General features: G+C 42.4%; 3 protein-coding genes across 3 annotated transcripts; all 3 read left to right on the top strand.

Annotated features, from left to right (window-relative positions):
• Nucleotides 1-772: 772 nt before the first annotated feature.
• On the top strand, nucleotides 773-5,223 carry GPR173 (G protein-coupled receptor 173). The gene has a single exon (XM_049643878.1). The coding sequence runs from the start codon at nucleotides 1,265-1,267 to the stop codon at nucleotides 2,384-2,386; it is 1,122 nt and encodes a 373-aa protein (XP_049499835.1). The 5' UTR covers nucleotides 773-1,264; the 3' UTR covers nucleotides 2,387-5,223.
• A 1,118-nt stretch (nucleotides 5,224-6,341) lies between these two features.
• TSPYL2 (TSPY like 2) lies at nucleotides 6,342-13,412 on the top strand. The gene is made up of 7 exons (XM_049643877.1): nucleotides 6,342-7,372; nucleotides 8,684-8,761; nucleotides 8,886-8,997; nucleotides 9,085-9,230; nucleotides 9,362-9,459; nucleotides 9,774-10,609; nucleotides 12,679-13,412. The coding sequence occupies exons 1-7, from the start codon at nucleotides 6,548-6,550 to the stop codon at nucleotides 12,861-12,863; spliced, it is 2,280 nt and encodes a 759-aa protein (XP_049499834.1). The 5' UTR covers nucleotides 6,342-6,547; the 3' UTR covers nucleotides 12,864-13,412.
• A 4,902-nt stretch (nucleotides 13,413-18,314) lies between these two features.
• On the top strand, nucleotides 18,315-44,172 carry LOC125931300 (tandem C2 domains nuclear protein-like). Its single transcript, XM_049643246.1, has 4 exons — nucleotides 18,315-18,384; nucleotides 18,706-18,887; nucleotides 18,999-19,072; nucleotides 42,523-44,172. Exons 1-4 carry the CDS (start codon nucleotides 18,315-18,317, stop codon nucleotides 43,817-43,819), a joined length of 1,623 nt encoding a protein of 540 aa, XP_049499203.1. The 3' UTR covers nucleotides 43,820-44,172.
• Nucleotides 44,173-71,624: the final 27,452 nt, after the last annotated feature.

The following is a 71,624-nucleotide window of genomic DNA, read 5'->3' on the forward strand; positions in this document are numbered from 1 at the left end:
CATCATCTGACCTACTATACTTCACTTATGTATCTTCTTTATTATCTAGAATATCAGCTTCATAAGGGCAGGGATGCTTGTCCATCTGACTCACAGCTGTACTCCCAGTGCCTGTCATACAATAGATGCTCAATAAATCGTTTTTCAATGAATGAAAGCACACAAGCATACCCACATCTTTAGATTCACAATACTCCCCACCTGACTTAAAATAAAAACCTAAGTCCTTGTCATGGCCCACAGCCCTATATAATCCAGCCCCAAACACCTCAGACACCTCTGTGATCTCACTTTCTACCACTGTCTCCCTTGCCTGCCCTGTTCCAACCACACTGGTCTTCCCACTCTTCCTCGATCATGATAACCACATTCCTGATCATGAATATATATTAAAAAAAGCCTATTTAATGAGTGGCTACCAACATCCACAAAAAGTCATGAAATAGAGTAGAACTAATGGGGTATGTGACACATAGGATCAGTACCGTTTTCTGAAACTTTTGGTTCAGCTCTGTGTGCACACATGTGTGTACCGGGTTGTGATGTAAAATGTATGTCTTACTATGGGTAGAGGTCAAAATAGTTTGAGGAACATAACCTTAGGGCCTTGCAAAGGGGGAGGAGAGCTGCACCAACACCCCCGCCCCACAGAACCACCAATGGAGGAAACAGGTAACCGAGGACAAGCCAGAGAGGTGAAGCACCCCCCGCCCAGCAAGGAGGGGGTAGGAGCAGCAGTGGGCCAGGGGCAGGACCTGACACCAGCCAGGGAGTAAGTGTGGAGGCCATGTAGACCCACTAACACTGCCCTTTCTGTTTCTTCCTCACCTCTCCTTTCCACCTGTTTCTCACTGTCTCTTTTTCTTGTGTTTCTCTCTCTCTCTCTCTCTCTCTCTCTCTCTCTCTCTCCTCTCTCCATTTCTATCTCTATCTCTCCTTTCCCTCCTTCCCTGTCTCTCTGGTTCTGTTTCTTCTTATGTCTTCTCACTCTCACCCTCCCATTGCTGTCTCAATTTGTATCTATTTATGTCTTTGTCACCATTTTCTCTTTGTTCTATCCTTTCTTGCTCTGTCTCTGTGCCTCTGTGTTTTTCTCTCTGTCTCTCTCCCGCCCTCATCTCTCTATCTCTGTCTGTCTGTCTCTTCCCCATTATCCCTATTTGCAGGTGCAGCCCAGCAGGACAACTGATGGAGTCCCCCAGGGCCCATCGAATACCGGACTGGCTGATCCTGTAAGGCTGGGAGCAGCCCCTGCCCCCTCAGTATGGCCAACGCTACTGGAGAACCCCAAGAGGTGAGCGGCGCACTATCCCCGCCATCAGCATCAGCTTATGTGAAGCTGGTGCTGTTGGGACTGATCATGTGCGTAAGCCTGGCGGGCAATGCCATCTTGTCCCTGCTGGTGCTCAAGGAGCGTGCCCTGCACAAGGCTCCTTATTACTTTCTGCTGGACCTGTGCCTGGCCGACGGCATACGCTCTGCCGTCTGCTTCCCCTTTGTGCTGGCTTCTGTGCGCCACGGCTCCTCATGGACCTTCAGTGCTCTCAGCTGCAAGATTGTGGCCTTTATGGCTGTGCTCTTTTGCTTCCATGCGGCCTTCATGCTGTTCTGCATCAGTGTCACCCGCTACATGGCCATCGCCCACCATCGCTTCTACGCCAAGCGCATGACACTCTGGACATGCGCAGCTGTCATCTGCATGGCCTGGACCCTGTCTGTGGCCATGGCCTTCCCACCTGTCTTTGATGTGGGCACCTACAAGTTTATCCGTGAGGAGGACCAGTGCATCTTTGAGCATCGCTACTTCAAGGCCAATGACACGCTGGGCTTCATGCTTATGTTGGCTGTGCTCATGGCAGCCACACATGCTGTCTATGGCAAGCTGCTCCTCTTCGAGTATCGTCACCGCAAGATGAAGCCAGTGCAGATGGTGCCAGCCATTAGCCAGAACTGGACATTCCATGGTCCTGGGGCCACCGGCCAGGCTGCTGCCAACTGGATCGCTGGGTTTGGCCGTGGGCCCATGCCACCAACCCTGCTGGGTATCAGGCAGAATGGGCACGCAGCCAGCCGGCGGCTGCTGGGCATGGACGAGGTCAAGGGTGAAAAGCAGCTGGGCCGTATGTTCTACGCGATCACACTGCTCTTCTTGCTCCTCTGGTCACCCTACATTGTGGCCTGCTACTGGCGAGTGTTTGTGAAAGCCTGTGCCGTGCCCCACCGTTACCTGGCCACCGCTGTTTGGATGAGCTTCGCCCAGGCTGCCGTCAACCCGATCGTCTGCTTCTTGCTCAACAAGGACCTCAAGAAGTGCCTGAGGACTCACGCCCCCTGCTGGGGCACAGGAGGTGCCCCGGCTCCCAGAGAACCCTACTGTGTCATGTGAAGCAGGCCAGGAGGCAGACAGGCAGGGAGGTCATGGCTACCTTGCTGGGGCAAACAATAAGGGAAGGGTGGGCCCCCTACAGGAGCCTTTCTTTCTGAGCTCCAGCCCCAGCCCCTGGAACCACCCAGAATCTAGGCACCTTTGCCAACACCTCCCCAGGGTTGGAGACCGGGGTGGGGGACTGGAAAAGAGGTGTTTCTAGTTCTGTGGGGCCTGTCTCTGCCACCTCATTCTCCACTTCTACAATCTCTGTCATTTCCTCTTTCTTTCTCTCTCTCTCTCTCCTCTCTCTTTTCCTCTCTCTCTCAGAAGTGACAATTCAGAAAAAGAAAGTAAGACTGAAAATGCAGGTTTTTCTACTAACAGCTGAGGAGATAGGCTTTCTTGCTTTAATGTCTCTCCTTCTGACATTGTCCAGAAGGGGGAAATTTGTCCTGTAAAATAGACTTCCAGAGCTCTTATTGCCCCCTCTGCTCCCATGCACCCTCTCCTTCCAAGTCCTTTAGCAAGACCTGGATTTTAGGGAGAAATTCATCTGCTGACAACAGGGATCAAAGGGGGTGCTGGGTCCCCAGGGAGCGGGAATGTTTAATTGCCACGTTGTGTGCAATTGTTGTTTTAAGCTAACCCTGGTCCCAAGCCTGGTCTCCTCTCCCTTCCCACCATGTCCAGACCTCCTGAGTGTTTCTTGAGCATCTGTTCAAGAAGCCAGGAGGGGAGGGAGAAGGACCCTTGGAATGGGCTCAGGCTAGGTGAAGAATGGGATGTGAGCTGCACGCCTCAAGTTGAAGAGACCTGAGCTTGGCTGCATTCTTTCGAGCTGCCTCCTGGATCCCCAGCCCCCAACTCTTCTTCCTGAGGATGGAAATCCACTCCAGCTCCACTAGGGCTGATGTGGGTGCCATACAGGCAGGAGCATTCCCCCAGGGAAGTGTAGGGAGAAAGCCAAACTCCCCAGAGTAACTGGAAACCAGCACCTGGGGTCAGAGCCGAACTCAACCCCAGATTTGTCTCCTGGGTTCATACTATTATCCTGAAGATGAAAAGTTGGGGGGTGGCCTTGGTATAATGCATAATGGTATAAGCTCCAAGGCATTGTGGACTTGAGTCCATTCCTATCTGACCTCTTTTTGTCCCCTTGAAGCCTCAGGGGCCTTGCCCCTCTTGGTAGCCCTTGGCCTTCTGGGCCCTCAGCCCCCAGATTCCTTCCCCTGAACAGCCCTTCTCCCCTTTTTTCCCTCCAACCAAAGTGGAGCAGACTACAGCCAGATTCTTCAGGTGGGAGAGCCCAAGCCTCCCTCCCAGGGCCGAGTCCACCCTGGACTCACATCATGGCCAGTTCTTATGGAACTGGTGAGCCAAGCTGGCATTCCTTTGCCTGGTCTTGCCCAGATTCTTTGTCCCCCTCTCATTTCCTGGGGGAGGGAGAGATCTGTATTTATCCACACCCCTTTCCCTTTCTGATAGAAACCCTTGTCCTAAGCTCCCTCCCTACCCCCAAGACAGTCCCAGCACTGGGGAAGCCTTGATCCAAGAGGAATGGGGAGGGCACTCTAGGCAGGAGAGACATTAATGAGCCTGGTTGTGGAGTGGCCCTGGAAAGGCAGGCCAGAGTGGCTGAGTGGGTGTGGGGGTGGGTACCTGTTCTCTCAGTGATAGTGATGGGGGTGCCTTTCCCAGGGAGTGGGGTGGGGGGACCACAGGGGTGGGAGTAGATAGGATATATTCTGGAAGGTTTTCCTCCATTTCTTTTTTCTAACTGCCTGGATTCACCATTGGATTTTGTAAATGGAAAACTGAAAAGAACAATGCTATATTGGATGTTTTCTCTTTCTGACTCTGTGTGTGTGTGTGTGTGTGTGTGTGTGTGTGTCTCCTGTCTGCATGACCACATGTGGGGAGGTATGGTCGAGTGAGACTGTGTGTGACTCTGTGTGGGGAGGCAGCACTGCCTGGTGCACACATGTGAGCAAATGCCTGTATGTGGAGACATATGGCACAAACACACACACGTACACATATGCACCTAACTGAAAGGAGACAAACTAGAGTATGTCCCTGCAGCAGGAGGTTGAGTGGTCAGAGAATAGAATTTTAAAACTGTACATATGTATGCAGCAAGAGGGTAGACTCCCATTTCGTAAATCTTCCTCCTTTGGCCCAGGCTGTGAACATGGAGCAGGGGCAAGATACTTGAGAACTCCATCTCTTCCCAAAGCCTGGAACCCCCAGGTACCATTCCAATTCCATGGTCCGTCTCCTCTCAAAAACACAAATGAGGTGTTCCTGAAAGTGGACCACAATGGAGAATAGGGACTGGGAATTGGGGATTAAACTTGAGGGTGAACTAATGGGGTTAGAAAATGCTCCCTACAAAGTAATGGCTTCTAGAGGGACTGCTCAGACTGGGATGGGAGCCCTTCTGAAGAGTCCACTGTATACAGCTGGGACTTTGGTAACCTTTGATTAAACTCGGGAGGGATGTTAGGGGTGAATAAAGCCAAGCCTGGGAGTCTAACCAGCTATCCTGCTACCTGGGCACTCAAATACTTTATTTACTTATTCTCTCAGGTGCACAGAATTGAGTTGACCATACTCCTCAGTTCTTGGCACACTATATCATCGTTGGTCCATGTGAGTCCCTCTTATTCTTTTGTTTTGTTTCGTCCCTTTCATCACTCATCCCTGACCCAATCCCCCCTCCCACATAGACACCCACTCTTGTGTATTTAATGTATGTCCTTCCAATTCACTGTTCATGTATTTGTTTACATATATGTGTATCTGTGAAAAATATATGGTATTGTTATGTGTTTTAATTTACATAAACAGTATTGTACTTTAAATCTTGTTCTGTTTCTCTTTTCACTCAACATTCTGTTTTATAAAGATCCAGCCTTGTTGCTGTATGTAGATCTAATTCATTCTAGTGGTCCATCTTTTACATGTATCACATTTTTCTTATCCATTCCCCTGGTGATGGGTCTCCAGGTTGCCTCCAATTTTCCGCTACCACAGAAAGGCTGCAATGGGCAGTTTCCTACAATTCTTAAGGATCTCTAATTTAGAGGAGAGGAAACTGAAGCTCAGAGAAAGGCAGTGATTTGGTTAGTGTTACAAAATGAAGAGCAGGCCCCTGATGCCAATCCCAGACCAAAGCCAGAGTCCACCACCCTACCTCACTAAAGACCATCCATCTGGTCCCCAAAAATCTAAAATACAATTTTAAAAAAGCATACACTGGGTAAAGGGAGAGGAAAGGATTGGGAGGAGGGCAAGTATTGAGCAGACGAAAAGATAGAAAATCCTAGAAAAATCTAGCAGATGAACGGAATCACAATCATGTTAATGACGCAGAGAAAGTTACTTCTTGTGTGCGATTATTATTTCTAGAGTCATTTTGCAGAGATAGAAAACGCCACGTCAAAATCTAGCTCGAAACCAAAGGTCCTAGGTTTCGAAAGTCCAGACCCCTTTAGGGCAACCCTAGCCCCCCGGAGGGGCCACATCAGAGTTCGCCACAGGGGCAAACGCTGGGCACGGGGGAAGGAGCAGATTTAAGAAGTGCGTAGTTGCTGAGGGGAGGGCTGCTAAGAGGGAAAACGATAGCGAGGCTCTTCCAATTTTATCTGAGCATATCCTGCTCGGTGCCTGCGTTTGTTTTTTGTTTTGTTTTTTGGTCTTCAGAACCACTGGTACTTTTCCCATTGGATAAAATGCTGGAGGGGTGAGGAAGAGGGGCTTCTTCCCCCTTAGCTTCCCTTGCAGCCAATCGCCCTGCAGTTTCCCTCTCGTCGCTGGCGGAGTCAGCCCGGTGATTGGAGGGCCCGGAGGGGAGCCAATCGGAAAGAGATGAGGTGTGGTGTTGGCAAGCGGATTGCGTGAGAGTGGGCAGAGGTCGAGGGAGAGCGAGCACCGCGGCCGCGGCTGGCAGCCACTGGCGAGGACGAATGGGCCTCTGACGTCACGGAGAGGGCGGGGCCTGGACACTTGGCGCGGAGGGAGTAGGGTTGGCGCTGTGGGAGGGAACGCCAGAGCGAGGCTGTGGGGAGAGCTGGTCGTGTGAGGTGCAGTGGCTCCGCTTCAGGTGTGACAGGCAGCGGCGGTTTGGCCGAGAGCGAAGGGGCGAGTGCGATCCCCTAAGCTGTGAGCGCGGTCGCCATGGACCGCCAGGATGAGGGGCCTCCGGCCAAGGCCCGCCGCCTGAGCAGCTCCGAGCCCGCTCAGCACGACCAGCTGCCACCGCCTCCGCCGCCTCCGCCTCCCCCGCCACTCCTGCCTCCCCCGCCGCTCCTGCGACTGCCCCTGCCTCCACCCGAGCAGCGCCCGAGGCTCCAGGAGGAAACCGAGGCGGCACAGGTGCTGGCTGACATGAGGGGGGTGGGGCTGGGCCCCGCTCTGCCTCCGCCGCCGCCCTATGTCATTCTGGAGGAGGGGGGGATCCGCGCGTACTTCACCCTGGGTTCTGGGGGTCCCGGCTGGGAGCCTGAGATGGAGTCAGGGTATGGGGAGGCGCCCCCTCCCACGGAGAGCCTAGAAACATACTCTCCTTCGGAGGCTTCTGGGGGAAGTGTGGAGATTGACTTTCAGGTTGTGGAGCCCAGCGGTTTTGCTGAAGAGAATGTCCTAGAAACCTGTAGCGCAGGGCACTGGGCGTACCAGAGGTTAACCGGTCCAGGGGGGAAGGAAGAGGCTATCATCCTAGTGGAAGATGACGATGAGGATGAAAAGGAAAGCGTGAGGAAGCGGAGGAGGAGGAGGAAGAGGAAGCAGAGGAAGGTGAAGAAGGAAAGCAAGAAGAACGCCGAGAAGATAGAATGCATTCTGCAGGCACTGGAAAACATTCAACTGGACCTGGAGGCGGTGAACATCAAGGCAGGCAAGGCCTTCCTCCGTCTGAAGCGCAAGTTCATCCAGATGCGAAGACCCTTCCTGGAGCGCAGGGACCTCATCATCCAGCATATCCCAGGCTTCTGGGTCAAAGCAGTATCCTTGTCATCTAAATTCATGGGCCAGGAGCTCATGATAAAAAAGGGGGGGGGGGAAGGGGGAGGAACAGAAAGGGTGAATTTGTGTGTGGGTGGATCCCTATTGGAAAAACGCCTAGGTTTGGTGGAGGAGGAATGGAAGGAGAGGGGCAAAACATCAGAGAAGCTGGACTACAGATGATGAAGGGGGGAGAGAGGCACACAGCATAAAAACTGGACCACAGATGGGAAAGAGAAAAGGGGAGGAGCATAATAAAAATCAATAGTGAAATGGGGAGGATGGTAGAGGGGCACACAGAAAAATTGGACCAGAGATGGTGAAAGGAGGAGGGGAGGGACACACAGAAGATAAAGTGGCTCAGAGATGGTGAAGAGGGAGAGGAAAGGCACACAGCAGAGAAATTGCCCAGAAAGGATGCCTAAGTCACAGGTGGCTCTTCAAGTGTAGGTCTCTGCTGAGATACTAGGGAGACCCCAATCCTTGCTAGAGAGAAGGGGGCTAGAAAGGAGCTGGAACCCCTAAAAGATCAGAAGAAGGAGTACCTAGAAGTGGAGATCAAGGAGTTAAGTGAAGGAAAGAAGAGTAAGAAGAATCTTCTTCACTATTGGTGAAAATCTTATCTCTGGGGTACATATATACAACATGTTAGGAACACATGGGTTTAACTTCATAATGGAATTACATGGATAGAGACCCTTGACACTCATACAAAGTATCACATGATCCCAGGCTGTCAGCACTCAGGCACACAGTATTATGTGGCCGCAGGTCCTCAGCATGCAGACATGTAGCATCATGTGACTTACTGGTTTTCAGCATCCAGACATATTATCACATGGATACAAACCTTCAGACTCAGATACCCAATATCATGTGGACACAGACCTGTAACACTCAAATAAGCAACATCATGACTACAAGCCCTCAACAACCAGATATAACATCACTTGGGCCTGGGGCTTCAGCCCCCAGACACACAATGTCTTGTGAATACAAATTCACAGCACCCAAGGATACAACATCACACAGACATAGGACCCTTAGCACCCAGACACACAGCAAATATGGACCATGGCAAGGCAACCTAATAACAGATGTTTGACATTGCGTAAACATAGGTTCTCACCACATAGTATCATAGGAAGAAAACTATGGGTCATGTCCCATGACCCACTTGCTCCCCACACATCACATGAACACAGAAGGAATTCTGCTCCAGCTTCTCTTTTGCTCTGCCCTGCCTGGCCTTCCCTCCCTCCTTCTCTCATTGAACAGTCACTCCTTGACCTAAACTGCTCCCTCCATCAGTTCCTCAACCACCCCAAAATTTCAATCTTGATCAACCGACGTGATGAAGACATTTTCCGCTACTTGACCAATCTGCAGGTCAGACCAAAGACATGTTTTTTACTAGGATCGGGCAAGGAATCTGGTCCTTGGAGGTGAGGGGGTTTGGGTGGGAAGGGCCTTGGTGTGGTGGGGATTTCAACATTACCTCTAACCTGAGCAGGTACAGGATCTCAGACATATCTCCATGGGCTACAAGATGAAGCTGTATTTCCAGACAAACCCCTATTTCACAAACATGGTGATTGTCAAGGAGTTCCAGCGCAGCCGCTCTGGTAAGAGGCAGTCCTAGGGAAAACCGTCACTCCCCACTGCCATCTGTCTTTGTCCAGTGCCCTCTCTACAGCCTCCTTTCCTCTCAGGCCGGCTGGTGTCTCACTCAACTCCAATCCGCTGGCACCGGGGCCAGGAGCCCCAGGCCCGCAGGCACAGGAACCAGGACACCAGCCACAGCTTCTTCAGCTGGTTCTCAAACCACAGCCTCCCAGAGGCTGACAGGATTGCTGAGGTGGGGCCCCTTCTGGCATTACCAGAGAAAGCCTTGCTAGGCTTGCTTCTGGATGCTTGGGGAATTGGGAGTAGGCTCTGGGGCTTATACTCATAACTCTGTTCCCCTTTCCCCCTCATTTCTTTCAACAGATTATCAAAAATGACCTGTGGGTCAACCCTCTGCGCTACTACATGATGGGAGAAGGAGGCTACAGGGCAAACAGAAAGAAGCAAGAAAAGGAAGAAAGGTGATGGGGGGGGGGGAATTGGTGGCTGAGAGGTGGTTTGTTAGGGACAAAGATTAGGCAAGTCTTACCCAGAATTTATAGGGCCAAAGGGACCTTTGAGAGAATTCAGTATGTTTTACAAGTGGAGAATGATACGCATAAGTGGGGTGTGATTGGCCTGAGGTCGTGCAGGCAGGAGCAGAAATGGGACTCTCCCCACCCTAACCTCATCCCTTGAATTTCTTGTATCCTACTGCCTCCTCAGTTACTTAGCACCTTTTAGTGTCTGCCCTGCCTCCCACCAATCCTATACTCAACTCCAGGCTTCCCCACAGTAAAAACAGGGACAAGTGTGAGGTGGTGATTATGGAAGACTCTGACGACTATCACATAATGGAAGACATTATCAGCGAGACTTCAGACAGTGATGACATCACCGACAATGAGACCATTCATGACATCAAGATCTCTGACTTCATGGAGACCACCGACTGCTTTGAGACCACTGACAATGAGATAACCGACATTAGTGAGAGCCTCTGTGACAGTGAGAGCCCTGACCACAATGAGAGCCCTGACAATGAGACCACTGACAACAATGAGAGCCCCGATGACCACGAGACCACTGATAATAATGAGAGCTCTGATGACAACGAGACCACTGACAACAACGAAAGTGCCGATGACAACAGTGAGAACCCTGACGACGAGAACCCTGACGACAACAGTGAGAACCCTGAAGACAACACTGATGACAACGAAGAGAACCCTGATGACAATGAAGAAAATACTGATGACAACAATAAGAATCCTGATGGTGATGAGAACCCTAATAGTGCCGAGAATCCCAAAGGTGGCAACCATGGCAGCAGCAGTGATAACCAGGACAGCAGTGACAGTGACAATGAAGGAGACAATGAGGGCAGTGATGATGAAGATAATGATGGCAATGAAGGTGACAATGAAGGCAGCGATGATGATGGCAATGAAGGTGACAATGAAGGCAGTGATGATGACGACAGAGACATCGAAGATTACAGGAATGATAGTGATGACCCTGACAAGGATCAGGATAACAGCAACAACCAGGATGACTATGAGGCCGAAGTGGAGAACATCTCTGAAGAAGGATCCTCAGTGGAGGAAGAAGAAGATGAGGGCAGTGAGGAAGGTGAGCCTAGAGCCCCCCTCTTTTTTCTTTCTCTTCCCAGAAAAAAGCTGGCCAGGGTCAGGATATCAAGGCATGAGTACAGTCTGTTCTTGTGGAGAAAAGAAAAAAGCATTTTATGCAACTTTTTAAACAAAGCAAGGCCAGGGAACCTTTAACCTAACAATTGTAAGAGAACCAAAGAAGCAAATTTCAGTTCTAAGCTGGTGGGTAGATAAGTTCTAAGCTGGTGGGTAGACAAATAAGGAATGAAGAGATAGAAGGTGGATAGAAAATTGAGAAGGACAAGTTCACACACAGAAAGAGGGAAACTGGCAAACATATTACAATTCAGCACACTCTGTACCCAGCCCTGGCCTTCAGGGAACTCCCAGGCTTGTTTGTCTTCTGAGGATCCTTCACCAGCCCTGAAAGCTGTTTCTCACAAAAGGGTCCAGTAGTCAGGTATGTTGGGGACAATACTGCATACATTAATATTTGCAGGTAGAGTGACAGGTACATTAGCCCCTTAAAGGCTCTGAAAAGTCCTGCTGTTAGAAACCTATTGAAACATTGTGGAACCCAGCATTTCCCAAACTTCTTAACCGCAGAAGCCACTGTTTACTGCTCACCAAAACATGTATTTTAGGAAATGCTGAGAAAGGTTTGCACATGAGGGGTTAAGGGAAAAGGCAGTATTTACGGTGACTCCCAGGTTTGGTCTGGCCTGGATGACTGGCAAACGGAGGTGCCATTTCTTAGGATTGGGAATGACATGGTGGCAGGATTGATGAAATGCAGAGGGGAACATGGAGTTGGAAAGGCCTGTTGGACATAAGGTATAGGTAGCCCAGGCAGGTGGTTGCTTATGTGTCTGGGAAGTCAGAAGTTATAAATAAAAGGGGGTAACAAGCCAGAACAGAATCCTAGCCCTGATTCTGGCCAGTTAACATTAATGAAGTGTTTAGCATGTGCCAGGCACTATTGTAAGTGATTTACTTACTAACTCATTTAATCCTCACAGCAGCTCTTATGAGCTAGGTACTGTTATCACCGTTTTATAGATTAGGAAACTGAGGCTCTGAGAGGGTAGAATTAGGAAGAGAACTGGGCATGGAGGGGATTGTGGGCAGTGTCCAGGTCAGGTATAATGAGGACTGGATTTGGCACTGAATAGGTCATCTGTGACCTTGCCAAGAGTAGTTTCAGTGGATTGGTGTGAGCAGAGCCACATCAGTGGGGTAGGAGGAGGGAATGAGCAAGGGGCAAGGCAATAGAATCAAACCTTGGCTAAGAAGGGGATGGCAGAGGACAGGCAAGGGAGATGTTTGAGCCTGGCTGTGGGCAGGCAGACCTTGGAGAGGCAGGCCCCTGGGGGAGGTAGAAGGAGCTGGAAGACCAACCACTCCTGGGGGTTTTGGCCATGGGGTCTCTGGCAAATTTCCATTGAGGGCAGGGGCAAGGAAAGAGGCATTGAATGTAGATTCAATCTAGACATATATTCAGTTAGAATAGGGAAACTGAGGGAGTTGCCACTGGATGGCATCTTCTTTCAGAGAAGGGGAGGAAGAGCTATCTGCCCAGCCCTAGGGTGGGAGTGGGGGTAGGGAATTGGACTAAAGAAGACAGAGTGTGGCCTGTTTGGATCAGACTGGGGAAAAGAAGAGGGGGAGCTGCCTGGGAAGAACAGAAGGTTTATTCAGCCAAGGTTAGAGCTCATAAGACACATACATTGACACATTACATGGGGAGAAAAAGCTACTTTCAGACATAGTATCAATTTTGATAAGCCAGAGGCAGGGCTCCCACCCCTCCTTCCCTCTGGGCTTGCTTGAGATAACACACACACACACACACACACACACACACACACACACACGCACGCTTTTTCCAAGCAGAGGCGCTTGGGGAGTGGTTCCAGGCCCCCAAAGCCCTGGCTATAGGCTCTGTTCACTGTTAAGTGCTATCCTCCTGCTTCCAAAACTGAGAAGATAAATTTCTATTGTTTAAACAAAAAAGAGTGACATCTACCTGCTCATCTAACCACCCTCTTTTTTCCCCTCCTTGCCCCTTGTCTCTCTTCCCCTGTACAGACAGTGAGCAAGAAGGTGAGGAGAGTGACGATGAGGAAGTAAGCGAGGAGGAGGAGGAAGAGGAGGAAGAAGGGATCGAAGACGACTTCGAAGGAGGGGAAGACTCTGAAGACTCCGACATGGAGGAGGTGCTTCAGGTCCAAAATGTTTGGGCCAACCCGGGGAAGAGGGGCAAAACTGGATAAACATTTTACCCTTGCAGGGGTTGCCTCTCTGTATCCCTCTCCCCCTGCCCCATTTGCCCTCCCCCTCAGCTAGGGCCGCGCGGCCCCATATTGCACTTCTGGGGGGTGACCGACTTCGTACACGGGTTTAAAGTTTATTTTTATGGTTTAGTAATTGCAGAGTTCTTATTTTGGGGGGGGAGGGAAGGGGGTATTTCCCCCTTCCTTTTGGCCCTCCTCCCCTGCAAGCTTCTGTGTGCTGCTAAACGTATTTATTGTGATGCCTTGGTCAGGGCCCCTCTATCCTCCTCCTCGTGCTGTGTGGAGTGGACACCCTTGATCCCGAAGCGGGGAGGGCCGCTGTGGCCTTGGGGGGGCTCTATTGCCACCCTGTTCTCCCAAGCCTCTCTTTGCCTCCGTCCCTCGCCCCCTCCCCACGCTGTGCCTGCTAGCTCGCCTTGGTGTCTATGCAAGGCCGCTTGTCATTGCGGTATTCCTGTTCCCCTCCCCCCCAGAAGCCCCTCCTTGTTCCTTGTGAACCTTGGTAATCCTAATAAAACTCTGAGCAAATTCAAAGTGCAGCTTCCAGTCTTTTGTCCTGCTTGGCGAGCCATCCCCAGGAGCCAGTCTCCATTCCCACAGGCCCTCAAAACGCCATCCGTTTCTCCGCACTGGCCTGCAAGATGGTGGTGGCGGTGGGAGGGGGGGGGTGTTTGGTTTTCTGGGGGCGAGCTCTGCAGGACCGCAGAGGTGTTGCGTCAGCCAATGCGGACCATCTTGGCCAATGGCAGGGTGAGGCTGAAAAAGCCCCACCCCCCCCCCCCCCCCCCCGCCATCGGAGGCTGCAGTGGACCAGCCAGGTAGCAAATAACTTCCCACGCCGTCCGGTGTCACGCAGGCGCAAAGAAACGCCTTGCGCCCTGGAATATCCGTTTGTTAGTGATTCATCTTTTTATTTATCATGCGTCAAACCTTTCCTCAGGCCTAGTGTGAGCTGGGCGTGGGGAGCCACTGGAATCCATTTTTTTCTCATTGGCATGTAGTTTTAAAAAAATAATCTGTCGAGACATTACATCCTAATAATGCAGGGATGCTCTCTCATTTTAGGGAGAGGGAGCAGGGTCCCTGGAACTGGGCCTGGAAGAGAAGGCAAGAAAAGATGGCTCGAGCCCAAGAGTGCATAGGGATAAGGGGAAAGCAAAGGGAGATTACTATGTAGCTGTGTGATTGAGGGGGGAAGTGTCGGGAGTTGGGTGTCTGAAAGGCAGACTATCTGGGAGACTTTGGAAAGGCTGAGTTTCAGATTTTGGATAACGATAACTTTATTAAAACGGACACCGTAAATACCTCCAGATTCTTTGTGCCTCATAATAATAACTTATACAAATATCCAGGTTGGTCTTCGGCAATATACCTCCCGAATTTTCCATGCAATGCCCATGTTTTAATGAATGGAAGGCTTCGGATACAGATTTGAGTTTTAGCGGATGCCCTCTGCTGGCTGCCAGGAGAATGGATTGGAAGGAGGGAGAGCAGTGAGGAAGTTAATGCTATTTTTCAGGTGAGAGTGGCGTAATGGGCAGAAATGGGAGGATTTTTAAATAAATTTTTTATTTTAGAAGTTTTAGAGTTCGGGGCACCTGGCTGGTTCAGTCAGTAGAGCATGCAACTCTTGATCTCAGGGTTGTGAGTTCGAGCCCCACGTTTAGTGTAGAGATTACTTAGAAAAATAGAATCTTAAAACAGTTTTAGATTTATAGAATTATTGCAAAGATAATACAGAGAGTACCCATATACCCCGCATCCAGTTTCTCCCATTGTTAACATCTTACATTAGTCTGGTACGTCTGTCATAATTAACGAACCAATACCAATACATTAAAGTCAACACTTTATTCAGATTTCCTTAGTTGTTTTAAATATTTATTTTTGAGAGACAGAGCATGAGCAGGGGAGGAGCAGAGAGAGAGAGAGAGAGAGAGAGAGAGAATCTGAAGCAGGCTCCAGGCTCTGAACTGTTAGCACGGAGCCTGATGTGGGTCTTGAACCCACAAATTGAGATCATGACCTGAGCTGAAGTCAGACAACCAACTGAGCCACCCAGGTGCCCCAGATTTCCTTAGTTTTTAATTAAGTTTTCTGTTACAGGATGCCATCCAAAAAACATATTACATTTATTTTTAATGTCTCCCTAGACTCCTCTTGGCTGTGACTGTTTCTCAGACTTTACTTGTTTTTGATGACCTGAAGTCATCAACATTTGAGGAATACTGGTCAGGTATTTTGTAGAATGTCCCTCAATTGGGATTTTGTCTGAGGTTTTTTCTCATGATTAGATTGGGGTTATGGGTTTGGGGAAGGAAGACCACAGAAGGAAAATGACAGCCTCATCATATCAAGGGTATATGTTATCAATATGTCTTACATTGTTGATGTTAATTCTGATCGCCTGGCTGAGGTATGTCAGGTTTTTCCACTGTAAAGCTACTCGTCCCCTCCCCCCAGCCCCCTTTCTGTACCCTACATACTTTTTGGAAGGAAGCCACTAAGTGTAGTTTATGCTTAGGGAGTAGGGAGTTAAGCTCCATCTCCTTGAGGGGGAAATATCTACATAAATTAATTGAAATTCTTTGACACGAAAGACCTATCTATTCTATGAGAGCTTTTAAGATGATGGAATCAATGGACTTTGGATATGGGAAAAGAGGGGACTGAGAGGAGTCAGGGATGACTGCCAGGTTGTTGTGGGACCTTGGGCAAGGCCCCTTCCCTCCCTTGTCCCATCTCTGTGAAATAGTTGGAACACCAGATCTTAGACATACTCCATGATTCTGATAAATGTTTTGGGGAGAGCATGAAGGCTTTGTTGGCTCTGGTTCTGACCTGGGACTGCACTGTCAGAGGTGGGTAGAGGAGACTCTGGCCCAGAAAGGGTAACATCTTGCCTCAGGGCCAGAGCTGAGAGTGCAGGATCCCAAGTCAAAGGCATCTTGTGCAGAGGAAAAAGATACCACTGTGTAGTATCAGGGGCCAGTCCCAATTATCAGGTGGTGAATTAGGGGAGAAACATCAGGGGCAAAGGGCCTGGAGTAGGCCAGGAAGAGGCCAGTCTGAGAGACAGACAGCCTGGCCTGGGTATCCTTCCCTCAGTGTGCTCTGCCTCACAATGTGATTCCATCACCCTCACTAGAGGGTCTTTTTCCTTTCTGCAAACTTAGATCAAGCATGCTGGGACATCAACACTTGGAGAAACAATCTGCCCAGGATCCCAAGATGGAGACCAGCCCTGAAGCAGACCTCTGAAGCCTGGCCCTCATCATGCTCTTCCCTGATTCCTTTATGCTCTCCTAATCAAATCCCCAGCCCCTCATCCTGGCATCCTGGCTCCTCTTCACCCACACTGTCATAGAAGGCCTCTCGCTTCAAGGACACTGTTAGAAGCCAATTCTGGGATTCTAATATAGTTGGCTAGGGTTCTCATGTTTTGGGTTAAGACGTGGAAGGAGAGGATGTTCTTTGCCTAGAGTGACATCTTTTCCATGTCCTCACTCCTCAGTATGGTGTGGATTCAGGTCCTGCCCCGTTTGGGCCTCCAAAAGGGAAGGCTGTTCTTGAAGGTCTTTAAGGTCACATCCAACTCTAAAATATAGTCTTTGCTGAAGACCAGAGAAGACAGGAGCCATTTTCTGGGAGCCTAAACAGAAACCAGGAGGAGGACCAGATGGAAGATGAGGAGTCATGGACCCAGTGTGCCCCAGGGCCTGTTCCCATGCTAAAGCTATTTGTCTTTGTATCCTTCATAGCTTACCCCACTCCTCTGCAGCAGAAGGCCCTGTTCCTGGGGGTGAGGTTCCCAGGATCTCCTGGGACCAGACCTTTAAAGTTCCACCCACTTCTGTGAACAAAAGCAGATGGACAGGGACAAAAGTAGACTCAGGAATATCCCTCCTTCTCAGGTGACCAAGAGTGCCAGCACTGGTTCCCTTGGTTGGTGGTATGGAGGATGGTTGGGGATGAATCCTATTCAGTTAGTAAACATTGATTGAATACCTACTGTGTGTCTAATACTAAACTTAGTGATAGGGATAAAATAAGGAAACATGATAAACTAAGTCTTCCTGAATCCCAGAGTTTAAGACAAGTTTGTGCCATGGACCTGTTTGGTGATCTGGTGAAAGGCTATGGACCTTTTCTTTTCTTTAAAAAAAATTTTTTTAATGTTTATTTATTTTTGAGAGAGACAGAGTGCAAGCAGGGAAGAGGCAGAGAGAGAGGGAGACACAGAATCTGAAGCAGGCTCCAGCCTCTGAGCTGTCAGCACAGAGCCCAACGCGGGGCTCAAACTCACGAACCACGAGATCATGACCTGAGCTGAAGTTGGATGCCCAACTGACTGAGCCACCCAGGTGCCCCAGGCCTTTTCTAAAGCAAAACAAAAGAAAACAAAACAGCATCTTTTAGATGCATAAAATTAGATACCTAGACTTACAAAAGAAACTGATTATATTGAACTGTAGTTATTAAAATATGGAAAAGGCAAATATGTGCTATGGTAATATATGTGCTCCTCACTAATCCCTTAAATCATAAGATCTAGTGGAGGGTCTCATGAGAATCATGATTTTATTTTTTTAATGTTTGTTTGTTTGTTTGTTTGTTTGTTTATTGAGAGAGACAGAGGGAGGGAGAGGGAGAGAATCCCAACCAGGCTCCACAGTCAGTGCCAAGCCCAGTGCGGGGCTCAGTTTCACATAGCATGAGATCATGACCTAAGCTGAAATCAAGAGTCGGAGGCTTAACCCACTGAGCCACTCAGGCGCCCCTATCATAAATTTAGATTAGAGATGAGATTACATATTTCAAGAGATCTGCAACATCTGTGCTGTGATATGAAAAGCTCTGTGATTTCTCTTGGTGACAGAATCACAGGTACTACTACTATTTTACATTCTCTGCTGAAAAAAATTCTAAATTTCAATTAGAGTGAAAATAAAGGTGTATAATTTTTCTCATCTGAATTCATGGGCCCCTCCAAACCCTGTCCTGGGACTGGATTGGAGGTCCATCAACCCCAGTTAAGAACTCCTGATAACAGAAATGTCCTTCCTGTCTCTCCTTCCTTCTTAAATAGCTTTCCTTTGGAGAACAGAACCTGGGTTTTATTCAGGGTCTTGTTGCTGTGTGACCTCAAGACAATCAGTTTGCCTCTCTGGGGCCATAGTTCCTTCAGTATGAAACAATGGGAAAGGCAAGAATTAGGAGGGGAGAACTTAACTATATATGCACCAGGCAATTAATGTGTGTCCTCTAAATCCGCACAACAGCATCGTTAGGAAAGATTTCAAAATTATCTTTCCCTTTCACAGATGGTTAAACTGAGGCTCCTAGTGAGGTTGTCACTTGACCAATGTCTTAGTAAGCAGCAGGACCTGATGGGTGAATGGCCAGAGCCCCATAACCACCTCATCGTCCATGGTTGAAATGAAGCAGTACGTTCATTTTGAGCAAAAGAAACCTGGTTCAGAAATCCCTGCAGGTGGAGGTAAGGTCGTGTCTCTTAGCAGAGCGTTGGCTTAGGTAAAATGGCTCACGGAGAGTAAGACGTCAAGAAGCCGGGAATCTACTTGACTGACGCCCAGCCTCGCTTTGGGCTTCGCGTCTGCGTGTTCCCAACTAATTCCCGAAGTCCTCAAACAGACTGGCAAAGGGCAACGACAAGTCCTCTTCTCCTGGCCAATCCTATTAAAGGGTGGGCTTGGCTCATAAACCAATCAAAGACCCCTAAGAGGGCGGTGTTTTCTTCGGCTTGGATCCCGGCCTGGGGGAATAAAACTAAAGTGTTTCCAACTCCAGCCAATCCCAGGGAAGGCAGGAGGGCACTCCTCCAATGGGAACCCGAGAGCGGTCAGTAGCTGTGGAGGCCTGCTAACCCGCTCGTTCTCCAGCCGACTGGAGGGACGCGTTCAGTGTTCATTAGATCCAGCCGTCGGTCCTTTGAATCTGCTCGCGCTCGGCAGCGGCGACGCGGATGGCAGGAGGTGTCTGGTGAGACGCTGTAAAGACGGGGTTGGGGGGTGTAAAGGAAAGAGGCCGGGCTGGAGCGCAAGAGGGGTGGGGCCTGGGCGAGCTTTTACCTGGGCGGCCTCTTAACCCTAGGTCAGCAGGTTGCTGAGGATCCTGCGGGTAGCAAAGGGAGGGCGAGTGCCCCTGCAGCCCCAGACAGCAACCAGGTGAGTACCCTGCGGAGCCCATCGCCCATGCCCAGTCTCCATCCCCCACCCCTGTCTCTTGGGAAACGGTTCGGTGCAGGTCTGCAGCTCACGTGATCGTCTGCATGCGTGTCTGAAGTCTCCATCTCTCTGCCGCTCCTCTCCCTCTCCGTCTCTACCTCCATCTTACTGTGTATCTCTATATTTCTGCCTCTTTCTCTGAGACATGCTAGACAGCCCAGACCTAGAAGGCTGAACCCTGACCTTACCAGTTAAAACTAGCCATGAGACCTTGAGCCATCTACATCACCCATATAGGCCTCAGTTTCCTCATCTGTCAAATGGGAGTCTAATAATCTCCACCTGAGACCATACATGTGCATCACTTTGCTCAGTGCCTGGCCCCTAGAGAATTCCCAATAAATTATGACTGTCGTGATTGAAAAAAAAAAAAAAAAAAGATCTCTCTTGGTCTTTGACTTTATTTTCTCCCTGTCTCTGACCCAACCCCCGTTGATTCTTCTTTCTAAATGCTTCTTTCTGTTACTGTTTTTCATCTTTGTATCTGTCTCTTTCTCATCTCTAAGCAGGTTAAAGGTGCATTGCTTATAGCAATGAGTTTGGCCTGAGAGCCCTTATGAGCTTCACCTGGGGTTCTGGACTGTTCTGTGGGTAATAAATAAATAAATAAATACATAATAAAAATAAATTAAAAAATGGAGCCGGGCCTTGACTGGCTTCTGGCTTCACTGAGGAGAGACTCCTCTTTATTTCCTCACTCTACTGTGTTAAACAGGCGGAGACCTACAGGGTCAGAAGCAGCTTAGATGAAAAAGTGAACCAGGCCCTTTAACCTTTATCATGTTGGTCACCACAAGAAGACCAGGATTCTTCTAGTTAGATCTCCCACACAGCCCCAGATGCCCTCTTTTCTGTCCCCATCCTGAAATCCTTTAATCAAGCCTTCTGGAACTTGCTGTCAGTCAACAGCAAAATCTCCATTCTCATGCTGGCTTCTGAATAGTCCCTTCGTTTTCTTGCTATGCCTTAGTGATTCTCATACCTATTGGACTCAACACTCCATTTTTTATAATTTATATTTTGAAATGCCCCTTTCACTATTATGAAATGAAGTTCATAGATAATAGAATCTGTCTACACACATAATTCCCCCCAAACCAATGTAATGTCCTAATTGTAATATAAGGGAGAAGTAAAGGAAGAGTAATTTATGATAAAATGATATGCATTTCAGTATTTAAAGGCTGGGATATAATTTCACTGGAAGATATAATGAATGGTCTTGCATGTAATGATACTTGCACCTGGGAATGTGACACATGTGTATTGATTGCTCAGAAACCATGGGTAGGGTGATATGCTTTTCCAAACCATTGTTCATGAATATCAAGAATTGTTATTCTTCATAAAGTTTTAAACAAAACAAAGTGCAATCCTCCCTCAATTTGTATGGTTCATTGAATTTCTGGAAAAGTCAGTACATATTCCATAATCTGGCCCCCATAACCTTTCAGACCTTCTCTCCTACCATTCTCCCCACTTGTTCCCTCTCTCCCACCCATACTGGCCTCCTCTATGCTACTTGAACATAGTAGGCACACTTCCACCTCAGGGGTTTGTACTGGGCCATCCCCTAGACCTAGAATGCTTTCCCCCCAAATATGTACAAGGCTCATGCCCTCACTTCCTTCAGGCCTCTTCTCAGATGTCACTTTCTCAATGAGGCTTACCTTGACCATCCTCTTTAAAGTTACAGCTCTTCCTTAGAATATACCCCATCTATTTTTTTCCCATAGTGCTCCTCACCCTCTTATATAATATATAATCTACACCTTTATTGTGTTTGTCATTTATTGTTTAAGTCTCCTACTGGATTGTAAGCTCTAGAAGGGCAGAGATTTTTGTCTTTTTCATGCCTTGATGTATCCCTATTACCTAAACAGTGCTTAGCACATAATAGGCTCTCTTTTTTAAATTTTTAATGTTTTATTTATTTTTGAAGGAGAGAGAAACAGAGCATTAGCAGGGGAGGGGCAGAGAGAGAGGGAGACACAGAATCTGAAATGGGCTCCAGGCTCTGAGCTGTCAGCACAGAGCCCAACGTGGGGCTCAAACCCACGAACTGTGAGATCATGACCTGGGCCGAAGTCTGACACTTAACCAACTGAGCCACCCAGGTGCCCCAATAGGCTCTCTTAATAAATGTTTGTTGAATGAATAAATGAATGCAATGAATGGGTTTTTCACCTACGTGATCGTCTGGTGGGACATTCTAAAGTTGCATGGGATATGGTATAATTCTTTGCTGTTTGGAGCTGTCTCGAGCACTGGGCACCCCTGGTCCATGCCTACTAAATGTTACTAGTGATCTCCAGTTACGGTGGTGATCAAAAATGTCCCCAAACGTCCCTTGACTGTCTACCCCCTGCTTGAATAGAAATTGGCTTTCCCCTGAGCACTCTGCTCCCCAGCAGCCCCCTCATACCCCTCTTGCCAGGAGGCCTGGAGGTGAAGGTAGGTGTCCTCACTCTGATTGACCATCCCAGACACTTTCTTTCCCTCCTCCTCAAACAACTTTTTTTTAGCATTAAAAATTTTTTTATTTTGGGGCGCCTGGGTGGCGCAGTCGGTTAAGCGTCCGACTTCAGCCAGGTCACGATCTCGCGGTCCGTGAGTTCGAGCCCCGCGTCAGGCTCTGGGCTGATGGCTCGGAGCCTGGAGCCTGTTTCCGATTCTGTGTCTCCCTCTCTCTCTGCCCCTCCCCCGTTCATGCTCTGTCTCTCTCTGTCCCAAAAATAAAATAAAAACGTTGAGGAAAAAAAAAAAATTTAAAATTTTTTATTTTTACCTAACTTCAGACTTAAAAAGTTATAAAAATAGTACAAAGAATTCTCGCCTATCCTTCACTCAGGTTCCTTAAGTATTAATAAATTATGCAACTATAGTTCAACTATCAAAATTAGGGAATTAACATTGGTAAATAGTATTAATGAAAGTACAGAACTTATTCAGATTGGATCAGTTTTTCCACTAATGTAATTTTTCTCTTCCAGGATCTAATTCAGGATCTTACATTTCATTTAGTTGTCATGTCCTCCTTAGGCTGAATACCTAAGAAGATATGTGTCTTCAGTGTTTTATGTCAGAAAGCATATGATGTCAGTTTTTCCCAATACTGGTTTTGTACACTTTGACTGTTTAAGGTGGTGTCTGCCAGGTTTCTCCATTATAGTTGCTCTTTTTTCCTTTGTAATTAATAAGTGATTTGTGGGGAGATACTTTAAGATTATGTAAATATCAACCACCTTGTTTTAAATCTCAAATCATCAGACTAAACCATTACCCACCCGTCTGTGTTATAGTCAGGTATAGGCATACACTAATACCTGCTCCCATCATACCTCATTCCTAGAATTTAGCTACTATCTCACTGTCACTTTTTAGCACTACACCAGTCCTACTTCTTGGTGATTTTAATATCCTCATTGATGATCCTTCCAATATTCTTGTCTCTCACTTCCTTGATCCGTTTTCCTATAATGCTCTTGCCTTTCAATCCCACCTCAGCTACCCTCTCTGATAGTCTCACCCTTCTTATCTGTACCTATGACTATATCACCTCCGTACTCTGTTTCACGCATTTTGCCATCCAGCCAGTGATTCTTATCCTTCTAGTTTACTCCCTCTAGCTCTCCAGCTCCAACAACCCCTCCACACCACCAAGACTGAACGCTTTCACTACCCTTTACTTCCTCTGTGTTCCCATGCCCTTCCTTTAATCAGCTCAGATTCCATGGTGCATCATGATAACCATAGCCTTGCATATATCGTCACTTCCTTTGCCCTCTGTGTACTTCAGCATGTCTATGGGGCAAAACTCCTGCCCCGGTTAAGTCCTACTCTCTGCTTGCTCCGCTGCGCTACCCTGTGCCATTCACTCTCCTACCTTCCTCATTGACTCAGATTCCTTAAATATTAATAAATTATGCAACTATAGTTCAGTTATCAAAATTAGGGAATTAACATTGGTATAATTGGTATAAATACAAAATAGCATCTTCTTTCTCCTTAAATCTCCTGATACCTCCTCTTCCATCCTGTTCTCAAGCTTCCCACTTGCCTGAAGAATTAAAACCATCAGAAGAAAACCTGCACAGATTCCCATAACCACATCTAACCACCAAACAACACCTGTAGTCACATACTCTGCCTTCTTCTCTGTTATTATGGATAAACTGGCCCTGTTGTCATCAGGGCCATCAGTTGGTCCCTCCACTCAAATACATTGTTCCAGCAATTTCCACTTCTCTACAGATCATTAGCACACAGACATTCTTTTACTGCTCCCACCTTTTTGTAGAGCATTATTGAGATATATTTAATACAATAAAATTCACTCTTTTAAAGGGTGCTATTTTTTTTAGTATATTCAGAGTTGTGCAACCATCACCACAATCAATTTTAGAACATTTTTATCTGCCCCCAAAAGAACCTCATACCCATTAGCAGACCCTCCCCATTACTCCCCTCCCCTCAGTCATAGGTAACCACTAATCTACTTCCTGTCTCTGTTGATTTGTCTAGTCTAGACATTTTATATAAATGTGATCATACAGTACATTGGTCTTTCTGACCAGCTTCTTTCATTTAGCATAATGGTTTGGAGGTTCATCCATGTTGTTGATGTAGCATTCCTTTTCACTGCCAAGTAATATTCCATTTGATGGAATAGACCACATTTTGTTTGTCCTATCTGTTTGTAAATTTTTGGACATTTAAATCGTGTTTGTGTTTGGTATTATGAATAATACTGCTCTGATCATTTGTGCACAAGTTTTTGTGTGGGTGTGTGTTTGCTTTTCCTTTGGGTAGATACCTAGGAAGTGTACTTACTTGGTCATATGGCAAATCTACGTTAACTTTTTGAGAAGCTGTTTGCAAAAGGGGCTGCTCCATTTTACATTCCAATTTCTCCATATCTTCACTGACACGTTTTACTGTCTGTCTTTTTTATTATAACAATCTTAGTCAGTATGAAGGGGTGCTTCATTGTGGTTTTGGTTTGCATTTCCCTAATAACTAATTATGTTGAACATCTTTTCATGTGTTTATTGGCTATTTGTGTATCTCCTTTGGAGAAATGTCTGTTCAAATTCTTAGCCCATTTAAAGTTTGATTGTCTTACTGTTGAGCTGTAAGTGTTCTTTATATGTTCTGGATACAAGTCACTTATCAGATATGTGAATTGCAAATATTTCCTCCTATTCTGTAGGTTGTCTTTTTACTTTCTTGATGGTGTCCTTTGATGCACAAAAGTTTTTAATTTGGGGAAAGTCCAATTGATCAATTTTTTGACACTTCAGCATTTTGTGTCATATCCAAGAAAACGTTCCCTAACCTGAGGTCACAAAGATTTCTTCTGGCTTTTTCTTCCAGGAATTGTATGATTTTAGCTCTTACATTTAGGTCAATGATTCATTTTTGAGTTCATTTCTGTGTATGGTGTGAGGCAGGAGTCCAAATTTCATTCTTCTGCATGTGGATGTTTAGTTGTTCTAGCACCTTTTGTTAAAAAGAGTATTTTCCCCCCTTTGAATTATCTTGGAAACCTTGTCAAAGGTCAACTGACTGTAAATCCTAAATGTAAAGGTTACTTTTCTGGATTCTTAATTCTACCTCATTGATCTGTATGTCTGTCACTATGCCAGACCACACTGTCTTGATTACTATGTCATAAGTTTTGAAATCAGGAAATGGGAGTTCTCCAACTTTGTTTTTCTTTTGCAAGACTGTTTTGACTATTCTAAGTCCCTTGCATTTCCGTATGAATTTTTGGATCATCTTGTCAGTTTCTGCAGAAAAACAGTTGGGATTTTTATTGGGATTGTATTGAATCTATATATCCATTTAGGAAGTATTGCCATCTAATAATATCAAGCCTTCTAATCCATGAACATAAGGTGTCTTCCCATTGAGATGTTTAGTTTTTTTCAGAAGTGTTTTGTAGTTTTCAGTGCTTGTACTTTTTTGGTTAAATTTATTCCTAGGTATTTTATTCTTTATGCTGCTATTATAAATGAGATTATTTTCCTGATTTCACTTCCGGAGTGTTCGTTACTAGTACATAGAAATACATCTGATTTTTTGTTTCTTGATCTTCTTCTATCCTGTCACATTGTTGAACTTATTAGTTCAAATGGTTTTTTAATGGATTCCCTAGGGTTTTCTATGTATAAGATCATGTCATCTGCAAATACAGTTTTACTTTTTTTTTTCTAATCTGGATGCCTTTTATTTCTTTTTCTTGACTAATTGCCCCGGCTAGATCTTCTAGTACAGTGTTGACTAGAAGTGATGAGAACAGATGTTCTTGTCTTGTTCCTGATCTTAGGGGGAAGGTATTGAGTCTTTCTCCATTGAGTGTGATGTTAACTGTGGGGTTTATATAGATGCCCTTTATCAATTGAGGAAGTTTCCTTCTCTTCCTAGTTCTCGGAGTCTTTTGCCATGAATGGGTATTGGATTTTGTCAGATGCCTTTTCTGCATCTTTTGATATGATCATCTGGAGTTTTTGCTTTATTCTATTTATATAGTGTATTACGTTGATTAATTTTCAAATGATAAACGAACTTTGTATTTCAGAAATAAATCCTTCTTGGTCATGTTATATAATACTTTGTATACATTGCTGAAATTGGTTTCCTAGTGTTTTGTTGAGGATTTTTACGTCTGTATTCATATGGTATATTGGTCTGTAATTTTCTTGTGATGTCATTGTCTGGTTTTGGTATCAGGGTAATACTGGCTGCACAGTGTTTCCTCCCCTATTTTTGGAAGAGTTTGTGAAGGATTAATATATGCTTTTTGTATGTCATTTGTCTTTTCTGTTCCTTTGTTTTTCAGTTCCTCTTTTCTTTTGTGTTAAGTAGATATTTTCTACTTTAACGTTTTAATTTCCTTGTTAACCATATATTTTTAGTTAGATTGTTAATAGTTAATAGATAGTTAATAGTTGCCCTGGGGATTACAATTAACATCTTAACTGGAAACAATCTACTTTGAATTAATTCTGATTTAATTTCAATAGTAACTTTGTTCCAATATGCCTCTGTTCCCTCTTTCCTTCTTTGTAGTGTTATTATCATACAAATTACTTCTTACATTATAAGCCCATCAACACAGTTTTATTATTATTGCTTTATAACAGTTGTCTTTTAAAACAGATAGGAGAATATGAGTTACAAACAAAAATACTTTCTTTCATAATACCTATTTCAGGTTACCATTCAGTGTCCCTTAATTTAAGGCTGAAAGTAGGGTTTTTTGTAGGATAAGTAGGCTAGCAACAAATTCTTTCAGGTTTTGTTTATCTTAACTTCTGTTTTATGTTTGAAGAGCAATTTAGCTAGATAGAGAATTCTCAGTTGACAGTCTTTTTATGTAAATATTTTGAAGATGCCATCTTACTATATTCTGGCCTCCATGGTTTCTGATGAGAAGACAGCTGTTAATCATATTGAGAGTCCCTGATACACAGTAAGTTATTTTTCTCTTGCTGTATTCACGATTTTCTTTTAGTCTTTGCTTTCCTCAGTTACACTATGATGTGTCTAGGTATGGATCTCTTTGAGTTTATTCTACTTGCATTTATTTATGTACAGATTAATGTTTTTTATCAAGTTTGCTATGTTTGGCCCCTTTCTCTTCCTCTTGCCCTTTTGGTACTCCTGTTATGCATATGTTGATACTTTTGGTGGCGTCCTGAAGGTTTGTGCAAGCTCTTTTTCTTTTTCTTCGTTCCTTTTTCTTTCTGCTTTTCAGAATGGATCATTTCTATTGACCTATCATCAGCTTCACCTTTTCTCTCTTCTGTCAACTCAGATCTGTTGTTGAACACTTCTAAGTCAATTTTTCATTTTAGTTACTATGTTTTTCAACTCCAGGTTTTCTATATGATTTTTTAAATGATTTCCATGTCTTTATTGGTATGCTCTATTTTGTGAGACATTGTTCTCATACTTTTCCTTAATTCTGTGGATATGCTTTCTTTTATTTCTTTGAAAATATTTATAGTAATAATTTAAAGTCTTTGTCTGTTAAGTTTCAAACATGAACTCCCTCAGGGACAAATCTGTTGGCTGCTTTTTTTTTTTTTTTGTACATGTAACATACTTTGCTGCTTCTTTGCGTATCTCATAATTTTTTTGTCAAAAACTGGGCATTTTTATTTTTTATTTTTTAAAGTTTATTTATTTATTTTTGAGAGAGGGAGAAAGAGCACACAAGCAGGGGAGGGGCAGAGAGAGAGGGAGACACAGAATCCCAAGCAGACTCCAGGCTCAGAGCTGTCAGCACAGAGCCTGACGTGAGGCTTAAACTCACCAACTGTGAGATCATGACCTGAGCTGAAGTCAGATGCTTAACCAACTGAGCTACCCAGGCGCCCCCAAAACTGGTCATTTTAAAAAAGTTTTTATTTATTTAATTGATCTCTATACCCAACATGGGGCTTGAACTCACAACTCCCAATCAAGAGTCACATGCTCTTCTGACTGAGCCAGCCAGATGCCCCCAAAACTGGGCATTTTAGATATTCTATTCTAATAACTCTGGTATCAACCTCTTCTACCCTCAAGGTTTGTTTTTCTGGGATGTGTGTGTGTGTGTGTGTGTGCGTGTGTGTGTTTGCGTATGTTTGGTGGTTGTTATTTTTCACATTGCTGTTTATTTGTTTAGTTACTTTTCTCGACTAATTCCTTGGATTTTATATTCCTTGTACTATGTGGCCCCTGAGTTCTCTGTTAGCTTATTTTTAAAAGGTTCTTGTTTAGTTTTAAGCCTGGATTCCTTGGACATCACACCTGGATAAATATACTTTGGTGGTCAGCCAGTGATTGGTTGGGTTTCCTTAAATGCCTTGTCTGTTTGTCTTCCACCCTTTGACAAGGGGATCTGTGTGAGAAGGCATGCCTTCAAACTAGCCAACTTACTAGCAGCCTTAGCTTTCCCATTCTGCTTGTATAGGGCCTTACAGTCAGCCAGAAGTGAGTGACTTGGGGCCTCTCCTTTTCCAGCTCTTTTTTGGGCATTTGCACAGCCTTGAATATGTGCACAGCCCTTTTTATATACCTGGGAATATGTCAGAGCTTTTCCAAGTTTCCTATGGTTGCTCCATTCTCTGAGATTTCCTTTTAAATTTCTGACCAAAGCAATGAGGCCTCTCTGTTGTCTGCAATTTAGTCAACCTTTGGCTGCTATACTACTGAGCTTGAGAGGGAAGGAGGACGGGAATTAACTACAAGTTAAAATGTCACAGAACCCTTTGTCTCACCGAGATTCAGTAGTTTTTCTTGGATAGATGATTTTTACTTCATTCTGTGTCTTTGGTTCATTGCAAGTTTTGAAATGGTTGATTTTAGTTGGTTTGCCCATATTTTTGTTGTTTCAAAGGGAAAGCTGGTTCACTAAAGCTGTTATTCTGTCATTCCATTTCTCTCCTATTGCTCCCGTCTTTAAAAAACATCTAAAACCCTATTCATCGTACATCCCTACGCAACTATGACTTTCTCTATTCCCCTGAAAGCAAAACTCTTCAAAAGAGCTTTCATTCCTCACTTTATCCTATTTTTCTATTCTCTGTTCATATAAAAATATTGGATATATAATAAAAATTATATACATGAGTTATAAAGAAATAATATAATCAAAACTGAAGAAATCACAGCTCCATGCGAGAGCAACATTAAGATAGCATCTATCTCTGTGTCCTTTTCTGTTCTATTTCCCACCACCACCACCACCCCACCAGAAATTACCATTTCTTAAGTCTTGTGTTTAACATTCCCTTGCTTTTTTTGATATATTTTTGGGGGCGCCTGGGTGGCTCAGTTAAGCGTCCAACTCTTGATCTTGGCTTAGGTCACCATCTCATAGCTTTGTGAATTTGAGCCCCACATCTGGGTCTGTGCTGGCAGCACAGAGCCTGCTTGGGATTCTCTCTCTCTCTCTCTCTCTCTGTCTCTGCCCCCCCCAACTCACGCTGTCTCTCTCAAAATAAATAAACATTAAAATTTTTTTGATATATTTTTTCACATTTGTGGAAATGCTTAACCAATACATTATTTATTTGCTTGTTTTTGAGCTTTGTAAAAATAGCCTCATACTATATGTAGTCGTCTGTGACTTACTTTTTTCACTCATTATTATGTTTCAAAGATTCACCTATGTTTTGCATGTAACTATCACTTGTTCATTCTCAGTGCTGCATAATATTTCATTGGGTAACCATAAAACAAATCATTCATCCATTCATCTGTTGATAGACATCTGGATTGGTCCAGCTCTTTGCTCTTATGAACAGTGCTACTATGAACGTTCTTGTGTGTGTCTCCTAGTACGCATGTACACCCATCTTTCTAAGGTGTATACTTAGAAATAGAATTGCGAGTTAATGGGATATATAAACATTCAGCTTGACAGTATTATGCCAAAATGTATTCCTATCTGAAGGTTAACAATTTATATACCTTTCAGCAATTTATAAGATATCCCCTTGATCCACACCCTAATTAGTACTTGATATTGTCCCACTTTTTACTTTTTGTCATTATAGTAGATATCAAATGATATTTCGATGTGGACTTAATTAGCATTTTTCTAGTCACTAATGTGGTTGAGCATTTTTTCATGTTTATTGGCCACTCATGTTTCTTCTTTTATGAAATGACTGTTAACATTTTTTGCCCATTTTTAAAATTGGGATTTTTATCAGTTTTACTGATTTGTAGGAGTTATTCAACTATTTGGATACTCATCATTTGCCAATTATACGTGTTGAATATCTTTTCTCAGTTTGTGGCTTTTTTTTTAATGGTGTCTTTGCATGAGCAGGAATTCCTAATTTTAGTTGAACAATTCAATCTTTTGTCTCCAACCAGCACACTTTTTGTGTATCTCTCCTAACCTGTGGTCATAAAGATATTCTTTGTTTTCTTCAAATAAAAGTTTAAAAGTTTATTTTTCCTGGGGTGCCTGGGTGGCTCCGTCGGTTAAGCATCTGACTCTTGGTTTCGGCCTAGGTTATGATCTCATGGTTTCGTGAGTTTAAGCACCGCATTGGGCTCTGTGCTGACAATGCAGAGCCTGCTCGAGATTCTATTCTCTCTCTCTCCCTCTCGCTCTCTGCCCCTCCCCCATTCACACTGTCTCTGTCTCTCTCAAAATAAGTAAACAAACTTTTTTAAAAAGTTTATTTTTCCTATTTAAGTCTTTAGTCTAAATGGAATTGGTTTTTGTGTGGTAGAAGGTGATGGGGTAGGGAGTCGGTTTCATTATTTTCCACATGGATAGCCTAATGATCTGAAGTGCCACCCCTGTCATACACCAAAGTTCCATATCTGTATTGGTCTGTTTCTGGAATCTCTGTTATTGGCCAACTTTTTGTCCCTGAATTAATATGACACCACCTTAATCACGTTACACTACCTTAATAACTTTAGTTTCATGAAGAATCTTGATAATGGATACAGCAAAATCTTCCCCATCTTATTCAGGAATATCACATATTCTTGGCCCATTGTTATTTCAAACACATTTCAGAATCATCTTTTCATGTTCTACAAGAATATTAGAATTGCAATGACTCTATAGATCAGTTTGAAGGGAATTGGGTATATTTATGATGTCGAGTCTTCCTAGCTATGAACATGATATATACCCTTTCATTTTAAATAAATTCTTGAGTGTCTTTTGGTATAGTTCTCTAATTTCTGCATAAGGTCTTGCATATCTTGTGTCAGACTTATTCCTTGATATTAATGGTTTTGCTTTCAAGGAGATCTTGTTATTTAACATGTTTTATCTCATTTGCAGGTGTATAGAAATGAAGTTGGCTTTTATATTAATATTATAGCCATTCACCTTTCTGAACTTATATTTTTTAAGCAAACTTTTTATTTTCGAATAATTTTACAGTTACAGAAGAGTAAAAAAAGAGATAGTATGGAGAGTTCCTGTGTACTCCTCACCATGGTATATTTGTCAAAACTAAGAAAGCCATATTGGTATATTACTATTAACTGAACTTTAGACTTTATATGGATTTATCAGTTTTCCCACTAATGTCTTTCTTCTGTTCTAGGATCCAGTTCAAAATACCATATTGAGTTTAGTTCTCTCTCTTTATTGTCCTCTGCTCTGTGATAGTTTCTCAGTCTTTCCATGTTTTTTATGCCCTTAACAGTTTTGAGGCATACTATAGAATGTCTCTCAGTTTGGATTTGTCTGAAGTTTTCCTCATAATTAGCCTGGGGTTGTTTTTGGAAGGAATACCGTAGAGTTGAAGTGCCTTTTTCATCACATTATATCAGAGGTATGTGATACCCTATGACATCACTGATGTTGACCTTAATCACTTGGTTAAGGTAGTGTTTGTCCAGCTTCTCCACTGCAAAGTTGTTATTTTTCCCCTTTTATTTTCTGTTCTTTAGAAGAATCTAGCCCACCCTTAAGGAGAGGAAGAGGATTTAAGCTCCACCTCTGGAAGGGGGTGGTAAATGATACATGTATACATGTATTTACATGTATCATTTGGAATTCTTCTGTAAAAACTATTTTTTCTTCTTTCTTTATTTACCTATCCATTCCCTCATTTATCCAGTCACCTGTTTGTATCAGTAAGAACTCATGCCTATTTATTTAATAGTTTGGTCACTGGGAGCTCCTTCAGGTTGGCTCCTGTGTCCCTTTGACATGCCTCCATCTTTTTTTGTTTGTTTGTTTTTTAGCACTGCCTTACTGGCTTTGGCACTACAAGATGTTCCCTACTCATCTGAAGATTTTCCTGCCTCATCCCTAGCATTGACCATTTCTCAAGGATCCCTTGTTTCTTTTAAGCTGTCTGTATGTTCTTTTGTGTTTTCTATGTTGACAACAATATCAGCTACCAACAATGACATTTTTGTTTTTGCCTTTCCAATCTTTATGCCTTTAATTTATTCTTCTTGTGTTACTGAGATGGACAGGACCTCCAGTACGGTGTTCAAGAGAAAAAAAACCAGTAGTGGGCATCCTTGTCTTGTTGGGTATTTTAAAGGAAACCCCACTAACTTTTTTCCCTTTTAAGAATGCTATTTGCTGTAGATTTCTCCAGGTTTTATCAGATTAAAGCAAGTGCCCACCTGTTTCACTATGCCAAGTTTTTATTATTGTTTTTAAATCATGAAAGGGTGTTGAATTTTTTTTATCAGGTACGTTTTCTAGTTTGGGGGATGATTATGGGGTTTTTTTTGTCAGTAATGTGATAGTGTGGTAAATGATGTTTATAGATTTTACCTTTGCATTTCTGGTATAAACACAACTTGGTCATGATCTTTTCCCTTTTATACAGTACTAGATTTAGTTAGTTAATATTTGTTTAGGATTTTTGTATCTGTGTCCATGAGTAAAATTGGTCTTTAATTTTCCTTTCTCATGCTGTCATAATTTGCTTTTGGCCTCAAGTTCTGCTGGTATCATAGAATGAGTTAGCAGTCCCCCTTTGACAATATTCTGGAAGATGCTATATGACTTGGGAATGATCTGTTTGGTAGAATCCTCTGGTAAAACCATTTTGGCCTGGTATTTTGCTTTCTACCATTGAATTAATATTAAATTTCTAAATAAAATCTTTTCAGAAATGTAAATGAGAAGCCTGAAATCTGCTTCCATGCCATGTTTATTTTATATCCGGTTTTATGCTTGAAATGGCTAAACACAAATCCTGATCAAGACTCTTTAATGATACATTCTTCAAATTCTTAACAGTCCCCATCATCAAAAATCTTTCCTTGTACAACTAAGTGATAAAGCATTTAAAACCAATTTTTAACTTGTTAAAAAATGTTTAACAACTGAAATGATACATAACAGCTTTTTTGGTTGTTGTTGTTGTTCTCCTGACAAATCTGTTGTTCAAATTTCTTGAGATAATGTGATTAGATTTCAAATCCAATTGACTTCTTTCATATTAATTATTTCAAAATAATGATGAAGCTCTTATTTTCAGAACACGCATCACTGTTAGAACCATCACCCTGCAGCTAGCTTGGACACCATTAAAAGGGCTCATCAGCTGCAAACGGATAGAAGTTTCTGTTATTCACGAAGACACAGTTTCAGGGCTTCTACCTGGAGCTACCCACCCTCCAGAAGCCCCTGCTTGGCCTCCCTGCACCCAACCCCACACCAATCAGTCACAACTTGGGCTGTGTGTGGTGTTTCTTGGCAACTGGAACGCAGACTCCTCCAGCAGCTCCACAGGTTCCCTGTCCTCAGTGAGCAGAAGACTACAGAAGCTGGCTGCTGAAGAGGCTGTCCAAGTGAGAGAGCTCCTCCTTGGCCTTGCTTATTAGCACACTGACCACAGAGCATTAACTGAGTGCTGGATGTTATTCACTCGTGCTCCCTACCTCCAGGGACTGTAGAGGGATTTTCCAGGCCCCACTTCACAGGAGGCTGCCCTGTAAGGATCTCCCTAGGAGGCTGTCCATAGAGAGAAGTGGCCTGCCTAGGGTCTCCACTGCCTTAAGTCCTACGTGGACACCTCCAGGGCTGAGGGGCTCAATAGCTTTTCACCTACCTGTAATCAGCTGGAAAATTCTGCCTCCTATTTTGTTGTTGTTGTTGTTCTTCTGTTTGTTTTTTGGTAGGAAGAGTTTTAATTGCTTCTTCAGTTCCTCCAGCCACTAGAGGGCTATTCAGGATTTTGTTTTCCTTCTTGAGTCCATTTTGATAAGTTATCAATTTCTAGGAATCGGTCCATTTTATCTGCATTCTCAAATTTATTGGCAAAAAGTTCTCTTTTGAAAGATTCCCTGCTGTATATAATCTGTAATCATGTCTCCTTTTTCATTGCTGATATTGGTTATTTGTGCCTTCTCCCTGTTTTTCTTAATCAATCTCACCAGAGGTTTGTCTATTTTATTAGTCTTTTCGAAGAACCAGCTTTTGGCTCTGTTGCTCCTCTCTATCGTGTCTTTGTTTTCTATTTCTTTAATTTCTGCTCTCATCTTTTTTGATCTCCTTCCCTCCACATTTTTTGGGTTTATTCTGTTGTTCTTTTTCTGATTTCTTATGTTGGACATGGAGCGCATTCATTTTCAGCCTTTCTTGTTTCATAACGTGTGCATTTAAGGATAGAAATTTCCTTCCAAATACTACTTTTCTATACATTCAGACATGTCGTATTTCATTATTGTTCGATTCCCAGTACTTCAGCATTTCCATCATGGTTACTTATTTGGTGAGTTATATAGAAGTGTGTTTATAAATTTCTAAAAGTATGGGGAATTTTTAATGTATCTTTTTGTTATTGAAATCTGTCTTAATTGCATTATGGTCTGAGTATGTGGTCTGTGTCATGACAATTCTTTGAAATTTATTGAGACTTGTTTTATGGTTTAGTACATGATCAATATTTTTTAATGTTTCCTATGTGCTTTATAAGATGTATGTTCTCTAATTGTTGAACACAGAGTTCTACATATGTCTATTATCAAGTTTGTTAATTGTATTATTCAAATTTTCTATATCTACACTGAGTTTTTGGTCATGCTATGCCAGTAATTGTAAGAAGTGTGTTAATTTTCAACTATGGTGGTGGATTTGTCATCTGCTTCTCCTTATAGTTCTTTTTTAAAATTTTATATTTTTTGAGGATATTTTATTAGGAATATTCAAATGAAGAATTATTATATATTCCTGGTAAATATGTAATGACCCTCTCTATTCTCGATAATGTATTTTTTGAAGTCTATCTTATCTTACATTAACACACGCTTTTCTTCTTGTTCGGATTTGTGTGGTATACAGTTTTCTATCCTGTTATTTTTCAACATTGTCATGCCCTTATACTTTAATTATATCTCTCGAAAATAGCATATAGCTGGACCCTTTAAAAAATCGAATCTGATGTTCTCTTTTAATGGACAAGTTTACTCTGTGTTTTCTATGATATGTTTGGACTTGTTTGTACTTTTTTATTTCTGTTTCCTACCACTGCCTTTTCTATGCTTCATTTATCTCTTGCCTGTTTTCTTTAGTTTTGAGATTTACTTATTTGCTTTCTTACTCAATTTTGTCTTCTACTTTTTGGGATTTACACATTCTTTTTTTACCCACTTCTTTCTGTGGTTATTCCTGAACTTTTATCATGTGTGTGTAACTTATAAGGCCTAAAGTTAAATCGCATTTTCACCTCCCTCTTGAAGAATGCAGGAACCTCACACCTGGTCCATCCTTTCTTTGCCACATGCTATTGTCTTCAGTATGTTAGTTTTTTCCTTTTTTTTTTTTTTTTTTTTGCTAACCTCACAAATTGCACATTGTCCTGAGTATTATTTTATATAGACAGTATTTGTTTGGATTTACATGCATACATTCTTGCATCTCAGACCATGATTCTGGGATCCTTTTCTTTTCTAAGCACAATGTTTAGATGCTCTCTTAGTACAGGTTTCGTGGTATTAAATTCTCCCAGGTGTTGTTATATGCAAATGTCTGTAATTTATCCCCATGCTTAAAAGATGATTTGTTACAGGTATTTAGAAGTCTGCTGTCAGTCTAATTGCTATTTTTGGTAGGTGTTACTGTTTTCTTCTACTCTGGCCACTTTTAAGAAATTCTCTGTCTCTGTCTCTGTCTCAGAGGGGGATGTACAGGGGGCTATGCAGTTTCAGTGTAACATGTTTAGGCATGTATTTCTTTTTTATTCTACTTTGGAAATGTGATTCATGCTTTTGGATTCATGTTTTTTCATAATTTTAGAAAATTCTCAGCCATTATCTTTTAAAATATTGCCTTTCTTCCATTCTTTCTGTATTTTCTTTCTCCGAATCCAGTCAGTCATATTTTGGGCCTCATTATATCTTCCATATCTCATAATGTCTCATTGATATTTCCTATTTCCTTATCTTCCTGCACTTCATTCTGGGCAGTTTCTTCAGATTTATCTTTAAGTTTACTGATTCTCTCTTCAGCTATATCTGATCTACTGTTTAATCCATCTACTGAGTTTTTTATTTCAATAGGTGCATTTTTCATTTGTACAAACTGCATATATTTCACTTTCTAATCTGCCTAGTCATCCCTCATAGTCTCTTTTTGCTTGCTTATTTTTGTGGCTGCATCTGTTATTTTGAAAAACATCTTATATACATTTTTTGTTCAACCAACAATCACTGTTGGCATAAGTATGACATTGTAATTACTGTCCACATCCAAACCACATAGTGCACTCTGATTATACATCCTTTGTTGTTTTCCTAGTAATTGTCTGTTTTTTTCTTTTGCCTAATGTTAGAATACCTATTACTAATTCTTTGAAATTCCTTTTAAATCCATATCAGATCATGTCTCTCTGTTCAAAGTTCTCCTGTGGCTCCCAGCTCCCTCAGAATAAAACTTGAAGCCCTCACCATGGCCCAAAAGTCTACGAAATCTGGTCCCCATCCTCTTTCTGACCTCATATCCTATTAATCTTACAATTACTCACTCTTTTCCAGCACCCTGGTCTCCATGTTCCTCAAACATGTCAAGTACCCGCTCCTTTCAGAGCCTTTGTATCTGCTGTTCTCACTGCCTGGAACACTCTTCTTTCCAGATAATCTTGTGAGTTTCCCACCCACTTCCAGTGTGCTTAAATGTCACCTCCCTAGAGAAGCATTCCCTGACTAGCACGTACAAACTAGTCCTGTTCACCAGTGTTTTCTAACTCTACTTGATGTGTTATGTTTTTGTACAAAACACTGACCACCACCTGATATATTTTATATTTATTTATTGTGATTAATGTTTCCCTCTTCTCAGTAGACTGTAAGCTCCATAAAGCAGGGCTTTGTTTTGTTCACTGTTGTATCCCCAGTGCCAAGAATAACAGTGCATAGTAATATTTAGTAGATACTCAATAAACAATTATGGAATAAACTGTATTAATTAATGTGGATGATAGAGAAATGCATTGAGAACTAGGCTAGGCATGAAGTCCTTTCATGGCATGCCAAGGAGCATGGATGTCATTGTTCAGAAGGGTGAGGGCTGTGAAGAATCAGTGAAGATAGCTCCTGGGTTCTTTCAAGAAGCAAGTTCACAGTTGGTAGGGTGGTGACAAAGACCCATGTTCTCTGTGACTGGCTCTGGGCCCTGGGGCTCCTAAAGGTGGCCTGCCTCTTTTTTTATGTTTACTTATTTATTTATTTTTATTTATTAAAAAATTTTTTTAACGTTTATTCAGTTTTGACAGACAGAGTGTGAGCAGGGGAGGAGGCAGAGAGTGGGAGACACAGAATCTGAAGCAGGACCCAGGCTCTGAGCTGTCAGTGCAGAGCCCAACATGGGGCTCGAACCCACCAACTGTGAGATCATGACCTGAGCCAAAGTCGGACACTTAACCGACTGAGCCACCCAGGTGCCCCAGAACTGTCTCTTTTTCAAACAGCCCTCAAACTGCTGTGTGGTCATGCCCACCTCTTGGTAAAAAACAAAGCCTCAGCTTTCACTGGGCCTTCTGATCCCAGCTAGAATACCCTTTTTTCCTGCTCTGTGAGTAACTGTTTCTTGGTCCCAGACCAAGCAAATCACCTCCATTGGATTTCTTCTGGGTTGGAGGTGGTACAGAAGCTGGTACAAAGCCTGGCACCTAGTATGTACTGTTATAATGGTGGACTATATGGGGAGGTAAGTTTCAGCTCAAAAAAACCTTTTCTCCATTGTCAAGGCTGCAATTGGTTATGAGGTTTTAGTCCTGACTTTCCCCCTAAACTCCTTGGGGACCACTGTGGCTCCAGTGTACCTACTTGCCAAGAGTGTTGGGATACTAATTCTGTTGTCTAATGTGCAACCTAGTCCCTTAGTTTTTTGTCACCCACTGATTTCATCAAAATGCCATCATTATACACAGGGCCCTACAGCACTCGACTAGAGATTTCCCTCCCCCGACCAACATGAATTCGTTAATCATAACCAGTGGAACCATCTAACTAGTTATAAGTTTAGTTGAGCAAAACTGAGTTACTGCCTACTCTGTGTCAGGCATCCTGCTCTGCACTGAGGACCCAGAGATGAACAAGGTGTGTTCCCAGGCACAGAACCATAATTCAGTATGGCCAGTACAGTGGATACAACAGACTGTGGGAGCCTCTGAGGAACACAGAACCCAGGATAGGGAACCAGGGAAAATTCCTTAGAAGAGATGGCATACGAACTGAGCTTTTTTTTTTAAATTTTTTTAATGTTTATTTATTTTTTGAGAGAGAGATCGACAGAGTGTGAGCAGGTGAGGGGCAGAGAGAGAGAGAGAAAGACACAGGATCTGAAGCAGGCTCTAGGCTCTGAGCTGTCAGCACAGAGCCTGACATGGGGCTCGAACCCATAAACCGTGAGATCGTGACTTGAGCTGAAGTAAGACGCTCAACCCACTGAGCCACCCAGGCGCCCCTGAACTGAGCTTTAAAAGATGAGTAGGGATCTTCTGGATGACTAACAAGGGGAGAGGAGGTCAGTTCAGGCAAAGGGTACAGCATGAGCAAAGGCCAAAAGATAGGAAGCAGAATGATGTGTACTGACCTGCCTAACTACCCTTACTATTCACCTGTCTTCCTATGAGATCATCCTAAGATAATCTAGCACCAAAACCCAGATATGAGGAGTTTGTGCCCCCCCCCACGACATGCCAATGTGTTCAAACTCTTAAGAAAAGTAATGAAAAGTTGGTCAGACCTGACTGTCTATGAGCTCATCCACACCAGTTTCCAACATCCCTGGCTTCCTTATCTAGACCATGATGTTCATGTGACCTGCTTCCCTTAGACCTCCCTGGGGCAGGGATCATTCCCACTCTCCTGGAGATGGCAGAGTCTCCTCAGCCCTATGTGTGGGAATCTCCTTGTGGAGAGGAGCTTTTCTGACTCCTGACACCAGCCATGATGTAGAGACCCTCATCTCACCAGGAGTCTTGTCTTCAGGCATTGTGATTCATCTTTTCTCGAGCTTCATTCACACCTGCAATAATCTAGGACAAATGGGTTGTGGAGTCTGGCAGGCCCAGTTTCAAATCCTGGAACTCCCATGTCTTGGTTGTGTGACTTAACTGATCCTCTTTAAGCATCAGTTCCCTCATCCGTAAAATGAGTCTAATGCCAACCTTGGACAGTTTTTGTGGGTGTTAGAACATATGTCAAGTACTTGGCCCTTGGCCGCCATTTATTGAACATCTACTACCATCAACAATAAAGGGAGAAGAGCAGAGTGATTAAGAACATGAGCTGTAGATCCAGAACCACCTCAGTTTGGGTCACTGCTCAACTACTTACTAGCATTTTGACCTTGGTCAAGTTTCCTAACCTTTTTTAGCCTTAGTTTTTACATTTGTAAAATGAGGTTAATGTCCCTGCTTCAGAGCTGTTGCCTGTATATATTATTCTAGCAGTGTATAATATGCTTTCACAGGCTCCAGGCCTGTTCCCAGCCTGGCCTCTTCAAAGACCCCATCTCCAAGAGATTTACCCCTTTCTCAGCCTCCCCTTCTCTCCAGGGATGACAAAGAGGACTGAGCTTCTCTGTGAGACTCACGGGGACACTTTGTTATGGGACTTTCTAATGATAAACTGCTCTTGCATTTCTGGAATTAGACCCAACACTTTCATGTTATGTTAAATCTTTTTTTTTTTTTTTTACTCATCTTGGATTTGGTTTGCTAATAAATTGCTTAGGATTTTTGCATCTTTGGTCACCTACTGCATTTGTCTGGTTAAGGTTATAGTGGGCTCATCTAATAAATAAATGAATTTTCTAGAAATTGGTCCCAATTCACGTAAGTTATAAAATTCATTCTATTCTCTTATTTTTTGATTTCTGCTCTTTTACATTGCTCGTATTACTTATTTGTGCCTTTTCTCTTTTTTTCTTGATTGGTCCCTCCAAAAGTTTTGTTAGTGGTTTGTCTTAAAATTTTACTATACATATTTAACCTAAAGTCTAAAGTTAAACATAATCATAATTCCCCACCCAAACAGTACAAAAACTTAATAAAGCATTGTTGCCCAAGTCACATGTTCTTGTTGTTCACTATTTTAGTTCTTTCTTTTCTAAGGAAGTCATTCAATACACAAAGAATAGACACAAATAATATTATTTTATGCAGACAGTGCTTGTTTACATTTGAATACTCATTTATTATTTTATTTGCTCAGCTTCCTTCTTTTGGGGGATGGGTTTTCATCTTCTTGAAACAGATGCTTTAGAAGATCCTTGAGTGCAAATCTCCTCGCAGTAAACTGTCTCCAACTGCATTTATCTGTAAATGCCTTTATTTTACTTTATTCTTCTTGAAAGATAGGGTTGTTGAGTACTCAATTCTAAATTACACTTTTTTTCTCTAAACACTTAGGAGATATTACAGCACTGTCTTCTGGTTTCCATTACTGCTGTGGAGAAGTCTGATGTTGTCTAATTGTTTTTTGTTTTTTTGTGTGTGTCCTTTTTCTCTGGCTGCTTTGAAGATCCTTCTTTGATTATTGCTTGACTCTAAGGGCTTTTGTTGTTGTTCTCTGAATGTTCCTTTTTTTATGAATGGAAAAAATTCCCCCATTTCTTTTCCTAGGAAATTATTAAGATACAGGACGGTTATTGACTTCTGTACATTTGACTGACTTACAAGCCATCTTATTAATATACTCATTCTAATGCATTTTTCATATCAGAACCTTTTGGGTTTCCTGGGCATGAAATTATATCAGCAGCAAATAGGTTTTTATCTCTGCTTTTCCAGTGTTATACCAGTTATCTGATTGTTTTGTCCTACTATTCTTTTATAACTTCCACGACAACATTGAGGATTATGGTAGTAGCAGGTAGTCCTGTTTTGTTCCTGATGGAATGTTCATTCAACATTTGCAGAGAGGCAGTGTTCTGGGGTCTAAGAATACCTAGGGAATGCACGTTGCTTTTCATAGCTTCCTCATTTTCCTGAATATGCAATATTTTTTCATGTCACATTAAATCTTCCATCCTCAGTACTAGTTTTTGTTTCCACATATGTATGTTTGGGTGTCAGTGACAGTGGGAAACTCTCCCCGATGTCAGATTTGGCCAGAGGCACCACAGATACCAAAGACGTGACATATTCTGAAGTCTTAAAGTTTGTACAGATAGTAGGGGTGGGAAGGTGGGGAGGGGCCCTCTGCTAGAGTACAAGTACGGAACAGTGCCATGGTTCTGTCACTCGACTGCATAGTAGTGCAGTGGATTCTGGAGCCAGAATGCCTGGACTCAAATTCCAGATCTGTCATTTCATAGCTGGGCAAGTCACTTAACTTCTTTTTTTTTTCTAAAATGTTTATTTATTTTTGAGAGAGAGTGCGCGTGCAAGTTGGGGAGGGGCAAGAGAGGGGGACAGAGGGTCTGAAGCAGGCTCTGCACTGACGGAGGTGAACCTGATGCTGGGCTCGAGCTCACAAACTCTGAGATCATGATCTGAGCCAAAGTCGGACGCTCAACTGACTGAGCCATCCAGGCTCCCTAAGTCACTTAACTTCTATATTTTTTAGTTTTGTCTGTAAAAATGGGGATAATAATAGTACCTATTTCATATGGTGATTGAGGGTATTAAATAAGTTAATTTAGAATAGTGTCTGGCACATAGTAAGCACTCTATATGTGTTTGCTATTATTACCATTATTACTTTTGTGCATGAAGGGATGGAAGGGAGAAGAGTTTCTGCGGTGCAACAAGAAAAGTGCAGAGTGTATCCTGTCCTGTGTGTTCTCCCAATATCTTGAAAACAAAAGTGATTCACAAAAAAACACAAAGTCAGAAATCTGAAGTAGTTATTTGGGCCCCTTAGGGTGTGGGATATCAAGTTCATTAGGTAGAACGGGATAGGATTCTTCAGCAGTGTTTAAGGGTGGACCCCTCTTGAGAGGTGACCTGTATTGGATATTTCCTCAGTGCAGAGCAATACCAAATGGGGGAACAGTGACAGTGAGGGGTTAATTCAGGGCAAGGGATTTCCTAAGCATTTAGTAATGCTTTCCTCTTCAGAACACACCTGTCAGGTACTGAGAGGCTTTAAAAGGTGTGATAGCTCTTCAGGCTGGGAACCTGCATCTGTTGAGGGGCAAGCCTGCCGCCAGGAGTTGATAGTTGCTCTCAGAGGTAGGACTTACCACATCAGAAATGCTTTCAACCTTTGTTTTAAATTTTCTTGGGCCCTCTCTGAGTTTGGGAAAAGTCTCAGCCGTAGTAATCATCTCAGACACAGTCTGAAGGATATGGACAGGAGGAGGGGGTCATACTGAAGATAAGTACTTGGTGGCGAGGCAAATTTGAGGAAATGGTGTCAAAAGAGAAGGTGCAAGAGATGAAAAAATTTTAAACAAAACTTTGTCAAATCAAATTGAACAATATATTAAAAAGAGAAGGTAGAGGGGCTGGGCGGACTTGGAGGGACCAGGGGCGGGGTCTTGGGGCGCGGCCGCACGAGGTGACCCCGGCCCGGCTCCCGCAGGAGGCCAGGGCAGAGCGCCCGCTGGCTGCAGGAGGATCTGCCAGAGCATCTTTTGGAGATCGAAAGGTAGAACTTTCCAGTTCATCCCAGCACGGAGCCAGCTACGATGTATACAACCCATGCTGTAGGTATCAGCACATTTCACCTGATTTGATCCGGCGCCTTCCTCCACGTTCAGAAGCAGCGAGACTATATGGATCAGTTTGTGATTTAAGGACCAGCAAACTTCCCAGTTCCCCTGGGCTAAGCAAGTCTATGTTTGATCTTACAAGTTCATCCCAGCGGTTCATCCAGAGACATGATTCCCTGTCCAGTGTGCCTAGCAACTCTTCTTCCAGGAAGAACTCCCAGGGGAGTAACAGAAGCCTGGATACAATTACTCTGTCAGGAGATGAAAGAGATTTTGGGAGATTGAATGTGAAAGTGTTTTATAATTCTTCAGTAGAGCAGATCTGGATCACAGTTTTACAGTGCAAAGATTTAAGTTGGCCTTCTAGTTGTGGAAACACTCCTACTATTTCTATAAAAGGAATACTAACATTGCCCAAACCAGTGCATTTCAAATCTTCAGCAAAGGAAGGCTCTAATAGTATTGAATTTATGGAAACTTTTGTATTTGCTATTAAACTCCAAAGTCTACAAACCATAAGACTTGTATTTAAGATTCAAACCCAGACACCCAGGAAGAAAACCATTGGAGAATGCTCACTGTCACTCAGGGCTCTTAGCACACAGGAGATGGATTACTCTTTGGATATAACACCACCTTCAAAAATTTCTGTTTGCCATGCAGAACTTGAATTGGGGACTTGTTTTCAAGCAGTAAATAGCAGAATTCAGTTACAGATTCTCGAGGCACAATACCTTCCAAGCTGTTCATCACCTCTCACTTTGAGTTTTTTTGTGAAGGTGGCAATGTTTAGTTCAGGGGAGTTGATTTATAAGAAGAAGACACGTTTACTGAAGGCCTCCAGTGGCAGAGTAAAGTGGGGAGAAACTATGATTTTTCCACTCAGACAGAATGAAAAAGAAATTATTTTTCTCATTAAGCTTTACAGTCGGAGCTCTGTAAGAAGACGACACTTTGTGGGGCAGATTTGGATAAGCGAAGACAGTAATAACACTGAAGCAGTGAATCAGTGGAAAGAAACCATTACAAATCCAGAAAAGGTTGTTATCAAGTGGCACAGATTAAATCCATCTTGAAGACATCACACATTAATTTGATGAAGAATTTGACATTCTTTTAGAAGACTTAGGATTTCAATTTGCTACCAATGAAAAGAGACAAATCAATACATTTGTCAATTTATTTATGGAGGTCATCATTGTAATGTGTAATGGATCTTATAGAAAATTAAATTTGATTAAAGAAAATGGGATGACTTCTATCTGATATCCAAAATAAAGGGGATGTTTTAAAACTATGCCAAAATAGACAGTGAAATAAAGAGTAGTATTTCTGGGGCAACTAAATAAATTATAAAATAAAAAAAAAGAGAGAGAAGGTATCATGACCAAATGGGGTTTATCTCAGGAATACAGGGTTGGTTTAACATTAGAAAATCAATCAATGTGATTCACCACGTGAACAAACCAAGAAAAGAAAAACCCATAGGGTCACTGCAATAAATGCAGAAAATCATTTGACAAAATCCAGTATCCACATATGATTAAAAAAGAAAAGAACTACTTGGCAAACTAGGACTAGAAAGGAACTTCCTCCATCTGATATAGGGCATCTAAAAAAACCCACAGCTAACTTCGTATTTAGTGGTGAAAGACTGAATGTTTTTCCCCCAAGATCAAACATAAGACAAGGATGTCCATTCTGACTACTTCTATTCAACATTGTACTGGAGCTTCTTACCAATGGAATGAAAAGAAAGAAAAGGCACCCAGATTGAAATGGAGGAAGTAAAGCTGTATTTAAGGATGAACTGACTGGGGCGCCTAGGTGGGTCAATGCAGAGCCACTTCAGATCTTCTGTTTCCCTCTCTATGCCCCTCGCCCCATATCTCTCTCTCTCTCTCTCAAAAATAAATAAACATTAAAAAATAAAGATGAGGGGTGCCTTGGTGGCTCAGTTGGTTGAGCACCCGACTTCGGCTCAGGTCATGATCTCATGTTCATGGGTTCGAGCCCCACATCGGGCTCTGTGCTGACAGCTCAGAGCCTGGAGCCTGCTTTGGATTCTGTGTCTCCCTTTCTCTCTGCTTCTTCCCTGCTCGTGCTCCCTCTCTCTCTGTCTCTCAAAAAATACAATGTTAAAAAAATAAAGATGAAACAATCATCTGTGTAGAAAATACAACTGTATCTACTAAACAATGACAAAAAACCCTACTAGAACTAATAAGTGAAGCCAGCAAGTTGCAAGATACAAGGTCAATATACACAATTGTGTATACCAATTGTATATAGCAATGAACAATTGGATATAGAAATTTTTTGAATTCCAGTTGTAATAACATCTAAAAATGTGAATTAGCAATAAATTTGACAAAAGATGTGAAGACCTGTATGCTTGTATTGCCGAGAGAGAGAACAAAATAAATGGAAAGATATACCTTCTTCACGTGTTGGAAAACTCAGTATTGTTAATATGTCGATTCTTCCTAAACTGATCTCTAGATTCAACATAATACCTATAAAAATCTCAGCAGGCTTTTTTGCAGAACTTGACAAGCTGATCCTAAAATTCATATGGAAGTACAAAGGCACTGTGGTGCCTGATACAGAGTACAGAAGCCTTGGTTAGAGTCCAGCCTTCCCATGGGATCAGGACAATCAATGGAGCCCACATAGAAAGCAAAATAGTGGAGGGGCCTCCACAAACAGGTCTACAAAGGATTTGAACAAGCAATTTCCTGAAGTTGAAAACCCAAAAAAGGTAACAGGCATAAGAAAAGATGCTCAAATGCATTAGTTATCAGAGAAATACCAAATAAAACTATGATGACATTTCACTTTAGATTTCATAGGTAGGCAACATTTTATTATTTAAAAATTTTTTTAATGTTTTTATTTATTTTTGAGAGAGAGAGAAAAAGAGCATGAGTGGGGTAGGGGCAGAGAGAGAGGGAGACACAGAATCTGAAGCAGGCTCCAAGCTCCAAGCTGTCAGCACAGAGCCCAACACGGGGCTCAAACTCATGAACTGCGAGATCATGACCTAAGCCGAAGTCAGACCCTTAACTGATTGAGTCACACAGAGTCCCGGTAGGCAACATTTTAAAAAGTTGAATCATGGGGCGCCTCGGTGGCTCAGTGCATTAAGCGTCCAACTCTTGATTTCAGCTCAGGTCATGATCTCATGATCATGGGATCAAGCCCTGAGTGGGGCTCTGTGCTGGGTGTGGAGCCTGCTTAAGATTCTCTCTGTCCCTCTCCCTCTGCCCTCCCCCACTTGTGCGCACATGCTCTCTCTCTCTGTCTCAAAAAAAATATTAAGAAAAATAAAAATAAAGAGTTGAATCATGCCAAATCCTGTGGCGGGAATGCAGGGGCACTTCTAGTGGTAGTGGAGACTTCAGCAACCATCACAGGGCTGAATGTGTCAGTACATAGTCGAATTCATTATCCCCATGAACTCTGAAGAAATTCTCACACAGATCCATAAAGGGTAATGTAGGAGAATGTTCATTATGGTGTGGTTTGCAACAGTGGGAAATTGGATCCATTCTGGGTGTCCCATCACCAGGGGAGTGCACAGGGAAATAGCAAGGGAGGCATGCCACAGTCAGCCTTTCAGCAGTTAGATCAGTGAGTTAGATATACACAGAGCAACACTGATGATCTGTATGTAGCACTGGGTGGAAAAAAAAGCGCCATGTAACAATGTGAAACATTGTTCACATAAGTTACAAATACATGCACATACACACCAAATACACATCTTACAAGAACTCACACAAACAAGGATATAAGTTAAACACATTCAAAGAAATGTCTGTGTGGCAGGATTTGGAGAGGAATGGGAGAGTGGATAATAGAAAATAAATAAAACACGAAAGAAGAAAAAAGAACTATATTCCTTTACTTTCAGTCACCCACTCCCATAGCATTCATCCTTGAGTATCTGCGCTTCTGGAAGGAGGAGTCAGCCCCACCTGTTCTCTGTTAACCTGAAGACAGAATGTCCAGGTGAGCCTGGCTCAGAGTATTTGTACTTGGCTAATTTGATCACCTGCCACCAAAGCTCTTGCACACCCTCCTTCCAAGCACCGCAGCAACCTGGTCTGGTGTGTACATGCATTCCACCCCACAGAAATTATCTGCTGTCATCAGCTCTTGGTGGGGAGAAGTCCTGGGAAGACTGGAAGTAGAGAAGTCATGGAACATAATGGAGAGTCGAGAAATAAACCCATGCTTATATGGCCAACTAATCTACAACAAAGGAGGCAAGTATATAGAATATACAATAGAGAAATATAGTCTCTTTAATAAATGGTGCTGGGAAAACTGGACAGCTACATTGCAAAACAATAAAATTGGACGATTTTCTTATACATTACACAAAAATAAACTCAAAATGGATTAAAGGCCTAAATGTGAGCCCCCAAACCATAAAAATTCCAGAAGAAAACCGAAGAAGTAATCTTTGACATCAGCTGTTATAACATTTTTCTAGGTATGTCTCCTGAGGCAAGGAAAACAAAAGCAAATATAAACTCCTGGTACTACACCAGAATAAAAAGCTTTTGCACAGCAAAGGAAGCCATCAACAAAATGACAAGGCAATCTACTAAATGGGAAAAGATATTTACAAATGATATACCTGATAAATGGTTAATACCCAAAATATATAAATAACTTATACAACTCAACACCCCCCCCCAAAAAAAAACCAATCTGATTAAAAAATGGACAGAGGACTTGAATAGATATCCAGATGGCCAACATGAAATGATGTTCAACATCACTCGTCATCAGGAAAATGCAAATCAAAACCACAATGAGATATCACCTCAAACCTGTCAGAATGGCTAGAATCAAAAAGTTAAGAAATAAGAAGTGCTGGTGAGGTTTTGGAGAAAAAGGAACCCTCATGCACTGTTGCTGGGAATGAAAATTGCTGCAGTCACTGTGGAAAAGAGTATGGAGGTACCTCAAAGAATTAAAAATAGAAGTACTGGGGCACCTGGATGGCTCAGTTGGTTAAATGTACAACTCTTGATTTTGGCTCAGATCATGATCCCAGGGTGGTGAGATCAAGCCCCATGTTGGACTCCACACTGGGCGTGGAGCCTGCTTAAGATTCTCTCTCTCTCTCTCTCTCTCTCTCTCTCTCTCTCTCTCTCACCCTGTGTCCCTCCCCTCCCCCTCAAAATAAAAATAATAAAATAAAAACAGAAGTTCTGTATTATCCAGTAATACCACTACTCGATATTTACCCAAGGAAAATGAAAACACTAATTTGAAAAGATATATACACCCCTATATTTATTGTAGCATTATTTATAATAGTCACCATATGGAAGTAACCAAAGTGCCTATTAATAGATGAATGGATAAAGAAGAAGTTATATATATATATATATATATATATATATATACACACACACACACACACATATATATATATATATATATTAAAATATATATTCAGCCACATAAAATGAGATCTTGCCATTTGTGATAACATGAATGGACGTGTAGGGTATAATACTAAGTGAAATAAGTTGGACAAAAAGGTAAATACCATATGATTTCATTCATATGTGGAATTTAAGAAACAAAACAAAGAAAAAAGAGACAAAAAACAGACTTAAATTCAGAGAACAGGTGGCTGTCAGAGAGGAAGTGGGTAGGGAGATGGGTGAAATAGGCAAAGGGGATTAAGATGTACAGACTACCAGGGGCGCTTGTGTGGCTCAGTTGGTTAAGCATCAGACTTCAGCTCCTGTCATGATCTCACAGTTTGTGAGTTCGAGCCCTGCGGGCTCTGTGCTGACAGCCTGGAGCCTGCTTCAGATTTTGTCTCCGTTGCTCTGTGCCCCTCCCCAACTTGCTCTCTCTCTCTCTCTCTCTCTGTCTCTCGAAAATAAGGAAACACTAAAAAAAATTAAGACATACGGACTTCCAGTTACAAAAGAAGTCAAGAGATGATCAAAGTACAGCATAGGGATGGAGCACCTGGGTGGCTCAGTGGGTTAAATGATTCTTGATTTCGGCTCAGGTCATGATCTCATGATTCATGAGTTGGAGCCCTTCATGGAGCTCTTTGCTGACAGTGTGGAGCCTTCTTGGGATTCTCTCCTTCTCTCTCTGCCCCCCCCCCACTTGTTCTAGTTCTTTCTCTCTTTCTCTCTCTCTCTCACAATAAATAAAAAAAACCTTTTTTTTTAAAGCACAGCATAGGGAATATACTCAATAAGATTGTGAAAATGTTATTTGCTGACAGGTGATGACTATGCTTATCATGGTGAGCACTGAACAATGCATAGAATTATTGAATCATTATGTTGTATGCCTGAAACGAATATAACCCTGTATGTTAAGCATACATTAATTTAAAAAGTAGATAATTCAGAGGGGTGCACTCACTATCAAACCATATTGTTACCAGACAACTAATTTCTGGTCCACACAACAACCCACTGGTACCCTAACTGTTGAGCTATGTATGGACTCACTCATGACCTTACCCACTGACTTCCTCTGAAGCATCTTTTTAAAAAAGTCTTGCATTTATTTATTTATTTATTTATTTATTTATTTAAGAGACAGAGAGAGAGAGAGAGAGAGAGAGAGAGGGAGAGAGAGAGAATGAGTGGAGGAGGGACAGAGAGAGAATGGAATAGAGGATCCAAAGCGGGCTCTGTGGTGGCGAGCCTGATGCAGAGCTTGAACTCGTGAACCATGAGATCATGCCCTGAGCTGAAGTCAGATGCTCAACCTACTGAAGGCCCCTCTGAGTGGTCATTTCTCCAAAGTTTCGTCTGTGGACTGCTGCCCAATGTTCTAGAAGAATTCAAAATGCAGCCCTTGGCTCATCAGCCCACTTCATAATAAAACTTAAAAACCAGTGGAGAAATCAGGAAACTGGACTCATGTCCCTACAAAAGGAAAGGACCATACCCTCATACCTTAGAGGTGCAGTCCCATGTTGGACCATGTCTTGGAAATTGCCTCTATAGTTTAAAAACGAGAAACTAGAAACTAGGGGCAACTGGGTGGCTCGGTTGGTAAGACTATTGATTTCAGCTCAGGTCATGATCTCACGGTTTGTGGGATCAAGCCCCACGTCAAGCTCTGGGCTGACAGCATGGAACCTGCTTGGGATTCACTCTCTCTCCCTTTCTCTGCCCCTCCCCTGCTCATGCTCTCTCTGTCTCTCTCTTAAAATAAATAAACATTAACAAATAATAATAATAAAAACAAGAAACTAAAACCTGGCTGTTGGAAAAATGAGTGCTTGTGTAAACCTAGCCATCCTCAACCTGGAAAAGAATCGTGGGGGTCTGAGTCTACTCAGACTGTGCCTCCTTTTGTCCCCCAATTTTAGTGGCCCTGTCTCTGTTGATGGGCAAATTAACATTTTTCCTGAACACTAAAGTCAACCTATTCTGCCTTTCCACTCCATGTTCAGTTTGCCTTGTCACATCTGTTGTTTGCTATAATTGAAATCAGGATTGAGACAATCATCCCTTATCTTATGAAATGGCTTCCTATCACCATGGGATGCCTCACTGAGCTATGTGCCTTCCTTCCTAACTCCTGCATGTCTACTAACACACCAGGTATAAATATTTCTTGCAAATTAAACATAGTAATATGCTGTAGGCCAGTTGGGCTATAATGACCTCCCCCTGCGATCTGTAACAACTTGATCTGACCCACAGTAGCTGACTTGCTATGTTGGGTCCTTGCAGAAATCCCAGACAGTTGACCTTAACAAGGGACAACAGCTGCTTAGGACACTCCCATTAAAGTCAAAACTACACAGCACATGTTGCCACCTTTTTGTCCCAGTGCCCACTTTCAAAACAGGCAGAAAAGGGAAAAGATCCTGTTACCAATGTGTTCCTCAAACAAAGCATCTTAATGCCAACTCAGAATCTATGCAATGGCTCTGGTAAGAAAGCCAAATTTCTTCCTTTTGTTTAGTTAATTTTTTTAATGTTTATTATTTTTGAGAAAGAGACAGAGCGTGAGCAGGGGAGGGACAGAGAGAGAGAGGGGGAGAGACACAGAATCCGAAGCAGGCTCCAGGCTCTGAGCTGTCAGCACAGAGCCCGACGCAGGGCTCAAGCCTACGAACTGTGAGATCATGACCTGATCCCAAGTTGGATGTTTGACTGAGCCACGCAGGTGCCTCAGGCAAGGCAAATTTATTTCTAAGAGCAGACAGGTCTGCCACCTTGATCAGGACCCACACCACATCAATGAATATGTCACCCCTTTCATCCCAGAGTGCTGAACCCACCATCATCCTCTCCATGAATCCAGTTCAAGCTTCTTTGAGGTTGATCTGACCAACACTTTGTTTCTCTGTCTCAGGACACCCCAATTCCCCAGAATTCTGCCTTCACCCACCATCAGCAACAGATAACTTGGGCTGTCCCTTCCCAGGCCCCACTCATTATCTCTAAGGGAACTAGACAGTGTTTCTGTTGGTCCTCAGTATGCGTCGGTGGCACCTGAGAGCAGTAGTCTTAACACATAAGCCTCAATATGTCTCTTACTATCCTGAAATGGAATTCAATAGTAATGGAACCCACATACACACACTTCTTAAAAATAAAGCTAATGTGGGGCACCTTGGTGGCTCAGTCCATTAAGCATCTGGCTCTTGGTTAAAGCTCAGGTCATGGTTTCACGGTTTCATGGGTTCGAGCCCCACATCGGGCTCTGCGCTGACAGCGTGGCATCTGCCTGGGATTCTCTCTCCCCCACTCTCTGTCCCTCCCCCACTTGTACTGTCTCTGTCTCTCTCAAAATAAATAGACTTTAAAAAAATAAAAAATAAATAAAGCTAATGCACCAACTTCAACATAAAAATATATCAAATGCTTGTTCTGCATCAGTTGAGCTAATTCATGACTGTTTTCCTTTCGACCATTTATACGGCGACTTTTGATGTTGAACCATAACATCTTTATATTCCTGAGGTGAACTTACCTGGCCATCATCTGTGCTTTTGAATATACTGTTAATATCTGTTAGCCAATATTTTATTTTGGATTTTTGTTTCATAAATGAAACAGCCCTAGGATTTTCTTTTCTTGGGTTCTCCTTACCTGGTTTTGCAATCTAGGTTACAGTAGGTTCAAAAAGTAAAATGGATGGGTTGCACCCTTTTGTTATGCATAAGATCAGAAACTCAAAAGTTTGCTACAACTCACCTACAGAACTAACTAGGGTTTTAAAGGAGAGTTCTTTGGCTACCATTTCTGTTTCTTTAATACTCACTGGACTATTCAAGACCTGTTTTTTGTGTCAATTTTAGCATATTCTAGTTTTCCAAGTTTTTAAAGTTTTATTTATTTTAAATGTTTATTTTTGAGAGACAGAGAGAGAGAGAGAGTGCAAGTAGGGGAGGGGCAGAGAGAGAGGGAAACAGAGGATCCAAAGTGGGCTCCATGCAACAGCAGACAGCGCCATGCGGGACTCTGACTCAGAAACCGCGATATCATGACCTGAACCAAAATCTGATGTTTAACTGACTGAGTCACCCAGGTGCCCCAGTATATTCTAGTTTTCTAAGGATGTATCCTTTTCATTTAGGTTTTCAAATTCATTGGCATATCATTTATACTTCTTTTTGAAAAAAAGTCTGTTTTGTTCAGTTATTGCCCCCTTTTTAAAATTTTTAATGTTTATTTATTTTTGAGAGAGACAGAGACAGAGCATGAGCAGAGGAGGGGCAGAAAGAGAGAGGGAGATATAGAAACTGAAGTAGGATCAAGGCTGTAAGCTGTCAGCACAGAGCCCGACGCGGGGCTCAAACTCACAGACCGGGAGATAATGACCTGATCCAAAGTCGGACACTTAACCGACTGAGCTACCCAGGCGTCCCTTGCCCCCTTTTTATTCTGTATCTTAGTTTTTAAATTTTCTTTGTTTTTTTTTCTTGATCACTCTTTCCAGAGGTCTTTTCATTTTTAAAAAATGTTTTAAAGTTTATTTATTTTTGAGAGAGAGAGAGACAGAGAAAGAGTGCAAGCACGGGAGGGGCAGAAAGAGAGGGAGACACAGAATCTGAAGCAGGCTTCAGGCTCTGAGCTGTCAGCACAGAGCCCGACGCTGGGCTGAACCCACAAGCATTGAGATCATGACGCTCAACTGATTGATCCACCCAGGCGCCCCCTTATTAGTCTTTTCAAAGACCAACTTTGGTTGGGCCAATTATCACTACTGTCCCTTGTTCTCTATTTCATTTATTTCTGCCTTATCATTATGATTTCTTTCTTGTTTCTTTGAATTTAGCAATATAAACAGTGTAGCACCAGCACAAAAACAGAATAGATCAATAGAATAACATAGATACAGATTTGTGTATATAAAGGAACCTAGTGTATAACAAATCAATGGAGAAAAGACAGTTGTTTAGTTGATGGTGTTGAAAACTCTGGCTCATGACATGGAGAATAATAAAACCATATCCCTACCTCCTACCACAAACAAAAATGCACTCTGGATAGAGGACTTAAATGTGAAAGATAAAACTCTAGTGTTAATAGAAGAAATTGTAGGAGGGTATCTTTGTTACCTAAAGGCTTGGAATAACTTCTGAGGTGAAACTTCAAGATTACAACCTATATAATAAAGAGTTGATTAATTTGATTGCATCAAAATTAAGGATTAGTGCTTGATGAGAGACACTATGGACAAAGGCAAGAGATCATCTACAGATTGCAAGGGGATATTTGCAATATATAAACCAACAAGGGATTTAATATCTAGAATATACAAAGACCTTCTGTGAATCAACAAGAAGAGAATACCACCATCTGTATAAAATTGAGCAATGTATGGGGCACCTGGGTGGCTCGGTCGGTTGAGCAACCAACTTCGGCTCAGGTCATGATCTCAGAGTTTGTGAGTTCGAGCCCCGCATCGGGCTCTGTGCTGACAGCTCAGAGCCTGGAGCCTGCTTCTGATTCTGTGTCTCTCTCTCTGCCCCTCCCCCGCTCATGATCTGTCTCTCTCTGTCTCAGAAATAAATAAACATTAAAAAAATTTTTTTAATAAAATAAAATTGAACAATGTATAGAATAGGCAATTTGCAGATGCAGAAATTTGAAAAGCCAACAGCATATGATGAGGTATTCAGGATCACTAAAAATCTGGGAAATTAAAATAACCGTGAGATAGGACTTTATATCTATGAAATTGACAAAATTAGAAAGCAAGATGTGAGGACCTACAAATCCACCTGTGTGGCTGGGGGGACGGTTGAACTTGGGCAGCCATTCTGAAGGGCTTGTCTGGCAGTAGTTTGTCAAGTGAAATATGCACATCCTAATATGAACTGGCAATTCTGCTCATGGATAGAAATCCCAGGGAAATATATAGATGTATAAAGGGACATATGTGAAGGTGTTCACAGCACTAAACCCAAAAAGAACTAAGCTCCTAAGGGCAAAAATACAAGCCCTCGCTCATTAAGGTGAAGTTTTCCAACCCATGTGCCCAGGTACCCTACAGTGCTGCAAATTGGTTCCTTGATAGTAATTTTTTGATAGTAATATTGATTGTAAATTTTTTAGAGTTTTTAGAGAGAGAGAGAGAGTGAGGGAGAGAGGAACAGAGGACGAGAGAGAAAGAGAAAGAGAGAGAGAGAGAGAGAGAGAGAGAGAGAGAGAGAGAGAGAGAGAACCTCAAGCAGGCTCCACACTCAGCTCGGAGCCCAAAACGGAGCTAGATCCCATGACCCTGGGATCATGACCCAAGCCAAAATCAAGAGTCGGAGACTCAACTGACTGAGCCACCCAGGCGCCCCTTGATAGCTGTAATTTTTAATGATAAATGTTTTGGGGCGCCTGGGTGGCTCAGTCAGTCTCTGAGTCTTGATTTTGGCTCCAGTCACGATCTCAGTTTCTTGAGTCCGAGCGCAAGGGGCTCTGCCCTGACCCTGCAGAGCCTGCTTGGGATTCTTCCTCTCTCTCTCTCTCTGCCCCTCCCCCTGCTCGTGCTCTGTCTCTCTCAAAATAAATAAATCAAGTTAAAAAAATGACAAATGTTTTACAAATATCTCTAAAAAACATTTACAACTTTTTTTACCCCTTTTAAAATAGTTTGAAACTATATTTGAACAGTACAGTTTTCAACAATTCCCTCTGTTCACTTTGCTCCTGTTTTGTGTGCATATGTATAATATTTAAAATTTTATGAGATTCAATCTGTTATTTTTAGCAGTTTTTTCCAGGAACACAGAAGTTATGTAAGTTCTGTCTTTGTTATCAGAATCATCAGCATGTATTGTTAGGTGCTGCTAAAAGGAACATAATTGAGTTTGTTTATTTTCTAAATTTTTTTACAATTTTTAAAAAATGTTTTTATTTATTTTTGAGAGAGAGAGAGAGAGAGACAGAGCGTGAGTGGGGGAGGGGCAGAGAGAGAGAGAGAGGGACACACAAAATCTGAAACAGGCTCCAGGCTCTGTCAGCACAGAGCCTCACACGGGTCTTGACTCCGGAATGGCGAGATCATGCCCTGAGCCAAAGAGGGATGCTTAACGGACTGAGCCACCCAGGCGCCCCAAGTTTGTTTGTTTTCCAAGTTATTTCCCCATTTTCTCTTTCTGCTTCCACCCTTCCTCCCTCCCTCCATTGCTCCCTCTCTCTCTCCCTTCTTGCCTTCCTTCCTTCTCTCTCTACTTTCTCTCTGTAACTCTCCCCAATTTCTCTTTTTCCCCATCTTTCTGTATGTATTATTGGATTTTGATGTTAACAATTGGCCACATGCTGAATTTTGATGGAATTTCATTCTGAATTATTTCCTTTTACAAAAAATATGAAAACATAATAATGGAATTATTTAATTAAATCCGTTCATTAGAATGGGCTGATTATAAGGCCTTGCAGGTTCAAAGAAAAATCTCTTATTCAAAATATGTTCATACATGAGTATAAGTAACATTTATTTTGAATATTTAGAATTAAAAAAATTTTTTAACGTTTATTCACTTTTGAGAGACAGAGACAGAGCGCATTTGGGGGTCGGGCAAAGAGAGAGGGAGACACAGAATCCAAAGTAGGCTCCAGACTCTGAACTGTCAGCACAGAGTGAGACGCGGGGCTCGAACCCACGAGCTGTGAGATCATAACCTGAGCTGAAGTCAGATGCCTAGCCTATTGAGCCACCCAGGTGCCCTGAATATTTAGAATTTTTAGAGTTTTCATTATGAAATTAACCAAAAAGTGAATATTTCATGTACCACATGTGAATTTTTAAATTTTCAATGAAATTTATTTTCAAGCATTCTAAATGTATCCTGATATTAAAAACCATTTTTGAGACCCTAACATATAAATAGATTTAATTTATACAAATATTTATTTCCAAATCTCTATTAGAGTTCTCCAGAGAAACATAACCTATATACACATATATGGGGAGGGAGGGAGAAAGAGAGAGAGGGAGAGGAAAACAAGGAGTGATAGATTTATTATAAGGAATTGGCTCATGCAGTCATGGAGGCTGATAAGCCCCTAGACCTATGGGGTGAGCAGAAGACCCAGGAGAATTTCTGGTGTATTTCTTGTCCAAGAGGCTGACAGGCTCAAGACACATGAAGAGCTGCTATTTCATTTCAAATCAGGAAAGGCAGGAAAAAACCTGATGTCCCAGTTCAGAGGTAGTCAGGCAGAAAAAATCCTTCCTTACTCTGGAGGAAGGTCTGCCTTTCTGTTCAGTTCAGGCCTTCAGTGGATTTGGATGTGTCCCGCCCACATTACAGAGAGCAACCTGCTTTACTCAGACTACCAATTTGAATATTAATACCATCACAAAGCACTCTAACAGAAACATCCAGAATATTGTTTGGCCAAATAGCTGATAGTCTGTAGCCCAGTCAAGCTGATACATTGAATTAACCATCACAAGTTTACCCCCATCAACTTGACACTCCTATCAATCTCCCTAAACTATACTTAATCTCCAAAGGAAGACAATAACAAGGTCAAACTTTCACCTAACATGATACAATTACCCTGCATACAACCAAAAACGCACTAACCCCTTCCCCAGAAGAGAAGGTAAAATCCTTGACTCATGTTTACTTTTCTCTTTGATAGTCCATAACTTAAATACAATGATGTAAAGTTAACAATATTTAAATAGTATGATATAAAGTCAGTATATCTTATGTTACATGATAAGGGGATAAAGGAGGGAAAAAACAAAGGTTAGATAGGTAGATAGATGATAGATATAGGCTACGGGATAAACAGTACACACACAAATATATTCATATCAAAATCAGGAGAAAATAGTCGCAACAATTATAGCCCTCCTTTCTGTAAATGGTAACATGGTCATTGTTGTCTTATAACCCCCTTCTTCCACTACCCATTGTGTATTTCCTTTACCTTTAACAAGCACCTAGCTGGTCATGGTTCTTTACTGGTGGGGTAACTCAAACCTTTATTCCTGAAGGGTCTGGGCCGATAGTAGTCCTTCCTGGATCAAGTTGTACTTTTACATTGACCTTAATCACAGGGCATGGTGACGCTAAGAGATTCCCTAAAGGATCATCCATATACTGATACACTATTCTTTACTACCATTGTGCAACAACAGTCCAATTTCCCCTTGGCAGATAGGATCAGTCACCCCAGCCTGCACAGTAACTCCCTTCTTTGCCTATTGATTCAGAGGCATGAGGAGTCTAAAGTGGCTGGAGGAGCAGACTTAACTTCCAGTTTAGTGGAATCATTGTTGTGTCACCTGGTGGAAGCATCCCTCCCTTTGGAACTAAGGCCTCTAGGCCAGCAGAGAATAAGGTTGCCAGAACAGGAAGGAAAATTTTTGCTAGCGGGTCACTAGGTATAATACTGAGTGGCACCACTCTATTTCCAGCCCTTGATTCCTGGACTGACTTCCGGCTATGTGAGAAATAACACCACACACCGATGCTGATTCAGAGTACATACAGCCTTCTGGAGAACCTTGCTCCAGCCCTGCAAGGTATTGCTACCTAACTGGCCCTGCAACTGAGTCTTCAAAAGGCCATTCTATTGTTCCAGGAAGCCAGCTGCTTTAGAATGGTAAGGAACATGGTAATAACAGTGAATTCCATGAGCATGGGTTCATTGCTGCACTTTTTCTGAGTTCTGTGATCAGAACCAAAGTTGTGTAGAATACCCTGATGGTGGATAAGGCACTCTGTAAGTCCACAGATGGTGGTTTTGGCAGAAGAATTAAGTATAGGGAAGGCAGCCCTGCATCCAGAGTAAGTGTCTATTCCAGTAACCACAAAATCTTGCCCCTTTCATAATGGAAGGGGTCCAATGTAATCAACCTGCTACCAGGTCACTGGCTGATCACCCTAGACAATTGTGCCATATCAGGGACTCAGTGCTGGTCCCTGCTGCTTCCAGGTTGGGCACTCAGTGGTGGCCATAGCCAGGTTGGCCTTGATGAGTTGAAATTCATGCTTCAGAGCCTGTGCACATCCTCCATCCTTGCCATTTTGTTCATGAGCCCATTGGGTGACAGGGGTGCTTGGTGAAGGAGACTGATATCCACAGAATGGGTCATCTTATCCACTTGATTATTCAAGTTTTCCTGTGCCAAGGTTACCCTTTGGTGAGCATTCACATGAAGCACAACGATCTTCACATTTTTTGCCCATTCAGAGAGGTCTATCCACATACTTCTTCCCCCAATTTCCTTGTCACAAATTTTCCAATCATGTTGGATCAGATAACACCCAGTTTGTGATGGGCATCTCAGGTCACATGGTAGCTCAGGGCCCATGGTTAAGCTTTCAGTCTCAGTAAGCTAAGGCTCAGTAGCAAGCCAAGAGTGGTTTCTCAAAAGGAGAGTCATTATACACAGAGGATGGCAGGGTTTTGCTCTGAAATCCTAAGAGCCTGCATTGCAGTTCATCTACAGGAGCCTGCCCCAAACTCCAAACAGCATCCCTGTCTGCCACTGACACCAAGTACCCTTAGATCTGCTGAGTCATATGGCCCAAGTGACAGAGCCTGGCACAGCAGCCTGGACCAGTTGCAGAACTTCATTTGTTCTGAGTCCCACTCCAAACAAGCAGCTTCTACAGTCACTCAGTAAATGAGCCAGAATAACTCACCCAAATGAGAAATATGTGGCCTCCAAAATCCAAACAGGCCCACTAAGCATTGTGTCTCATTTTTACTTCTAGGAGGGACCAGATGCAACAACTTATTGTCCACCTTGGAAGGGATATCTCAACCTGCCCCATATCACTGCATCCCCAGAAATTTCACTGAGGCAGGATTTTTGAATTTTTGAATTCTTGAATTTTTGTCAGATTTATTTCCCACTTTCTGACACTGTGTGTCTTACCAATGAGTCTACAGGGGTTGCTACTTCTTGCTCACTAGATCCAGGCAGCAAAATGTCATCAATGCAATGAACCAGTATGGTATTTTATGGAAAGGAAAGGTAATAAAGATACATGTGAACTAAATTATGACATAGGGCTAGGGAGTTGACATACCCTAAGAGTGGACAGTAAAGATGTGTTGCTGAAAGCAAACTACTTTGGGTGGTCCATATTATCAGGTACGGAGGGAAAAAAAGAATTTTGCAGATCAATAGTCACGCACCAGGTACCAGGGGAAACCAGGGTGTGTGTTAATTTGCTCAAGCAATGAATCTGCATCTGGTACAGCAGCTTCAGTTGGAGTCACCATATGATTAAGCCTACTAAAATCCACTGTCATTCCCCAAGATCCATCTGTCTTCTGTGTAAGCCAAGTAGGAGAATTGAATGGGGAAGTGGTGGAATCACCACCCTTGCATCTTTCCAGTCCTTGATGATGGCATTTGTCTCTGCAGTCCCTCTAGGGATGCATTTCTACTTTAGATTGACTCTATTCATAAGTAGGCATATTTCTAGTGGATTCCATTTGGCCTTTCCCACCATAACACCTGTCACTCCACAGGTCAGGAAAATACTATGAGTATGTATATTCCAATTATGGATTTAGCAGCTGAGTATATAGATTCTACTTATGAATTCCAGACTGGGGAAATAGCCACAAGATGGATTTGGGGACCCACTAGGCCTATTGTGAGATGGAACTGAACTAAAACCCCATTGATCACCTGACTTCCACAAGCTCCTACTCAGACTGCGCGGCGGGGCGGGGGGGAGGGGGGCGATGGTCACAGTGACATTTTGGTGATCATGCTATCTCCCCCGTCAAGTAAGGGTCACAGTGACGTTTTGGATCTCCTGGAATCAGTGTCAGTTCAGACCCAGTGTCCAGTAATCCCCCAATGATCTGATTATTTCCTTTTACGCAATGCTGTTATCCTGTAAAAAGCTGTGGGTCCCTTTGGGAAAGGCTAAGAGAAAGATCAGAAAGATAAATTTTTGGCCGTGTTCCTTAAGGAGACTCACCATCTCAACTTCCAGGATCCTATTCTTTCCCGCATCATTGCTTTCACTTTAACCATAGACACCCTAGGTTTGGCTCAGTTGGTTAAGCGTCAGACTCTTGGTTTTGGCTCATGTCGTGATCTCATGGTTTGTGAGTTCGAGCCCCATATTGGGCTCCATGCTGACAGTGTGGAGCCTGCTCGGGATTCTCTCTCTCCCTCTCTTTCTGCCCCTCCCCCACTTGGTCTCTCTCTCTCTCTCTCTCTCTCAAAACTAAAAATATACTTTAAAAAACGTATAACAGTAGACACCCTGTGAGGCTGTGAGTTTAGCTTATATTAAAATTCAATCAAATAAGCCATACAGAGAAAGACAGATACCATATGGTTTCACTCTTATGTGGATCCTGAGAAACTTAACAGAAACCCATGGGGGAGGGGAAGGAAAAAAAAAAAAAAGAGGTTAGAGTGGGAGAGAGCCAAAGCATAAGAGACTGTTAAAAACTGAGAACAAACTGAGGGTTGATGGGGGGTGGGAGGGAGGGCAGGATGGGTGATGGGTATTGAGGAGGGCACCTTTTGGGATGAGAACTGGGTGTTGTATGGAAACCAATTTGACAATAAATTTCATATATTGAAAAAAAATGTGCAAAAAAAATAAAATAAAATAAAATTCAATCAGTTGTAGAATGAGGTTCTGTGTTTGATTTTCAACGATCTCAGCCCCGCAGCTACAGGAGATAAGGGTCTCCAGGGCACACACGGAAGCTTTCAAGTCATTTATGTGGCTCTTGCAGGGGGAATTCAAATCCTTGAGCTCGTTCTCCCCCATCCTCCTACTTTGTCCAGCAACATTAGGAGCAAAAAGCCAATCTCCTTATATTTGTTAATTTGACCCCCCAAAAATGTTTAAAAAGTGTTAAAAAGTATATACACAGTCATCCAGATCCTTGCTTCTTGTAAGTGGTTGATTAGGAATATTACATGATGATATTTTGTGTTTCTCTATAAGTTCATGCTATGAACAATCACTTCTCTCTTTACCACTGGGATAGAGTCGTTAGTGTCTTTTTTTTTATATATGAAATTTATTGTCAAATTGGTTTCCATACAACACCCAGTGCTCATCCCAACAGGTGCCCTCCTCAGTACCCCTCACCCACCCTCCCCTCCCTCCTACCCCCCATTAACCCTCAGTTTGTTCTTAGTTTTTAAGAGTCTCTTATGTGTTGGCTCCCTCCCTCTCTAACCTTTATTTTTCCTTCTCCTCCCCATGGTCTTCTGTTAACTTTCTCAGGATCCACATAGGAGTGAAACCATATGGTATCTGTCTTTCTCTGTATGACTTATTTCACTTAGCATAACACTCTCCAGTTCCATCCACATTGCTACAAAAGGCCAATTTCATTCTTTCTCATTGCCACGTAGTATTCCATTGTGTATATAAACCACAATTTCTTTATCCATTTATCAGTTGATGGACATTTAGGCTCTTTCCATAATTTGGCTATTGTTGAAAGTGCTGCTATAAACATTGGGGTACAAGTGCCCCTATGCATCAGCACTCCTGTAGCCCTTGGGTAAATTCCTAGCAGTGCTATTGCTGGGTCATAGGGTAGGTCTCTTTTTAATTTTTTGAGGAACCTCCACACTGTTTTCCAGAGCAGCTGTACCAGTTTGCATTCCCACCAACAGTGCAAGAGGGTTCCCATTTCTCCACATCCTCGCCAGCATCGACAGTCTCCTGATTTGTTCATTTTAGCCACTCTGACAGGCGTGAGGTGATATCTGAGTGTGGTTTTGATTTGTATTTCCGTGATGAGGAGCGACATTGAGCATCTTTTCATGTGCCTGTTGGCCATCTGGATGTCTTCTTTAGAGAAGTGTCTATTCATGTTTTCTGCCCATTTCCTCACTGGATTATTTGTTTTTTGGGTGTGGAGTTTGGTGAGTTCTTTATAGATTTTGGATACTAGCCCTTTGTCCAATATGTCATTTGCAAATATCTTTTCCCATTCCATTGGTTGCCTTTTAGTTTTGTTGATTGTTTCCTTTGCAGTGCAGAAGCTTTTTATCTTCATGAGGTCCCAATAGTTCATTTTTGCTTTTAATTCCCTTGCCTTTGGGGATGTGTCAAGTAAGAAATTGCTGCGGCTGAGGTCAGAGAGGTTTTTTTCCTGCTTTCTCCTCTAGGGTTTTGATGGTTTCCTGTCTCACATTCAGGTCCTTTATCCATTTTGAGTATATTTTTGTCAATGGTGTGAGAAAGTGGTCTAGTTTCAACCTTCTGCATGTTGCTGTCCAGCTCTCCCCGCACCATTTGTTAAAGAGACTGTCTTTTTTCCATTGGATATTCTTTCCTGTTTTGTCAAAGAGTAGTTGGCCATACTTTTGTGGGTCTAATTATGGGGTTTCTATTCTATTTCATTGGTCTATGTGTCTGTTTTTGTGCCAATCCCATGCTGTCTTGATGACTACAGCTTTGTAGTAGAGGCTAAAGTCTGGGATTGTGATGCCTCCTGCTTTGGTCTTCTTCTTCAAAATTACTTTGTCTATTCGGGGTCTTTTGTGGTTCCATACAAATTTTAGCATTGCTTGTTCTAGCTTCGAGAAGAATGCTGGTGCAATTTTGATTGGGATTGCATTGAATGTGTAGATAGCTTTGGGTAGTATTGACATTTTAACAATATTTATTCTTCCAATCCATGAGCATGGAATGTTTTTCCACTTCTTTATATCTTCTTCAATTTCCTTCATAAGCTTTCTATAGTTTTCAGCATACAGATCTTTTACATCTTTGGTTAGGTTTATTCCTAGGTATTTTATGATACTTGGTGCAATTGTGAATGGGATCAGTTTCTTTTTTTGTCTTTCTGTTGCTTCATTGTTAGTGTATAAGAATGCAACTGATTTCTGTACATTGATTTTGTATCCTGCGACTTTGCTGAATTTAGTATAAGTTCTAGCAGACTTTTGGTGGAGTCTATCGGGTTTTCCATGTATAATATCATGTCATCTGCAAAAAGTGAAAGCTTGGCTTCATCTTGGCCCATTTTGATGCCTTTGATTTCCTTTTGTTGTCTGATTGCTGATGCTAGAACTTCCAACACTATGTGAAACAACAGCGCTGAGAGTGGACATCCCTGTCATGTTCCTGATCTCAGGGGAAAAGGTCTCAGTTTTTCCCCATTGAGGATGATATTAGCTGTGGGCTTTTCATAAATGGCTTTTGTGATGTTTAAGTATGTTCCTTCTTTCCCGACTTTCTTGAGGGTTTTTATTAAGAAAGGATGCTGAATTTTGTCAAATGCTTTTTCTGAATTGATTGACAGGATCATATGGTTCTTTTCTTTTCTTTTATTAATGTGATGTATCACGTTGATTGATTTGCAAATGTGGAACCAGCCCTGCAGCCCAAGAATGAATCCCACTTGATCATGGTGAATAATTCTTTTTATATGTTGTTGAATTCGATTTGCTAGCATCTTATTGAGAATTTTTGCATCCATATTCATCGGGGATGTTGGCCTGTAGTTCTCTTTTTTTTTGCTGGGTCTCTGTCTGGTTTAGGAACCAAAGTAATGCTGGCTTCATAGAATGAGTCTGGAAGTTTTCCTTCCCTTTCTATTTTTTTGAACAGCTTGAGAAGGATAGGTATTATCTCTGCTTTAAATGTCTGGTAGAGTTCCCCAGGGAAGCCATCTGGTCCTGGACTCTTATTTGTTGGGAGATTTTTGATAACTGATTCAATTTCTTCACTGGTTATGGGTCTGTTCAAGTTTTCTATTTCTTCCTGTTTGAGTTTTGGAAGTGTGTGGGTGCCTAGGAATTTGTCCATTTCTTCCAGGTTGTCCAGTTTGTTGGCATGTAATTTTTCATAGTATTCCCTGATAATTGCTTGTATTTCTGAGGGATTGGTTGTAATAAGTCCATTTTCATTCATGATTTTATCTATTTGGGTCATCTCCCTTTTCTTTTTGAGAAGCCTGGCTAGAGGTTTATCAGTTTTGTTTATTTTTTCAAAAAACCAACTCTTGGTTTCATTGATTTGCTCTACAGTTTTTTTATATTCTGTATTGTTTATTTCTGCTCTGATCTTTATTATTTCTCTTCTTCTGCTGGGTTTGGGGTGTCTTTGCTGTTTTGCTTCTATTTCCTTTAGGTATGCTGTTAGATTTTGTATTTGGGATTTTTCTTGTTTCTGGAGGCAGGCCTGGATTGCAAAGTATTTTCCTCTGAGGACTGCCTTTGCTGTATCCCAAAGCATTTGGATTGTTGTATTTTCATCTTCATTTGTTTCCATATATTTTTAAATTTCTTCTCTAATTGTCTTGTTGACCCATTCATTCTTTAGTAGGATGTTCTTTAACCTCCATGCTTTTGGAGGTTTCCCAGACTTTTTCCTGTGGTTGATTTCAAGTTTCATAGCATTGTGGTCTGAAAGTGTGCATGGTACAATCTCAATTCTTTTGTACTTATGAAGGGCTGTTTTGTGATCCAGAATGTGATCTATCTTGGAGAATGTTCCATGTGCACTCGAGAAGAAAATATATTCTGTTGCTTTGGGATGCAGAGTTCTAAATATATCTGTCAAGTCCATCTGATCCAATGTATCATTCAGGGCCCTTGTTTCTTTATTGATCCCCTGTCTAGATGATCTATCCATTGTTGTAAGTGGAGTATTTAAAGTCCCATGCAATGACCACATTCTTATCAATAAGGTTGCTTATGTTTGTGATTAATTGTTTTATATATTTGGGGGCTCCCATATTCGGCACATAGACATTTATACTTGTTAGCTCTTCCTGATGGATAGACCCTGTAATTATTACATAATGCCCTTCTTCATCTCTTGTTACAGCCTTTAATTTAAAGTCTAGTTTGTCTGATATAAGTATGGCTACTCCAGCTTTCTTTTGACTTCCAGTAGCATGATAGATAGTTCTCCATCCCCTCACTTTCAATCTGAAGGTGTCCTCAGGTCTAAAATGAGTCTCTTGTAGACAGCAAATAGATGGGTCTTGTTTTTTATCCATTCTGATACCCTATGTCTTTTGGTTGGAGCATTTTGTCCATTTACATTCAGTGTTATTATAGAAAGATATGGATTTAGAGGCATTGTGATGTCTGTAGGTTTCGTGCTTGTAGTGATGTCTCTGGTACTTTGTGGTCCTTGCAACACTTCACTCACAGAATCCCCCTTAGGATCTCTTGTAGGGCTGGTTTAGTGGTGATGCATTCCTTCAGTTTTTGTTTGTTTGGGAAGACCTTTATCTCTCCTTCTATTTTGAATGACAGACTTGCTGGATAAAGGATTCTCGGCTGCATATTTTTTCTGTTCATCACACTGAAGATTTCCTGCCATTCCTTTCTGGCCTGCCAAGTTTCAGTAAATAGGTCTGCCATGAGTCTTATGGATCTCCCTTTATAAGTTAGAGTGTGTTTATCCCTAGCTGCTTTCAGAATTTTTTCTTTATCCTTGTATTTTGCCAGTTTCACTATAATATGTCATGCAGAAGATCTATTCAACTTATGTCTGAAGGGAGTTCTCTGTGCCTCTTGGATTTCAATGCCTTTTTCCTTCCCCAGATCAGGGAAGTTCTCAACTATGATTTGTTCAAGTTCACCTTCACCCCCTTTCTCTCTCTCTTCCTCTTCTGGAATTCCTATGATACTTATATTGTTGCATTCGATTGCATCACTTAGTTCTCTAATTCTCCCCTCATACTCCTGGATTTTCTTATCTCTCTTTTTCTCAGCATCTTCTTTTTCCACAATTTTATCTTCTAATTCATCTATTCTCTCCTCTTCCTCTTCAATCCAAGCTGTGGTTGCTTCCATTTTATTTTGCCCCTCATTTATAGGATTTTTTAGCTCCTCATGACTATTTCTTAGTCCCTTGATCTCTGTAGCAATAGATTCTCTGCTGTCCTCTGTACTTTTTTCAAGTCCAGCGATTAATTTTATGACTAGTATTCTAAATTCTTGTTCCTTTGTATTGCTTAAATCATTTTTGATCAATTCGTTAGCTGTTGCTACTTCCTAGAGTTTCTTTTGAGGAGAGTTCTTTCGTTTCGTCATTTAGGGTAGTCCCTGGGGTAGCGCGGAACTGCAGGGCACTTCCCCTGTGCTGTCTGGAGTAACATGTTGGTGGGTGGGGCTGAAGTCAGACCCAATGTCTGTCCCCAGCCCACTGCTGGGGCCACAGTCAGACTGGTGTGTACCTTATCTTCCCCTCTCCCAGGGGCAGGACTTACTGTGGAGTGTTGTGGCCCCTGTCCAGGCTATTTGCACACTGCCAGGCTTGTGGTGCTGCTTTGGTGGGATCTGGCATATTAGCTGGGGTGGATCCTCTTCTGTGGGCCTCTTGTCTACGCTTGGCTCCAAAGAGTCCATTCTGCTAGTCTTCTGGTGGTTTTCTGGGTTACTTAGGCAGGTGTGGGTGGAATCTAAGTGATCAGCAGGACAAATTAAGCCCGGCGCCCTCCTATGCCGCCATCTTCCCCAGCATCCCATTAGTGTCTTTAAATATAATCAGATTAGGGGTGCCTAGGTGGCTCAGTTGGTTAAGCATCTGACTTGGGCTCAGGTCATGATCTTGTGTTTCATGGATGGGTTCAAGCCCCATGTAGGGCTCTGTGCTGACAGCTCAGGACCTGGAGCCTGCTTCAGGGATTCTCTGTCTCCCTCTCTCTCTGCCCCTCTTATTCTCTCTTTCTCTCAAAAATAAAACATTAAAAAAAACCAAAATATTTAGGGGTGCCTGGGTGGCTCTGTTGGTTAAGCATCCAACTTCGGCTTAGGTCATGATGTCATGGCTCATGGGTTTGAGCCCCGCGTTGGGCTCTGTGCTGACAGCTCAGAGCCTGGAACCTGCTTCAGATTCTGTGTCTCCCTCTCTATCTCTGCCCCTACCCTGCTCACACTCTGTCTCTCAAAAAATAAACATTAAAAAAATTTTTTTAACCAAAATATTTAGATTAGAGATTCAATTCCAGATGTCGCAGGATTCTTGCACAGAGAGCCATTGACACCGAGGCTTTTCTTTCCCGGAAGCAACTTTATTCCTGCCGGCACCGTTCAGTTGGGTTTGTACCAGAAAAACTGAGACCCAAACACCATGTGGTGTAATTGTTTATACATTTTCCACTTCTTTGTCTCCCATATATGGTAACAAACAAGCATGCAGTCTGATTAAGTGGTCTTATGTTACAAGGTCATTAGGGATATTGTCATGTATGTGTATAACCAGGTTGCCTTGAGGTTTTTTTTCTTCTTCTTCTTTCCTTGGGGAGGGGACCCTACCACACAGAAACTCTAGAACCCATTCAAAAAATCATCCTTAAAATTTTGTTCCTCTAGCCGCTTTCTGTACCAAAATCTGTGTTAGTCAGGGTCCTCCAGAGAAAGAACCAACAGGATGCCAATATAGAGATATAGAGATTCATTGTAAGGAATTGGTTTATTTATACACTTATAGAGGCTGACAAGCCTGAAGATCTGCAGGATGAGTTGGCAAGGGGAGACCCAGGAGAATTGATGGTGTAGTTCTAGTCCAAAGGCCAACACACCCAGGAAGAGTCATTGTTTCATTTGAGTCTGAAGATAGGAAAAAGTTGATATTTCAGTTCAAAGACAGTCAGGCAGAAAGGATTCTCCCTTACTCTGGGGAGAGTCAGCCTTTTTCTTCTATTCAGGCCTTCAACTGACTGGATGAGGCCCACACACATTCAGGAGATCAATCTGCTTTACTCAGTATACTGATTACTGATTTAAATGTTAACCTCATCCAAAATAACACTTGAATTAATGTTTGACCAAATATCTGGGCAACCCATGGTCTGGCAAAGTTGACACATGAAATTAACCATCACAATATCGTAATGAACAACTTTTGGAATAAAGCTGCAATGTCATCGTATTTTCAAGACCAACTTCATGTCCATGTATGATGTTTCAGTCATGGGGATCATCTCAAGTTTGGATTTGGGTGCCCAAGAAGCCCTCATTCCTCAGCCCAATTGCCTGATTTGTATGGAAAATTATTGAGAGAAGCAATAATGCCAAGCAAATAATTCCAGGTTAAAATATTCAAGCAAATATTTCATGAATTATTTTTTATTTTGGAATAATCACAAGGTTAAATTTTTTTTTTTAGCATTTATTTTTGAGAGACAGAGAAAGACAGAGCATGAGCGGGGGAGGAGCAGAGAGAGAGGGAGACACAGAATCCGAAACAGGCTCCAGGCTCTGAGCTGTCAGCACAGAGCCTGATGCAGGGCTCAAACTCACAAACCATGAGTTCGTGACCTAAGCTGAAGTCGGACGCTCAACCGACTGAGCCACCCAGGCGCCCCAGAATAATCACAAGGTTAAAGAGAAGTTGCAAGAACAGTATAGAGAACTTCTTTTCCTGAACCACTTGAAAGCAAGTTGCAGATCTAGTTGCAGACCCATCACTTCTGAATATTTTAGTGTGATTTTCTACAAATAAGGACATTTTCCTACATAATCACAATACAATCATCAGTGTCATGAAATTAATGTTAATATATCACTACCACCTAATCTTCATATTTCGTCAATTTTCCTAATGTCCTATAATTTATAGCAAAATGGCCCAATCCAGGATCGTGCATTGCATTTTTATCAATATTTTGAAATAAATAAATTTGTGTAGTGAATGAGACCACAGTGATAAGAAGATGTAAAGGCTTTGCATCTAGAGTTTGTTCTGAAAACCCTGAGATTCTATTAATATGTTTCATTTATTGTTTTATACAGAAAAGCCTTCATCTGTAAGAGTTTGCCTTTTGATCTGATTTCAATGGGAAATGGTACTATTGGCATGACAAGTTTAATTAAATACAATGCACTAACATTGCACCTGTTTTCACCTTTGTTTTAAGACAAAGGATCAGAACATCCCTCTTTGCTGTTTCACAAGTGTGTAAGCTGACCCAAAGGAAGAATATTTTCAAAAGTTTGTGAGCAAAAATCAAAATTGAGGGTTTTTTTTCCATAAACAATTCTTACCTGGTAGATCTGTGGAAAGATTAGCTGACTTTTTCGGGTTCCTTAATATACTGTGTAGAAATGTGGAAGGACCATGTGAAAAGAGATGAATGTGCACTGACAAAGATTTGAAAGTTCAAAGCAAAAAGTCAACTTTGGATAAGTGAGCTTAAAAAAATCATTCCCTGGTAATGTTGCTATTATAATTTGAATCATAAAGAAAATTAAAGAATTAGAGTAACATCTGTGAATAACTTGAAGAAAAGAACCATTATTTTAAAACTAGTATCATACAAAATGCCTGGATGGCTCATTCGGTTGAGCATCCGACTTCAGGTCAGGTCATGATCTTGCAGTCTGTGAGTTTGAGCCCTGCATCGGGCTCTGTGCTGACAGCTCAGATCCTGGAGCCTGCTTCAGATTCTGTGTCCCGCCTCTCTCCTTGCCCCTCCCCTGCTTGCACTCTGTCTCTCAAAAATAAGTGTTAAAAAAATTATGAAACTGGTATCATAAGATACCTAGGAATAAACCTAACCAAAGAAGTAAAAGATCTGTATGCTGAAAACCATAGAAAGCTTCTGAAAGAAATTGAAGAAGACACAAAGAGATGGAAAAACACCCCATGCTCTTGGATTGGAAGAACAAATATTGTTAAAATGTTAACTACCCAAAGCAATCTACACATCCAATGCAATCCTTATTAAAATACCACCAGCGTTCTTCACAGAGCTAGAACAAACAATCCTGAAATTTGTATGGAACCAGAAAAGACCCCAAATAGCCAAAGTCATGTTGAAAAGGAAAACCAAAGCTGGAGGCATCATAATCCCAGACTTCAAGCTGTATTAAAAAACTATTAAAATATTCAACTGGATTTAAATGATTTCAAGGATGAAATAGAAATTCTGGTTAATAGAGGGGGGAAAAAAGTCTTTTCTATTTCCAACTAGCCGTACCTACTTGAAAAAAAAAAACATTTCTCATTAATAGCAACAATCAAGATTTTAAAGAGGTCATTAGTAAAAAGTCCTGATGAGGACTGGGTGGCTCAGTCAGTTAAGCGTCCCACTTTGGCTCAGGTCATTAAGTCACCACTCGTGGGTTTGAGCTTGTCAAGCTCTGTGCTGACAGCTCAGAGCCTGGAGCCTGCTTCAGATTCTGTGTCTCCACTCTCTGCCCCTCCCCTGCTTATTCTTTGTCTCTCTCAAAAATAATAAACATTAAAAAAAATAAAAAAGTAAAAAGTCCTGATGAGGAATTATGTATATATTCCAGCATAAAACCTTATGTAAAATGTATATGCACAGAAGAGGCTCGATTATATCATTAAAAATGTGAAAATACTTAGTAATATATGTTAAAGATTTACTATCTCCTCTAATACTGTGTATTTTCTTTTTATCATAACTATATAAAATAAATACAAAGGAGTACAAGTTTTCACCAAGCCCACTTCTCATCCCTTTCTCAGTACCCCACACCTTCTCTGAATTGGAGCTGTAGCCACAGCCAGGGTGATGTCTCACTCCACCTATGAAAGCCCAAGGACCAGGACTGAGAATGTGTAATAATAATAATGGCAGCTATCATTTATTGAGGACTTATGTCAGACTCTAAATACATAATCTCATTTAATTCGGACATTAACCCTCTGTGGTAGGTACTCTTATTCTACTATTCTTCAATATAAACATGTGGGAATTGAGACTATAAGAAATTAAGTGATTTGCAAAAAAAAAAAACAAAACCCCAAAACCAAAACAAAACAAAACCACAGCCAGTAATCAATGGAGGCAAGATTGGCACTCAGGCAGTTCAGCAGCCCCTGGGTGGGTGGCTCCTCCTGTACCCCTTACCATGCCTGCTCTTTCTGGGCCCCTCTATGCTCCTTTTGGGCCTCAGCTGCTCATTTGCAATGCTTGGTTGTGAGAGGAGCTTATATTGGGACTGCCCAGGCCAAGCTACAGGTTGGAGAGATGACCACATAAGTCACACAGCAGGACAAGCCCAACTGGGGACACTGAAGTCTATAGTTAGGGGAAGCAAGGAGTAATGGAAGCACCAGCCCCTGGTCTAGCCTGACCCTAATATCTAGTCTAGGGGAAAGGCCTGGCCTTTTACCTATCCCCCCTGTCTGGAGCTGATCACAGGATAACACAGTGGATGCCACTATCTGGGGGAGGAAGGAGGACAGCAGGAAGGGGCTAGAAGGGAGGTGTTTAGAAGAGAATGAGACCTGAATACCAGGTAAAGGGCAGGAAAGTGTTCAATGCCAGCAGTGCCTCCTGGCAGTAGTTGAGAAGAAGATATGGCCAGAGAGGGGACTGGCCCTGAAGGCATCTCCAGAGATTGAGCCCCTCTGTAACCAGCCTCAACTCCCAATGCCTCTACACCTGGTCTTTCCTCCCAGACCAAGGCAGGCTCTTGGCACCACCTCCAAGCCCCATCTCCTACGTT

The sequence above is a fragment of the Panthera uncia genome, chromosome X (genome assembly GCF_023721935.1).
Source record: "Panthera uncia isolate 11264 chromosome X, Puncia_PCG_1.0, whole genome shotgun sequence".
NCBI classification, from domain to species: domain Eukaryota; kingdom Metazoa; phylum Chordata; class Mammalia; order Carnivora; family Felidae; genus Panthera; species Panthera uncia.

Excerpts from the sequence above, each read along its gene's own strand:
- GPR173 (XM_049643878.1), top strand. The coding sequence starts at position 1,265 with ATGGCCAACGCTACTGGAGAACCCCAAGAGGTGAGCGGCGCACTATCC.
- TSPYL2 (XM_049643877.1), top strand. The coding sequence starts at position 6,548 with ATGGACCGCCAGGATGAGGGGCCTCCGGCCAAGGCCCGCCGCCTGAGC. Across the intron at positions 8,998-9,084 it reads GTTCCAGCGCAGCCGCTCTG|GCCGGCTGGTGTCTCACTCA; the intron begins GTAAGAGGCAGT and ends CTTTCCTCTCAG. Across the intron at positions 9,460-9,773 it reads AAGCAAGAAAAGGAAGAAAG|TAAAAACAGGGACAAGTGTG; the intron begins GTGATGGGGGGG and ends GCTTCCCCACAG.
- LOC125931300 (XM_049643246.1), top strand. The coding sequence starts at position 18,315 with ATGGTTGAAATGAAGCAGTACGTTCATTTTGAGCAAAAGAAACCTGGT. Across the intron at positions 18,385-18,705 it reads AGAAATCCCTGCAGGTGGAG|GGAAGGCAGGAGGGCACTCC; the intron begins GTAAGGTCGTGT and ends AGCCAATCCCAG. Across the intron at positions 19,073-42,522 it reads CAGCCCCAGACAGCAACCAG|AGAAGGTAGAGGGGCTGGGC; the intron begins GTGAGTACCCTG and ends TATATTAAAAAG.